The sequence below is a fragment of the Enhydra lutris genome, unplaced genomic scaffold (assembly GCF_002288905.1).
Source record: "Enhydra lutris kenyoni isolate GAN:26980312 unplaced genomic scaffold, ASM228890v2 scaffoldscaffold59, whole genome shotgun sequence".
Classification (NCBI taxonomy): Eukaryota; Metazoa; Chordata; class Mammalia; order Carnivora; family Mustelidae; genus Enhydra; species Enhydra lutris.
Genome location: NW_019154143.1, coordinates 12,029,917 through 12,102,005, shown reverse-complemented (window position 1 = coordinate 12,102,005; position 72,089 = coordinate 12,029,917). Strand labels below are relative to the sequence as shown.

At 41.6% G+C, this 72,089-nt stretch overlaps 2 protein-coding genes across 2 annotated transcripts; both read left to right on the top strand.

Moving 5' to 3' along the window:
• The first annotated feature begins 14,215 nt into the window (after positions 1–14,215).
• LOC111158458 (interleukin 1 alpha) lies at positions 14,216–23,300 on the top strand. The gene is made up of 7 exons (XM_022520478.1): positions 14,216–14,258; positions 14,891–14,966; positions 15,944–15,992; positions 16,685–16,895; positions 18,690–18,863; positions 20,188–20,306; positions 22,539–23,300. Exons 2-7 carry the CDS (start codon positions 14,899–14,901, stop codon positions 22,734–22,736), a joined length of 819 nt encoding a protein of 272 aa, XP_022376186.1. The 5' UTR covers positions 14,216–14,258; positions 14,891–14,898; the 3' UTR covers positions 22,737–23,300.
• Positions 23,301–31,223: 7,923 nt separating this feature from the next.
• LOC111158441 (cytoskeleton associated protein 2 like) lies at positions 31,224–62,863 on the top strand. The gene is made up of 9 exons (XM_022520460.1): positions 31,224–31,323; positions 33,767–33,833; positions 35,671–35,722; positions 42,465–43,720; positions 46,956–47,163; positions 51,710–51,865; positions 58,076–58,139; positions 60,175–60,358; positions 61,782–62,863. The coding sequence occupies exons 1-9, from the start codon at positions 31,293–31,295 to the stop codon at positions 62,005–62,007; spliced, it is 2,244 nt and encodes a 747-aa protein (XP_022376168.1). The 5' UTR covers positions 31,224–31,292; the 3' UTR covers positions 62,008–62,863.
• The last annotated feature ends 9,226 nt before the right edge of the window (positions 62,864–72,089 follow it).

Below are 72,089 nucleotides of genomic sequence, written 5' to 3'. Positions count from 1 at the left end.
CATGGCATCCTTCTTTAGTAGATGCTTTTGCTCAGGCAGTGGAAATCATGGAGAAAGGGGCTTGTAGGAGTTATTTCACCAGATTCTGTGAGCTACGGATGTAAAAGCACCCAGGACACAGAGGGAAGCAGTGAATGTGTTCTTTACTCTTTAGCACAATGCAGATATCTTCAATACTTGTATACATACACAGCCCCTCTGGGAGAGACAGGCCTCTGGTGTGGACACCAGCCTTCTCTATTGGTCCCAGCACCAAGCCAGTGCTGTGCTCTCTCAGCATCACAGGCTGCTCTCACCAACAGCAGGGGTGGTACCATGTGGGAACTGGAGCTGCCAGACTGATTTATATGTGAGATAGCATCAAAGGACTCTAAGATAAGCAAGGTAAGATTTGCAGGGTGAGCCTCCAAGTTCCTGGTCAGAAGGGAACAGGAGCTAAGGAAGCTTGAATGAACTATTACTACAATTCCTTTATACCCAGATAGTTGTGAAGCCTAGGAGTCTTTGTTTTGCTTTTCTACGAATAGTCTCTTAACAAAAAAAAAAAAAAAACTGCACAAATTGAAGGTATACAATTTGATCATTGTGACATAGGCATACACCAGTGAAACTATCATCACACTCATGATAATGAACGTACACATTACCCCCAAAAGTTTCCTCAAAAAAAAAGTTTCTTCATACCCCTGTATAACCTTCCCTCCTCCTCCCTGCACCCCAACACAAGACAACTCCCGAAGCTTTCTGTCCCACAAATGAGTTTGCATTTTCTAGAACTTTATGAAATCATATAGAATGTAGTCTTTCATGCCTGGCTTCTTTCAGCATAATTATTTTGAGATTCATCCATATTGTTGTATGCATCATTAGTCCATTCCTTTTCGTTGCTGAATAATATTCCATTGTATGAATGTACCATACTTTGTTTATTCATTCACTTGTTGATGACATTGCGTTGTTTCCATTTTTAGTAATGACAAATAATGTTGCTGTGAATATTCCTGTAGGAATACTGGTAGAAACCCATGCTTTTATTCCATGCGGGTAAATAAAAACCTGGCAGTAGAAGGGCTAGATCATATGGTAGTTACATGTTTGACTTTTTATGAACCTGTCAAATTGTTCCCCAAAGTGTTTGTACCATTTTGCATTCCCATCAGCAGTGTATAATAGTCCTATTTCTCCTCCATCACCATCAACACTTGGTAGGGTCAGTCTTTTTCTTTTTAGACATTCTTATATGTGATAATAAGGCCAGAGAGTCTAGGGTTACAATGGTATCTTCTTCAGCACCCAGCACAATGCCGGTCATAGAGAAAATACTTGTTGCTTGATTGATGAGTCTTTTTACAGTAAATAGAATTAGTTACAAGCTGGTTTGGCCTGGTCTTGCATCTGGAGACAAGGTTGTGACAAAGTTGCTGAGGATTTAAAAAAAGAAAAATCTGGTTCACCACTGCTCCACTGGAGATCAACTAAGACCCAATCCATGAGAAGTAGAAAGGCCAAACCACACTGCCTTTACACCAAAGTATTTGAAAGTCTACCATATTTCAGGAGGGCCCTGGATACACGGACCCTGCACTGCTCAGAGTAACTAGCTCAATGAGGGGTCTAAGAAGCAAGCAATGTGAGGAGCAGTTAGAGAAGGCTTAGGGGAGCATATAAAAGATGTCATCACATTCCTGAGATGCTCTCCTGCAGTATCAGAACATCTATGCATCTTTGAGAGCATATTTTGGATAAACAGAAGGGACCCAGTGTAGCTCATAGCTTTTGGTCCACCAGAGGAAGAACATTCTAATGACAGAGATTTCCAGCTGTAGAGTGGGCTGCTTCACAAAGATACAAGTGTCTCATTTCTCAAATCACCCTCATCGTTGCACGAACACAACAGAAGTTACTCCTACCCTGAGGAAGAGAAAGTACTGGGAAAACAGCTCCCAAATTCTAAAAGGTAGAAGGTCAGGCACATATTAGGAGTTTTCTAAAGTCTTCAATTGATGAAAAATGAATGAGTGAGGACAGAAAATGCTAAATTAGACGTAAGAGAGAATGCACTGAAGCAATCCCAGTGGATGGTGATAAAGTAATGAGTCCCAGAGTCTGGCCCAATTAGAGTGGTGAGAGTTGGGTTGGAAGATTTCCCAGAATATTAAGTAACACTTTGCATGAGGCCAGTTCAGCTGGGAAGAGATAAACTTTGGAAGAACTTTATATAAGGGTCTACTACCCAAAAAGCCACCAAGTTATCCAATATAAAGAGAAGCTCACCTCCCAATCTGCCAACTTCAGAAGTCCAGAAGAAGTCAGAAGTCCAATTCCTAAGAACTGAAGGCCAAAGGAAGATCACTTTATAAAATTTCCTTTTTTTTTAAAGATTTTATTTATTTTGTCAGAGAGAGAAAGAGAGGACAAGCAGGAGGAGCAGCAGGCAGAGGGAAAAGCAGACTGAGTGGGGACTGAGCAGGGAACCCAATGCTGGACTCGATCCCAGTATCCTGGCATCATGACCTGAGGCAAAGGCAGACACTTAACTGACAGAGCCACCCAGGCATCCCTCTTTATAAAATTTTCATAGAAAATTGGGAAAGACATTTTTTAATGTTTTAAATGTTTTTTAATGTTTTGCAACATGTTTTAAATGTTGCAACTGAGGAAGAGGTGGAACTAGGAAAACAGCACCCAAATTCTAAATAGTCTATGGTCAGACACATACTAAGAGTTTTCTAAAGACTTCATTTAATGAAACTGAAGAGTGAGGACAGAAAATGCTAAATTAGACTTTAATGGAGAATGACAAAAGTAGTATGTGTTTGTTGTAGAAATTTTTTAAAATAAAATTAAAAATAAGAAAATTAAAAACATCTGTGACCCCACTACCAAAATATTTCTATCATTGACATACTGGTAGATATAGAGTCAGTCTTTTTTGTATTTATAAAATGGAATCATAATACAGATACTCCTCAGTAACCGAAATGCAGACCAAAATGGAAAAATACATATTTACTTCATTTGTGTCTATCAGTTTACATTATTATTTTATGAAGAGCTCTTTTTTTTTTTAAAGATTTTATTTGACAGAGAGAGATCACAAGTAGAGAGAGAGAGAGAGAGGAGGAAGCAGGCTCCCTGCCTAGCAGAGAGCCTGATGTGGGACTCGATCCCAGGACCATGAGATCATGACCTGAGCTGAAGGCAGAGGCTTAACCCACTGAGCCACCCAGGCAGCCCCTATGAAGAGCTCCTAAAAGCTAACAATAAAAGCTGAACTCCTTCAATAAAAAAGGTAAAAGTCATTAACAGGAAATTAATGAAATGTTTTTAAAGCGAAAATAGCCAGCACTGGTCAAAGTGTGGGAAAGTAGGCACTTTCATACAAGGCTGGTAGGAGCATAAAGGGACACAGCCTTCCTGGAGGGCAATTTGGCAATAAAGTGCCATAAACCGTTGGACCCTGAATTCCACTTTTAGATATTTATCCTAAGGAAATTTCTCTCCAAGATTAGATAAATTTGCCTCTATTTTCTTTTGTTCATTTTATGATGTCACTTTTCTTTATGTTTAAGCCTTTTATCTATTTGGAATTTAAATTTGTATGAAGTAGAGAACGTAACTTTTTAATTTTTTCTTTTTCTAAATGGCTTATTGGTTCCCAAACACTATTTACTAATCAATCCACACTTTCCCCTTCTGATTTTAAATACTGGAGTTTGACTTTAAAATGTAATCTACTCTCTCTCAGACAACATTTGAGGAAATCCTGTTCCCTCCCTCAAATCTATGAGAGGAGGAATACGTCACTTCCCTCTTTTTACTTTGTTTCTAAGAATTTCTTCTTTCCAAACTCTGCAAGGCCACTATAAAAATTTCCAGGGCCTGAGGAGAAAACAGAACTAACTAATATGGGGAAATCTAGGAAATGCTTACCTATTCAGTTCAGTCTATCCTATATGATGACTCAAACTCTCTGCAGCCTAAATCATCACTTTCCTCCCCAAACTATTTCCTCCTCCAGAGTTCTTTATCATCTTGATGTCATCCTAGGGTCCCTCTTTCTACTCTCCTGCACACCCAGGACATATCGCATCAGTTCTTCCTTCCCTGCATGGGCCTTTCAGGTCCATTTCCACTGTAGCGTCACATGTCTGTTTCCCTCAGCCCTGGCTCTCCTGCCTTTCACCAGGAGGAGCAGACCAATCTCGTGGTTTCACTCACTTCCTGGACTAATCCATTAAACTCACCACAGTGAGACTCCTGCATCACATCATTGCTCTGCTCGAAACACTCCAGGTGTTCCTCATTGCTCATAAATGAAAGTCCAGACATTAGACTAGGCAAGGCCCACTACAATTTGGTCCTACCCCACCTACCTCTCCAATCTTTTCTCCTTATTCTGACACAGCACTCTGTCTCTTAAATACTATGTCAAATGTTTCTTTCCTCTTCTATCTCTAGTCTGAACTGGATTTAAGGGTGTTTATTCAAGGGGCACAGGGTGGCATAGTCAAGTAAGCGTCCAACTCTTGGTTTCAGCTCAAGTCATGATCTCAGGGTCATGGGATCAAGAGCCCTGACAGGCTCTGCACTCAGCACAGAGTCTGCTTAAGACTCTTTCTCCCTCTCCCTCTGCCCCTCCTCCTCCAAAACAAAAAATATATATTTTTTAAAGGATATTTATTCAAGTATTGAATAAGGTGTTATACTGCCCAGTCTTAATTTTTAAAATTTTAAATTTCATTGCACCTTAATGCCCATGTATTTGCTTTTCTCCATGGATCAGAAGCCCAGCCCCAAAGTAAAGCCCTGCTTTTTCCAAGCTCTTCTTTTAAAAGATATAAATATGTGGGGTGCCTGGGTGGCTCAGTGCTTAAGCCTCTGCCTTCGGCTCAGGTCAAGATCCCAGGGTCCTGGGATTGAGCCCCACATCCCGCTCTCTGCTCAGCAGGGAGCTGCTTCCTCCTCTCTCTCTCTCTCTCTCTCTCTCTCTCTGCCTGACTCTCTGCCTACTTGTGATCTCGGTCTGTCAAATAAATAAAATAATTTTTAAAAAATAAAATAAAATAAAAGACATAAATATGTCTGTAAGTTGCACCATATTAGGTCCTGGAAATTTTACATCAAATCGTTTACCAGATCACTTTCCTCCAAGTCAAGAAAGATCTGGAAACAGAACAGGACACTGGTGACTGAAAAGAAAGCGCTGAAACAAGGTCAGAAGAAGCTAGAAGGAGCAACAAGGCATGCCACATGAGAGCTGACCATGATGCAGCTGCACTGGAAAGGGTGTGACACACCAACTGCATCTCCATGCGGATGGACGAGGCAGTCAGCTCTCCACTCCCAGGACACCACATTCTATATTTCCTCCTGACAAGCAGGGCTTCTGCTTCCCAGTTGCCCTGACTGCCATCCCTGGATGCACAGCTCTGACTGGTGGGGGTGCCTCACCTCCACACCCTCTCCTGGGCCTCGTGCCCACTGCCAAGACTCCATATCTTAGCCTGTTGACTCTTCCAAGCTTCAAATCCATGCATGCAACTCCCATGGGATTTGCTTCATGGGATCCTCACAGTCCACTCCACTTTGTCCAATTCTGCGAGCATTTCTCTCAGAATATGGTACTTCGGTATTCCTGACTGCTGCTTCCAGAATATGTACAACTCAAATATCTCATCTGTCTAAGGGACTGCACTTTTTGTTGAGTTGTCTATCTTCCTCATGCCCTACTTCTAACCAATCACCAAATCATGATGATTTGACCCTTCTAATAATTCAAATGCATCCACTTCTCTCCATCTCCACGGCCATCACACAAGTCCAAAGCCATGATCATTTCTCACCCAGACAATTCATTAACCTTCTCCCCACTGTCTCTCCTCTTTAGAATCCAGACAGATCTTTTAAAAACACAAAACTAATTTTGCCAATCTCTTGCTTAACACACTTCAAAACTGCCTTCAGGATATATCCAGTGTCCTTAACTTGTTTGCAGGGTTGCCCATGACCTGGCCATGTCCACCTCTTCAGCCGTATTTCCTGCCACTTTGCTCTTCAGTCCCTGGGCTTCTGCCACCCTGGCCCTTTTCAGTTTCAGAAGGACACCAAAGTCCTTCTAGCTTTCAGGCCTATGCACCTGCTGTTCCCACTGCCTGAGACACTAACCTCTTTTCTCACATCTACCCACACCTTCATCTGGATAAATATTACCCTTCCCATCCATGATGCTGCCTTCTCAGAGAGACTTTCCATGACCTTTCAGACTAGATTAGGTTTTCCTCTCTCCCCCCTCCCACTTCCCTTGCATATATCTCCAGAGCATCTCACACTACCACTTTCTTCAAAATTGCAACTATGATCATGCGTGCCTCTCCACCAGCAGAGATACAACTTGCATTCTACTTAGAATTCCTTTAACTATAACCTGATTTTTGGTTAGCCACATTGGAAATTCCCTGCAGCTAATCTATGTTTTCCATTCTGTGTCAAGGAAAGGCCTGGACTAGAGGAGTAAAGAAAGCTCTAATTCCATGGATGGGGGAGTACAGGATAAATCCCAAAGGGATCACAGCCTGAGCAAAGGTATAGAATCAGGAGAACATTGGACATTTGGAGAGAAAGGAAAGGAAACTAACACTGAACTAAACACTCTCACAAACACAATCTCATTTAATCCTTCCAAAACCCTATGAAGTAAGAATCACTAGCCCAGTTTTATAGATGAGGCAACCAAAGCCTTCTTTTATTCTGTTTGCACTGTAGTCATCTGTGCAGATCTTCCCCACAAGTTAAAAGCTTATTAAGGGCAAGTGGAATTCTTTGCCACCTCTTTTCCCCATGGCCTCTGATACAACACCTCACTATGAAGCAGACTGCCAAGCTGGCTTCAGGAAGGTTTTATGCAACTCTGCTCTGTGGAAACTCCTGCTCTCCTCTGCCCCCAAGTCCTGCTCCTGAGTCTAGGCTCTTTCAGTCTGTTCTTCTCTCCCAGGGGAGCTAGAGTGCCTTTGAGCAACCTTGAAGGGGATATAATGACCTAAGAGGAACTGCACTAAGATTCCATGGACAGCAGAGTGCAGAAAAGAGTAAGTAAGATCACATTTCTTCCTTGGATATTCATCTTTTTAAATCAAAATACTGCAAAACTTGTCTAGACTTTCTGATTCAGGAACTTAAACTCCCTTTTCTTAAGGGTGATCAAGGCTCCAGATGACCCTTCATCTGTATCATGCCTGAGTCATCATCAGTGGAGTAAAATTATCATTTCCTTTCAATTTATCAGCAACTGTTACATACTTCTATACTAGAAATGGAACTTGTTTCTATTTATACCCAGAGTGACAAATCAAAGTGGCCACCGAAGTAATGAAAAAGCATGTATCTATTTGTAAAGCAACTATACATGTGACAGAAAAAAAGATTCTACAAAAGAATAGTAAGGAATGAATCCAGGATGGATCTTCAGTAACCAAACAACACTTCAAGAGTGTAGAGGTACCATGAAGCCAATGTGATTATGTTCAGGGTAGTCATAAAGTGTGGAATGAAGAGCCATGGCTGCAAAAGTCCCTGTAGTCATCCAGTCCAACCTCTTGCCTTTGTAAAGAAGGAATACTCTGAGATGTGTAGAAATGTAGGTCACACAACTGGTTAGGGTCAAAGTCAGATCCAAGTCTCTTACCTTTCCAACCATACTGTGTGCCACACCTGCCATTCCCTGCCCTGTGCCAAAAGTTGCTCTAATCAGGGGCCCATCCTCCCCAGCAGCCAGGAATCTATACCAAAAGGAGGGAGAAGAGAACCATGCACTGGGCATAAGACCTTGGTTATTATTACTTTCATGCATAAGTCAGCTTCACATCAGAGCGGATGCTTCTATTGATATTTATTTAAAAAAATGTTTTGAAAAACTATAAAGTACCATATAAATGTTAGATGTTTAATATAATTATTATATGATTTCTACCTGGGATGTTAACTCAACAGTTTATTATTGCCCTTTTAATTTCAGACCTGTTACATCTTTATGTCTGGACCCAGAATTTGGTCAAAATGAAAGCATCTGATTGGGCTCTTGATTCACGTTACTTGAAAATTCATCTTTCAGAGAATAGAGAATGTGGAAAGAGGAATACTCATCTAGACACAATTCTGTCCAAGAAGGAATTATGTGAAAGAGGAATTTTGAGATAAAGTGATGTGACCTTGGAATTTGTGATGGAGAAGGGAAAGATAGTTATACATAGTAGTAGTCAGAACAGGTTAGGTTATACAGAGTAACAAACTCTGAAATCTCAGTGACTTCACACAATTAAAGATTTGTTTCTCACTCATGCAAAGTGGAACGAGGTTGTTCTAATCTCATACATTTGCAACCACACCTCATCCATTTGCAGCCACACCATCTGGAAGACGACTTCCAAAGTTGCTGCACCAGTCGAAATTAAAGATGATGGAAGTACACATGGGCCCTTGATTGTATAAGCCTAGAAGTCTAACAAATCATGTCTCATTTCCTGTTCACAATGCTTTAGCCAGAAAAAACCATGGGTCCTTAATCCAACTCTGCAAGGGAGACTAGGAAATGAAGACAGATATTTATCAAGTAATCCCACAAATGGATATTTGGTAAGGAGAGTCCACCACATATACATTCCCCAGATTTCAGGAAAGTAAATATTGAAATGTTCAGAGTATCTCATTTGTATAAAAACAATTCTATATATGCCTTGAAAAAGGAAAGAATGAAAGAAAATACACCAAAATAGTAATAATGAATACCTCTAGTTATTTGTTTGTGGGCTTTATTTTCTTTTTATATTTATTATATTTCCCTAGCAATACTTAATAATCATGGTTTAGAATCCAGAAAAGCAGGTGCCTCGTTAGCGCAGTAGGTAGCGCGTCAGTCTCATAGAATCCAGAAAAGTAATCCAAGGTTTTTTTTTAATTGTGAAATAAGTTCAGACCAGAAACAACTCTGACTCCATAAAGAAAATGAGTCAAAAGAAAAGGGAATTTCTTTAAAATGCACTTCTGATTAGGTAATCACAATTAGACAGCAAGAAGAAAAGTGAGAGACAGGCACAGACATGACTGTGGTCACACAGAAGCTCTCTGACGAACTCTGATTTTTAAGTGCATCTGTGAAAAACAGTGTGCCAAGGGAGAAGGCAACGAGAGGGCACAGCCCTATGAACGACCATCCCAAAGGAGAGAGAAAGGAAACTTAGAGTCAAAAAAAGCACATAAATTAGGGCAGAAATAAGCTAAGGCAAAGAGAAGGAATCACAGCTAACCGGGGATTTGGTGGCTCAACATGAAGGCGTCCCTTCCCACTACAGGCTTCTGCCAACTTGAATTTCTCTATCTACTCTAAGCCACAGCCATCCCTCTGCTGAGTTCCCAGAGCATTTGCCTAAAATTTACCCAAAGCTGAATGGGTAAAGACCTTAGTGAGCTCTACACAGGGTCTTCATTGTCTAGCACTTGCCTCCCTCATCATCCTCACCTGCCACTCCACTGGCCCTGCCTCTCTGAACTCTAGCTTCCAATGCCCTACTTTTACTTATTTGATCCCCACAGCCTTTGCTCATCCTGGAATGTTCCCTCCTCCTTCCCCATTGAACTACCCACTCCCAGTCTAAGACTAGCGTCTTTGTTCATGCCTTTACTAAACTTATCTTCGTTTGTTTATCTGCTTATTTTACGGGATTATTGTTGAATGTCTTCACTGTCAGCCTCCACGAAAGCAAGAACAATGGCTGGTTGTGCTCCCTGAATGGGGTTTCGTTCTTTTTAGCCCCTTTTTAATTTATAAATGAGAATTCATGGGAGATATTGTTTTTCCACCTTATCCCTCTTTGCTAAGGAGCCAGTGTCACTGGGTAGTATGGTATTTTGAACCAGAAATCATGAAATGGAGTTTTCATTTTTGCTCCCACTCTCACACAAACTCTACATGTGACCTTGCAACCTTGACATTTCCCCTCTCTGAAACTGCTTCCTCTTTTATAAGATGAAAGTTTAACCTAGATAGTGTCTGAGGTACATCTTCCAATGTATCATTCTAGATCCTTCAACAGACTAACAAGACAAAGCAGAAAAACTTAGAAATTAAAAAGAGCAAAGAAAAGGAAGAAGTCACACTAAGTAAAAGAGACAGCCCAGTAGTTGCTTGAGCCTAAGCTCTGGTGTCTGAATTCCATTTCAGCAATTTGGTAAACTCAAAATCTTAGATTGGTTAATCTCCCCAAACTTTGACTTCCTCTTCTATAAAATGTGACAAGAATACCTACCTCACAGGTTTAATGCAAAGATTAAATGAGATAATGTATTAGAACACCTGGAAGACTATGTTAGGTCATTTCCTCCTTCCCATCCCACTGTCACAGAATTTAAAACCAGGTTATAATTAAATAGGGCATGAATTGAGACAAAAGGCTCAATTGTCTCTGTATGTAACAATGGTTTATGCATACTTCATTCCTCTGAAGAGGCCTTCTACAACTTAAAAACAAATAATTGCATCCCCTGAAAAATTCACAGGGAAGAGCTGTATTTTTTCATTCAAGCAATGCTGTCAGATCCAACTACATGCAATGATTTTAAAGTTGCTTCCAAAGATGTTTACATGGTAAACATCTTCATGGTACAACAGCAAGAACACAGCTTTAAGTCCATATCCAGGGGTGCCTGAGTGGCTCAGTGGGTTAAAGCCTCTGCCTTCAGCTCAGGTCATGATCCCAGGGTGCTAGGATCGAGCCCATCATTGGGCTCTCTGCTCAGCTCTCTGCTCAATAGGGAGCCTGCTTCCCTCCCCAACCACCCCACCCACCCCCGCCTCTCTGCCTACTTGTGATCTCTGTCTGTCAAATAAATAAATAAAATCTTAAAAAAAAAAAAAAGTCCATATCCAGACTCCATCACTGACCATGCACTCAGCTACGTTGACCACCTTCACCCTTTTCTTCTATGTCACAGAATAAAATGAGATTTCACTGGAGGAGGAGGGGAGGGGAAAGGGGGATATTTCAAACCATTTTTTTCTTCATCTTTTCTTTTAAACAAAAAAACTGAATCAATAAACAACAGGGTGTTCGAGGCTGAAAAGACCTGCAAGAATGATCTCTTTCAGCCCGTCACTTGGCATTCAGTGGAGGTAAGAGACTTGAGCAGCTAAATGCAGTGAAAAGAGAAGATCGGACTTGGAAGAGAAACCTGAGGTTAGAGGGCTGGCTCTGCCAGTTTTGTGACTGTAGGTTGGCCACCGTAATGTCTTCAAGGGCCCTCAACTGTGAAAAGAGATAGTAATCACTATCTCCCCTCCATGGGTTAAGTGCGGAGCCAGTGAAACAAAGCAAAGGAGAGCTCTTTGTGAGGTATAAAGCAGTTTTCAAATGAAAAGCAATGCTTTGGACCCGCGACAACCAGGCTTATAGGGTGTATCCACTCACCCACTAAAGTATATCATTTCATCTTGCATATCTAATTTTGTAAATCCTGAGAGAAAAACACTTATGTCTAACAAGCACTCTGGCACAGAATAAGTACACAATAATTTTTTTTTTTCTGTATGATCTAGGTGGAAAAGGACTAAAGTTTTTGAAGTCTCCTCAGAGTCAAGAGGTGGGTGTTTGAAGTGCCCAAAATTCCTGTCACAGGACAGCCCCCAAAGACCCCCTGGGCTCCAGTAGAGCTCTACCTAGCACGTTTCTCTCTCTATTCCCCAGGAGGAGTTGGTCCAATGATGGGGCTTACTTACAAGTTAGTCTTGGTACACACATACAGAAAAGTAGGTTCCCCAAAACAAAAGGAGGACTTCTGACTCTTTAAACCTCACCCATGTTGTTCTTCCCTTAAAAGCCAGTTTCCAAAATGGTCAGATGAAGGAAAAAGTTAACTGAAACCTCAACCTGAGTTGTCTATCTAAAAAATTCCAACTGTCCTTGAGAAATTCAACAACCACATTCAGGGAATTCTAATTCTCTACAAAAGAGGAGGAGCATAGGCCAGAATGGGTGTTACCACTAATGGTAAAACCAAGGATGTTTTTCCTGGATTACCAAACAGACGCTCTACATTCCTCCCAGAAACTAAATATCTTCAGGGTTTCAAGGGAGGCCTTCACCTGAAAATGTCCTCCCTGTTGAAGTTTTCAAACCCATATCTTCATAAGAACTATATTTTCTTTCGTGAATTAAGGTGTTACAAGGATGACTATACAGGTTCCCAAGAGACAGAAGCCATTATTAGCTTTGTTTTTATTTTTGCTCAGTTGCATCTCCATAGCAGCCCACATTCACAGTGTGCTTTGCAATTGTTTCTTGGATTTAATAGCCTCACAAGATGACCAGGAGGCGGAAAGAATAACCAGGATTAATATCTGTGTTGCCTGAAAGAGAGCCACATAGAGAATTGGCTACCATCACCATTCAAACAGGATCCATCCTGAGACATCCAAGATCTGCCCCAATCTTGTCCTAAATTTACACTGTCTATATCTAGGATACAATACTTCTGTGGCTCTTGTTTATGACGATTGTGACCAGGTCTGAGACCAGGAGGATCTGGACCAGCAATAGAACCAGAATCAGAGATTTTGTACTTAGGATAGACCTTAATGATCATTTCACCAACCCCATTACTTACTGTTAAACGAGACTAGAGAAAATACTTTACCCAACTCACACAAGCCACTTCACTCCCAGTTCTGAGTGGTCTTGCCTTTTTATACCATATTACATTGCAGTGCCTACCTTTCTCTCTTTACCTTCTTGTTCCCCTCCTCTACCCTCTTTTTCCATCTTTTTCTCAATTTAAAAATTTACATTGCTTAAACTCCAAACAGGAGACCTTCAACATTTATCTGTCAAGAGTCTGATGTTCTACCACCTGAACTGGGCCAGCCTTAGGATACCAAAAAAAGACTTTGATAATAACAACCAGGCAATACTGATGTAGTGTGTATATAACAGTCCCTCCCCTGCCCTCAAACTCTATCCTCAAATGCAGCTACCAGCTTTTTGCCAGGGCCTTGCCCATATTTCCCTGAGTCTACAGCTATCCTCACACACCTTAGGTTTATTCTAGAAAAGACCAGACTTCCCTTTGTGCCCTGACAAATGGCCACTTTGCTATAATATGGCCAGGGCAGAGAGTACTGTAGGAAATGGGTCAACAGTATTCAGAAGAGTAATGGTTATCACTTCTATCTCCCCTACCGGGCCCTAACAGGAGGCTGTCTCCCCATACTCAGAGTGATTTATGCCTATTCTGCAAATGTCCCTCTTCAGAAAAGATGGATCATTTTCCCTCACAGCCAATCCTTATCTGCCAGGGGCTGCCAAGCATTCCATCAATTCATAGTTAGCCCTGGGGTGCAAAAAACAAATTAAGCTAAAACACAAAATACAGTTCCTAAGCTCCTCTCCAACTCTGGCCATCTAGAATTCTGATTTTAGGAGTTCTTTCTTCCTCCCAACCATATGTTTTTAGAAAGTTAACATTTCTGGGGCACCTGGGTGGCTCGGTGCATTAAAGTCCTCTGCCTTTGGCTCAGGTCATGATCCCAGGGTCCTGGTATCAAGCCCCGCATTGGGCTCTCTGATCAGCAAGGAGCCTGCTTCCCCTTCTCTCTCTGCCTGCCTCTCTGCCTACTTGTGATCTCAGTCTGTGAAATAAATAAATAAAATCTCTAAAAAAGGGCGCCTGGGTGGCTCAGTGGGTTAAGCCGCTGCCTTCGGCTCAGGTCATGATCTCAGGGTCCTGGGATCGAGTCCCGCATCGGGCTCTCTGCTCAGCAGGGAGCCTGCTTCCCTCTCTCTCTCTCTCTCTGCCTGCCTCTCTGTCTACTTGTGATCTCTCTCTGTCAAATAAATAAATAAAATCTTTAAAAAAAATTAAAAATTAAAAAAAAAATCTCTAAAAAAAAAAAAAGTTAACATTTCCTGCCCTTCTTCCCTTTTTCTAAGACTACATTATTATAATTGTTTAGAGCAAGCCATAAATAAGTGAGCCAAGTTAGAAATTCCTGGAATCTCTGCAAACAACACTAGTATCAAGCATGTAATCTGTCATTATTTGGTCAGTTTCCGGGTGAAGTAACAAAAAAAAATACAATTCTTCCCTGTAAATTCCCCCATGACGCATACAGGCCACGCCTACTCCAGAAGACAAAAAGGCGAAGTAACCCGACTAGGGCTAAGTCTCCAGACAGAGAGGGAGTCATTTCATTGGCACCTGAGTCAGCAAAGGTATTGTCCTTATCACATCTTTGACTTTTAAAATATATTTTGCTTTTCTCCTTGGCCATTGTCTCTCAAATTGCCTTCTCTGAAGCACAAACCTCTTCCTTCCTTTCTTATCTGTTCCTGGTTTGGTGTGTGAGTTAGATCACAGTCAGATTTCAGAAAATAATTCTTTCTATTGATGGGGAGCTGAGGGACAGAACTGGTTTCACATGAGGGCATTGGTAGGTGCAGCCGAGCCTTCCCTAGGAGGGAGTCTCTACTACTAAAACTATTAGGGGAAAACTAGAAATTTCCACATCTGTCCCTTTCTTGCATCTATATAAGGCAAATACCTTATTCTTGTGGGCTTTTTTCTTTAATTTATCCAAGCTTTCATTGAATGTCTACTGTATACAATGCATTGGGTGGGGCACAAAAAGAACACAGAAGTTCTAAAAGAAGTTTATAGTCTAAGAAAGGAAGCAGATACATATGAAAATAACTCAAGGGAGCGAAAAGAAGAATGGGGAAAATGCTGAGTGTAGGCTAAGTCATTCATTAAGCTTCTCAAGAAGCACAAAGCAGAGGTGATTCCCCTTGCAGGTGTTTGGGTGGTAGCTGACTAGGCTGACAGCCACTGGTGTTCTCTGTTGCAGAAGTCAAGATGGCCAAAGTTCCTGACCTTTTTGAAGACCTTCAGATCTTCAAAAAGGACCTGAAGAACTGTTACAGGTAGGAAATCAATTCTATCTCTTGTAATTTAATGAGGGGATCAAGGTATATTAGAATCTATCTAGCAGTTACAGTAACTAGCATGGAACCAGACTGGTAGAGGTACAGAGATGCATCCTACCTCTGAAGTCAGGGCAGGTTCAGCAAAGATCCGGAAAAAGTAAGCATCTTGAATGTTACACTGAGATGACACTGACAGGGAGACAGCCATTTTAGGGAAATTATTTTTACAGTCTCCTGAGTTCTAGTGAATTTCAACATCTACTTAGACACAGCCTCAGTCAGGTTCACATGACCTGATACTGTAATGGGTTTTAATGGACTGCCAGAGAGAGAAACCAACTTCTGGTCTGGAGCTCAATCTGGAAGAGGTAATGGCTCCACAGCAATTTGAGCCTGTGAATGTACATACACAGTCAAACCTCATTCAGACAAGAGGGAAAGGTAAATGAATAAAATTAAAATTTATAGGATATGTTAAACAAACACGGTATTCCCATTACTAATACAAACTACATTATCAAAATGTTGCTAGATAGTTCCCAGGTATAAATTATTAAATCTGTTTTAGTGAATACATGAAAGCAATGTATAACACATGACTTATTTGGTTAAAATTAAATTAAATTAATTAAAATAAATTAAAATGAGGTGCTTCAAAGAGCATTTCTCTCTTGAGGAGGTTAACATTTTTCCCTGAAATTCAACTCCAGCTCTTTAATTTGTTAGCCAAGCTCCATTTTTAGAGTTAAAGCACAGGTAAAGTTCAAGAACAGTCCTGATGATTACTAATTCCAAATTAACGAGGCACAAATTACTGCATATATGTATGTATATATAGAAGTCCTTAATTTTCAAAGAGGACAGTAATGACTATGTGTGTGTTACCCAAAGCTAATGTGGTCATTAAAATACGTTGCCCAGTGACAGCAGAGATATAACAAACAGAATTACATTCTCATTGTCTTGTTTAACAGTGAAAATGAAGAATACAGTTCTGAAATTGACCATCTCTCTCTGAGTCAGGTAAGCAAATGACTGTAATTCTTACAGGATTGTTGTTCTTTTTATTATTAATATATAATGTATTATTTGTTTCAGGGGTACATTTCTGTGATTCATCAGTCTTATATAATACCCAGTGCTCCTTACAACACATACCTTCCCCAGTGTCCATCACCGAGCCACCCCATCCCCTCACCCCCCTCCCCTCCAGCAACCCTCAGTTTGTTTCCTAAGATTAAGAGTATCTTATGGTTTGTCTCCCTCTCTGGTTTTATCTTGTTTCATTTTTTCCTCTCTTCCCCTATGATCCTCTGCCTTGTTTCTTAAATTCCACATATAGGATTGCTATTCTTATGCAGTATTTTCTCTAACAGGAGAAAACAGCAATAGCTTGAATCCTAGAAGATTTTGTTTCGCCCTCACTAGAGGTTCAGATACATACATTTCTTCATCATAAGTGAGACCAACTGCCTCTCTACACTAATAGTTGATGACATTCTCCATGCTCAACAGATTTTCTAAGGGAAAGGTGGGAGGGAAATGGAGGGAAAGACAGAGGGTTGGGGGTGGGGGAAGAAGAGAGGGAATGGGGTGGAGAAGATTGATAAAATAGAGAGCCTTCTCACTAAATCTATTGGATAAAACTTCTACTGAAAGGGATCTCATTCAACAACCGTATGTAGCCCCTCAGTTTCCATTTTCCTTCCTCATAGAAATCCTTCTATGATGTGAACTATGACCCACTTCATGAGGACTGCATGTCTCTAAGAACCTCTGAAACCTCAAAGACATCTCAGCTTACCTTCAAGGAGGATGTGGTGATGGTGGCAGCCAACGGGAAGATTCTGAAGAAGAGACGGTTGAGTTTAAATCAATTCATCACTGATGATGACCTGGAAGTTATTACCAATGATACAGAAGAAGGTAAGAGGTCAAGTGCAAATAATATCTTTGTTTTCCATTGTTAAGCAAATGGAGACAACAGAACACAGGAGAAAATAAAACCGAGATCTGAGTAACAAGAGGGCAGCCAGGCATCGGTTTGGTGACTATAAGGAAGGAAAATTAATGTTTATCTTTCTCCAGTGGGGAGAGAGGACCAGTGACCTGAGTCTACAGATACTTCCTCATGGGCTCATATTGTGGCCATATTGTAAAGGTCATGTGACCTTTATCCTTAGCAGAAAGCAGTTATAAACTGTTAGTGGGTGACCACTTAAAAGCTATATTCCTCCAGATACAACTACGCCCCTTTGGGTAAGCTATTTAACCTTCTTGTGCTTTAGTCTCCTCTACTGTAAAATGGAGATAATCAGAGTCCCTACTTGTTGTGAAGATTGAATGCGTCAATACTTGTAAGCTCCTGGACTAGAATAATGCTTAGTATCTAAATACCCAATAAACGTTAGGTATTGTCATTACTCCTCCTCCTCCTTACTACTACTACTACCTTTGTTAATACTACCAACATTGCTACTTTATTAATGGCTGCATTATCTCTACATTTCACAACAATCTTACATTCTCATTTTACATAGGAGGAAACTAAGCTCAGTTACGTAAGTCACATAGTATGTAAGCAGGAGAGCTTTACACCAAATTTAGTTCTGATTTTAACAGTCAGGTTTATTTTCCCATGCCTCTACTGTATAAGCCTCTATATGAAACATAAACCAAACATTTTTTAAATAAGAGCTTTTTAAGGTAACAGGTAAATACTAATACACATTCACCTAGAAAATAGGAAGATACAAGAAAATGTAAAAAAGAGAATAAAAACACTAAGAGTTTTGCCACTGCCAAGACTAGAGAAAATACTGAAGTATTTGATTAAGGGTCCATCAGCAAATTAAAGTCTTTTTCATGTACCTACACACAAACAAGCATTAATAGGATTATATGCAATTTTATATTCAGCTTCTTTCACTTAGCAATATATCAAGGGCATTCTTGGGTACCAGGTTTTCAAATTATAAGTAATAGATAATGAACATCCATACCAATAACATCCATATCATATCTTCATTTTTTTTAAAGATTTTATTTATTTATTTGACAGACAGAGATCACAAGTAGGCAGAGAGGCAGGCAGAGAGAGAGGAGGAAGCAGGCTCCCTGCTGAGCAGACAGCCCAATGCGGGGCTCAATCCCAGGACCCTGGGATCATGACCTAAGCCGAAGGCAGAGGCTTTAACCCACTGAGCCACCCAGACGCCCCCATATCTTCATTTTTATCACCAGTTCCTTAGAATAGATTCCTAGACATAAAACTACTCAGAACCATGAGGATTTATGAAGCTGTTGTTATACACCACTGTCCAGAAAGGGGAGTAGACATTTAGACTGGTATCCTCAAGGACATATAATTCATTTTTTTCTCAGTGTATTCATTTGAAAAATGTAGATAGTGAATGTTAGCAGTCTCCCTATTTCCTTAGAAACCTCCAAACAACCAAAATGAGAATATTTAATAAATAATCTGTTTTTAAAAAATTACTCCCTGAGGAACTAAAGTTTAAAAAGAAGTGAGTAACCATGAGGATAATCATAGAAACCACTTCTGCTGACGGGGTGACTTCTCCTCTCTCTTGGTTTCTTCACCTGAATTAAAATATTCCTAATGTCCCTTCCATAGCTACTTCTGATGCTTGTATTAGAGCAGATACATCATTTGTGTTTATACAAAGACATTAATCTGAGCTTGTGTAATGGCTTTAGAAATCATGAAGCCCAGATCAGCAGCATACAACTTCCGTAGCAATGAAAAATACAACTACAAGAGGATCATCAAATCGCAATTCATTCTGAATGACAACCTCAATCAAAGTATAATTCAACAAACAGGGGGAAACTACCTCATGGCTGCCGCATTACAGAATCTGGATGATGCAGGTAAGTGGAGAGCGGCCATCCTCCCCTCCTCTTAGTTTCGCATTTCTTTCAAACTTTCTGCTTTCCAAATATAAACCTCTCTAGATTCCTAGCTTTGTACAATTCTTCTAGAATAGGATGAAGCACAACAACCCCCAGTAAAATGCTGGGCAAGGACAGGAGCTTCAGCCAAATCAGGAAGCTCCACAAGAGAGAAGTTTCCAGTCTTTGAGAGCACTGAGTATAAAGCTTTCTGAGGAAGTATCTCCTTCAGTTCTCTCAGCTGTTCTTATCCTTGGTTTTAAAGATGAGGAAAAAGACTCTCAGAAATATTAAATGACTTACCCAGATTTGCCCAGAAGCCGATAAGGAGCAATCACTCTCCATTAGAAAGCCTGTTGCTCAAACTCACAAATAACACCAAACTAGAAAGAATCATCATCTTTGAGAACATAGTTGTGAAGCAAAACATGCAATAAGCTGAGAATATGTTCTGGAGGATGAAATTTAGAGTCCAAGAAATTTCGCCACACAAATCCAATTTCCATGGTGTACATATTTTAGCTTCAGGACATGTCCTCAGTATACAAAATTGGTTTCAGAACTCCAAAGAGGCTACTTTTTAATAAACAAACAGGGCTTTCTGGTTGGACATACTTCAGATAACATGCTTTCCACTCTATGACATTTACAAATTATTTTGTGTTGTATTTTCCTACTTAATATTATTTCACATAATTTCCCCCACATATTGAAATAGCATATATATTTGCCATGTTTAATGACACTAGAATATTCAATCATGTTACTATGCTGGTCTCTTGGGTTTGGTCTAAGTAACTCCATTGCAAATATTGTTGTGTATATAATTTTTTCCCTATGAGGTTATTTCTTTGGATCATACCCCAAAAATGGAACTCCTGGATTCCTAGGGATAAATAATTATACAGCTCTTATTAAGCTTTGTTCTCTAAGGAAAACAACTACTTTTCAGGAGTGTATCAGCTTCCCTAAACCCCTCCATTTTAGGTTATTATGAACTCATGAGCTCAAAAGTTGAGGGATCTTATCCTACTAATGTAATTACAAGAGAGTCAACAAATAGCCCCCAAGGATTTATTCAACATAGAAAATTCCTGAGACACTAACCAAGTATTTACCTGCCTGGTAAATATGGCAGACATTATGAAGGATACAAAGATGTTTGGAATTCCATTCTGGTATTTACACCATAGTTGGAGACTTAAATACAGATACACACAGACACGCACACACAATTTATGTAACACTTGACATCATTCATATACAATGGATTTACTTTCTTTTTTGCTTTTCTCTTTGACAGTGAAATTTGACATGGGGGCTTACACTTCAGAAGATTCTAAACTTCCTGTGACTCTAAGAATCTCAAAAACTCGGCTGTTTGTGAGTGCCCAAAATGAAGGTGAACCTGTATTGCTAAAGGTCAGTCATTCTCAGTCCCCAATTTACCTTCATTTATATCCCATATCTTTGTGAATGATCCCAATAGGCAGATACCCCTAGCAGAGTAGCACAATCCTCTTCTCTTCCTATCACAGTTTCCACCTGCCCACCCATCCCACATGCTACTTCTCACCTATCCCCACAGGCACTTCTAGGCAGGATCTATGAGAAAGTAAAATGGAGGTGGCCAGAGTAAATAAAAGGTAAATTCCCTTTTCCTTCTTTTTCCTTACCCTGCCTGACCCTAGTCACTTCCCATCCCAGGGCATCCATTTATTCCACCCGTCTTGAACCTTACTAACAATTACCATCTGATCTATATGATGGTAGGTATTAGGACAATAGGACCTGATTCCAAGATACTCAAGCCAACTAGGAGCAGAGAGGGTTAATCACCTGCCAATGGACACAAAACAAAAAACAAGGAGCCAAGACTCAAACCCTGGCCTTTTGACTCCATTGCCTCTCTCTCTTCACCGGTGTCAGCATTACCCCTCCTCCCAGACCCATCTCCACCACCACCTTCCCACTCAAACATAGACACACACATGCCCACTATAGCCTTAGATGTTTACTCCTAAGTTACTGGTAAATAGGTGACTCTTATTTAGTAAATGTATAATGCAGACCCCCAACTCCAACCAGGATTTTTGTAGGTGCATGATTTTTCTCTACCTGGATCAAGTGAAGTAAAAGTGATGTCTTCAGATTAGGGCAGTAGCTTCATTCATGAATTCATTCAACAGGCATTATTTATTGAGAGCCTTCGATTATTCAAACATAGTGCCAACAGCTATGTAGACCATGGTGAGCCAAAGTCCCCAGCCTCATAGAACTTGGTCTTCTTGGGGACACAGACAGTAGATAAGCCAAACACCAGCAAAAAGTACAAGATGCTGTAAAGCAAATAAATACAGTGGTGAGATACATAAAAAAATGGAGAGTGCAAAAAAAAAAAAAATGGAGAGTGCTTTTTACATAGAGTTCCCTGTGAGATGGGATCTGCTGGTAGGAAGGAGCATGATGCAAGAGGGCAGGTGAGGGTAAGCATTCCAAAGAGAGGGATCTGAGTGCATCTAGGACCTAGAGCTTCAAGAGTTTAAATGCCAGTTTCAGAAATCAACAGGAACACTCTAAAACTGGGGCACAAAAGAAGGAGGAAAGACAAGCAGAGGCTAGTGCTTGCAGAGCCTTGCATTTGGGTTTCATCTGAGGTACAATAAAAAGGCATTAAAGGGTTTCAAATAGGGAAATGTCCTAACTTCACTTATATTTTCTAAAATGGAGACTAGATCAGCAGGAAGACAATGGAGAAAGCAAAGAGCCTACTAACTAGGTGGTAATGATAATAGTCATGGGAGTGGGAGTAGTGAGGCAGATAGAAATAAGTAGACAGAACTGGTTAGATTTCAGAGATAGAACCAACGGGGGGGGGGCGGAGAAAATACATTTACTGAGATTGGAAAAAACTAGGAGAGGAAGGGGTTTGGGAAAGAAATTCCTTGTTGCCATTGAAAACCCTTGTTGACAAGGAAAGCTCAAAAAGATAATTAGTTGAGTCAGATTAAAAAGAACACAAAAGAAGCATCTCAAGTTGAAAGGTGAATTTCACGTTTCCATGAAAGTATTGTTATTCTATTCATACTCAAAAGTATAGTACAGCCTAAAAAGATACAATTGTCAAAAACTGTATGTAAGGAGTCAGCTCCTAATATACTTGGAAGTGGCGGGGAGGGTAAACTTTTAATCATTGGCTTAAATACGGAGAAAAACATCTCTAATGATAAATTATTTTCCCTAAGATATGAACTGCACACTTAGTTGTCAAATGTTTAGAGGTCTCAATTGCTAATGTTCATGTTTTATGCAAAGTGCTTTCTGCTTATGAAGGCAGGACAAGAACAATGTTTTTACTCTACCTGCCATGATCTAGTGAGACACTACTGTCATTGGCAATCCATGACTAATTTGGATTTCTTTCCAGTTAAGTAAGGAAATTAACTATTATGTGTAGACTGGGCCATACCTGTAATAGGCATGTAATAAATGCTTGCTGCATGAATAAATGAAAGAAGAATCTATATCATCATATTACAGAGTCAGTGTCCTAAAGTGCAGTATTTCTCACAAAGGCCAAATGTCCAGGGAGTGCACTTCAGTTTTTTGTCTGGAATCTTGTTCTCTAACATATCTCTGTTCTCCTTACCATAGGAGATGCCTGAGACACCCAAAACCATCAAAGATGAGACCAACCTTCTCTTCTTCTGGGAACGTCATGGCACGAAGAACTACTTCACATCAGTCGCCCAGCCAAAGTTGTTCATTGCCACACAGGAACGAAAACTGGTGCACATGGCAAGAGGGCAACCCTCTATCACTGACTTTCAGATACTGGAAACCCAAACTTGACTCTGGGGTCTACTTACTTGTGAAGTGTTGACAGTCCATATGTACTATGTACATGGAGGAGTCAAATCCTTTACTCTTAATCACTTGCTGAGCATGTGCTGAGCCTTTGTAATTCCAAATGAATATTTACTCTCTTTGTAAGAGAGTGAGCAAGGTCTAATGCAAACAACACTAATATATAATGTTATTTGTTATTTAAGAACACCCTATACTTTGCAAACTACCAATCAGTTTAATTATTATTCTTCATAACAATCTTGGGAGGACCAGGGCTACTGACTATGGCTACCAAAAAGATTCTACCCATACTACAGATTGGTTAAGTAACTGAGGCATTAGAAAACTAAATACCCACAACAGCAATTGGAATGAGAAGCCATATGCCTAGGATCTCATTCCAACTGTTTGCCTTTAAGTTGCTAATGGACCCTTAATCAAATACTGTAAGTTTCTGGGACCTCAGTTTGATCATCTTTAAAACGGAGGGGATGATACTTACATCCTTCTTGCCTCAACAGTATTTTATGCTAATCAATGAGATCAGTTTAATGAAATACTTCTTGAATGAAACTACTGAGCCTTAAGAAAGCAAAGCTTATATATTTATTATCATTTATGTATACATATATTTATAAATATATTTTTATGATAAAATGATATTATATTTATGGCAATTCCTTAACAGTCATCCTTAACAATAGTAAAGTGTTTTTTAAGCTAAATGAGTTTGACTTAGTTAAACAAGGCACTTTGGTCCGAGTCCTGCTTTTTGTAATATGTGGAAACACTGTAATTGTTATAATAAATTTATATTAATACTTTATGCTGATAATTAACCTACCTTTCATTCCTCTGCTTTTAAATTTGCTTTAGCTTTTTTGTATCATTCAATTTCACCTGCTATCAAGTCTTACTAGCTAAAATGGGATAAACTTAACTTTGGTAACCATGACACAACTGTAAATCTTTCTTTTCTGGAATGTAAGCAACATTCCTTCTAGGTTCTAAAAGTTGTGATCAAACTACAGCAATTTCTTTCATGAGTACTTTATAGTTTTCTGAGTACAAAGTCTTTGCCTCTTTGGTTAGGTTTATTCCTAGGTATCTTATGGTTTTGGATGCAATTGTAAAGGGGATTGACTCCTTAATTTTTCTTTTCTTCTGTCTTGTTGTTGGTGTATAGAAATGCAACTGATTTCTGTGCATTGATTTTATATCCTGACACTTTACTGAATTCCTGTACAAGTTCTAGCAGATTTGGAGTGGAGTCTTTTGGGTTTTCCACATAAAGTATCATATCATCTGCAAAGAGTGATAGTTTGACTTCTTCCTTGCCGATTTGGATGCCTTTAATTTCTTTTTGTTGTCTGATTGCTGAAAGAATGATTGATGAAAGAAATTGAGGAAGACACAAAGAAATGGAAAAATGTTCCATGCTCATGGATTGGGAGAACAAATATTGTGAAAATGTCTATGCTACCTAAAGCAATCTACACGTTTAATGCAATCACTATCAAAATACCATCCATTTTTTTTTCAAAGAAATGGAACAAAGAATCCTAAAATTTATATGGAACCAGAAAAGACCTCAAATAGCCAGAGGAATATTGAAAAAGAAAGCCAAAGTTGGTGGCATCACAATTCCAGACTTCAAGCTCTATTACAAAGCTGTCATCATCAAGACAGTATGGTACTGGCACAAAAACAGACACATAGATCAATGGAACACAATAGAAAGCCCAGAAATAGACCCTCAACTCTATGGTCAATTAATCTTTGACAAAGCAGGATAGAATGTCCAATGGAAAAAAGACAGTCTCTTCAACAAATGGTGTTGGGAAAATTGGACAGCCACATGCAGAAAAATGAAACTGGACAATTTCCTTACACCACACATGAAAATAGACTCAAAATGATGATGAGAAAATGTGAGATCTCTCAAAATGTGAGAAAGGAATCCATCAAAATCCTTGAGGAAAACATGGGCAGCAACTTCTTCCTAGGAACATTGCCAAAGGCAAAGGAAGCAAGGGCAAAAATGAACTATTGGGACTTCATCAGGATCAAAAGCTTTTGCACAGCAAAGGAAACAGTCAACAAAACCAAAAGACAACTGACAGAATGGGAGAAGATATTTGCAAATGACATATCAGATAAAAGGCTAGTATCCAAAATCAATAAAGAACTTAACAAACTCAACACCCAAAGAACAAATAATCCAATCAAGAAATGGGCAGAGGACATGAACAGACATTTCTGCAAAGAAGATATCCAGATGGCCAACAGACACATGAAAAAGTGCTCAACATCGCTCAGCATCAGGGAAATACAATCAAAACCACAATGAGAAATCACCTCACACCAGTCAGAATGGCTAAAATTAACAAGTCAGGAAGTGATAGATGCTGGTGCGGATGCAGAGAAAAGGGAACCCTCCTATACTGTTGGTGGGAATGCAAGCTGGCGCAACCTCTCTGGAAAACAGCATGGAGGTTCCTCAAAAATTTGAAAATAGAGCTACCCCACAACCCAGCAATCGCACTACTGGGTATTTATCCTGAAGATACAGATGTAGTGATCCAAAGGGGCACGTGCACCCGAATGTTTATAACAGCAATGTCCACAATAGCCAAACTATGGAAAGAACCTAGATGTCCATCAACAGGTGAATGGATAAAGAAGATGTGGTATATATATACAATGGAATACTATGCAGCCATCAAAAGAAATGAAATCTTGCCATTTGCGATGATGTGGATGGAACTAGAGGGTATTATGCTGAGCAAAATAAGTCAATCAGAGAAAGACAATTATTATATGATCTCCCTGATATGAGGAAGTTGAGAGGCAACACTGGGGATTTGGAGGGTAGGAAAGGAAAAAAATGAAACAAGAGGGGATCAGGAGGGAGACAAACCATAAGAGACTCTCAATCTCACAAAACAAACTGAGGGTTGCTGTGGGGAGGGGGGGAGGGTTAGGGTGGTTGGGCTATGGACATTGGGGAAGGTGTGTGCTATGGTGAGTGCTGTGAAGTGTGTAAACCTGGTGATTCACAGACCTGTACCCCTGGGGCTAATAATACATTATATATTAATAAAAAATAAAAATTATATTAAAAAAAAAACAAAAGGATCTATTTGGAAAGCATGGATACAAGATATATTGAATTGTTAAAAGTTAAAGTCAAGGGACCTTGAAATGAGATATGGGAAATAATGGGAAAGGAGTAGTCCAAGTAACTCTGTTTCCTGGTATTAGAGAATGAGTGAACAGTTGTGTCTTATTTAGGTAGTATTTTGGTAGAAATATATGAATGTATAAAGTAGTCTCTTGAAACTGACCCAAAAAAAAAATGGAAGGAAAATTTCCAAACTCATTTTATGAGGCCATCATTATTTTGATCCCAAAACCAGAAAAGACCCCATCAAAAAGAATTATAGACCAATATCCCTGATGAACATGAATGCAAAAAATATCACCAAAATACTAGCCAGTAGGATCCAACAGTATATTAAAAGGATTATTTGGGGCACCTGGGTGGCTCAGTGGGTTAAGCTGCTGCCTTTGGCTCAGATCATGATCTCAGGGTCCTAGGATCGAGCCCCGCATCAGGCTCTTTGCTCAACGGGGAGCCTGCTTCTCTCCCTCTCTCTCTCTCTCTGCCTGCCTCTCTGCCTACTTGTGATCTTTCTCTGTCAAATAAATAAATAAAATCTTAAAAAAAAAAAAAAGGATTATTCACCGCAACTAAGTGGGATTTATTCCTGGGCTGCAAGTTTGGCTCAACATATGCAAATCAACCAATGTGATACAACACATTAATAAAATAAAGAACAGGAGACATATGATACTCTCAATAGATGCCGAAAAGGCATTTGACAGAGTACAGCTTCCTTTCTTGATCAAAACTCTTCAAGGTGTAGGGTTAGAGGGGTACATACCTCAATATCATCAAAGCCATCTATGAAAAACCCAGAGCAAATATCATTCTCAATGAGGAAAAACTGAGAGCTTTTCCCCTAAGGTCAGGAAGATGGCAGGGATGTCCACTATAACTACTCTTATTCAGTGGTTATATATTCTAGTACCAGAAGTCCTAGCCTCAGCAATCAGACAACTAAAAGAAATAAAAGGCTTCCAAATTGGCAAAGAAGATGTCCAAACTCACTCTTTGCAGATGATATGATACTTTATGCAGGAAACCAGAAAGACTCCACCCCAAACCTGCTAGAACTCATACAGGAATTCAGTAAAGTGTCAGGATATAAAATCAATGCACAGACATCTGTTGCCTTTCTATAAAACAAGACAAAAGAAAGAGAAATTAAGGAGTCGATCCCCTAGAGTTGCACCCAAAATCATAAGATACCTGGGAATAAATCTAACCAAAGAGGCAAAGGATCTGTACTCAAAAAGCCATAGAATACACATGAAAGAAACTGAGGTAAACACAAAGAAATGGAAAAACATTCCATGTTCATAGATTGGAAGAACAAATATTGTGAAAATGTCTATGCTACCTAAAGCAATCTACACGTTTAATGCAATCCCTATCAAAATACCATCAACTTTTTTCAAAGAAATGGAACAAAGAATCCTAAAATTTGCATGGAACCAGGAAAGACCCCCAATAGCCAGAGGAATGTTGAAAAAGAAAACCAAAGTTGACAGCATCACAATTCTGGACTTCAAGCTCTATTACAAAGTTGTAATCATCAAGACAGTATGGTACTATCACAAAAACAGACACATAGATCAATGGAATAGAATAGAGGGCCCAGAAATGGACCCTCAACTCTATGGTCAACTAATCTTCGACAAAGTAGAAAAGAATGTCCAATGGAAAAAAGATAGTCTCTTCAACAAATGGTGTTGGGAAAATTGGACAGCCACATGCAGAAAAATGAAACCGGACCATTTCCTTACACCACACACAAAAATAGACTCAAAATGGATGAAAGATCTCAATGTGAGACAGGAATCCATTAAAATCCTTGAGAACACAGGCAGCAACCTCTTCGACCTCAGCCGCAGTAACTTCTTCCTAGGAACATCGCCAAAGGCAAAGGAAGCAAGAGCAAAAATGAACTATTGGGAGTTCATCATGATCAAAAGCTTTTGCACAGCAAAGAAAACAGTCAACAAAATCAAAAGACAACCAAGAGAATGGAAGAAGATATTTGCAAATGACATATCAGATAAAGGGCTAGTACCCAAATCTATAAAGAACTTATCAAACTCAACACCCAAAGAACAAATAATCCAATCAAGAAATGGGCAGAGGGCGCCTGGATGGCTCAGTGGGTTAAACCTCTGCCTTCAGCTCAGGTCATGATCTCAGGGACCTGGGATTGAGCCCCACATCAGGCTCTCCGCTCAGCGGGTAGCATGCTTGCTCTCTCTCTCTCTGCCTGCCTCTCTGCCTACTTGAGATCTCTATCTGTCAAATAAATAAATAAAATCTTAAAAAAAAAAAAAGAAATGGGCAGAGGACATGAACAGACATTTCTGCAAAGAAGATATCCAGATGGCCAATAGACACATGAAAAAGTGCTCAACATCACTCAGCATCTGGGAAATACAAATCAAAACCACAGTGATATACCACCTCACACCAGTCAGAATGGCTAAAATTAACAAGTCAGGAAATGACAGGTGCTGGCGAGGATGCAGAGAAAGGGGAACCCTCCTACACCGTTGGTGGGAATGAAAGCTGCTGCAGCCACTCTGAAAAACAATATGGAGGTTCCTCAAAAGTTTGAAAATAGAGCTACCCTTATGACCCAGCAATCACACTACTGGGTATTTACCCCAAAGACACAAATGTAGTGATCCAAAGAAGCACGTGTACCCCAAGGTTTATAGCAGTATGTCCACAGTAGCCAAACTATGGAAAGAGCCTAGATGTCCATCAATAGATGAATGGATAAAGATGTGGTACATATATACAATGGAATATTTTGCAGCCATCAAAAAAAAATGAAATCTTGCCATTTGCAAGGAGATGGATGGAACTAAAGGGTATTACGCTAAGCAAAATAAGCCAATCAGAGAAAGACAATTACCATATGATCTCACTAATATGAGGAATTTGAGAAACAAGATAGAGGATCATAGGGGGAAGGGAGAGAAAAATGAAACAAGACGAAACCAGAGAGGGAGACAAACCATAAAAGACTCTTAATCTCAGGAAACAAACTGAGGGTTGCTGGAATGGAGGGGGTTGGGAGGAATGGGGTAGTTGGGTGATGGACATTGGGGAGGGTATATGCTATGGCGAGTGCTGTGAATTGTGTAAGACTGATGAATCACAGACCTGCACCCCTGAAACAAATAATACATTATATCTTGATTAAAAAAAAACAATAAAAATGACAAGCTGAATACTTAAAAAAAAAAAAAAAACCTACCTAGCTTTCTTTCCACACTTTGTATGCCACAAAATAGTCCCTCAACTATCCAAAGAATGTAGAGAAGGGTGCGGAACTGGCCTGTTACTCAAAGTGAGACCAATTAGCAAGAGGCTTATTTGAGCTCATTTTAAAGAAAGTTTCATAATAATCAGGGCTTTCTAATAAGGTAAGGCAATTCCTTGACACCAGCAATATTCCTGCAAAGACGAAACACCTAATGGGATCTATAGAATACTCTAGCACTGGGTGGGAGATCAGGCAAGATAATTTGAAATCCATTCAATTACTAAGATTCCATAAAGACCAGCAGAACTCCCTCTGCTTTTCTGAAACTGTCTGTAAACAAGCCCCTTTCTTACTCATTAACCAAAAAGGTTCTTGCCCAGCTGCTAGTGTTAACCATTAGGAAGGCTCGTGGTCCTCAACAAAGAGTCCAAAATTTTCATTAAAATAATTGTCAGTTGGGGGCGCCTGGGTGGCTCAGTGGGTTAAAGCCCCGGCCTTCGGCTCAGGTCATGATCCCAGGGTCCTGGGATCGAGCACCGTAGTGAGCCTGCTTCCCCTTTTCTCTCTGCCTGCCTCTCTGCCTACTTGTGATCTGTCAATAAATAAATAAAATCTTTAAAAAAAATAATTGTCAGTTGTATTTGAAGCATATTTGTATATAATTAACATAAATATGAAAATGCATAAATCCAGAAACCTCTGAATGGCTCCCTGCTAAACTCCCCACTTGAGGCCAAAGTGAAAAGCTGCTATGATAGCTTCATGCCCAGCTGAGTCCCCAACTGGTGAAGCAAATGTGGCAAACAGGGACCCAGACACGACTCCCTCTCTATCCACCTTCTCAGCATCCAGGAGAGAGGTACCCTGACATGCAGAATACCGGAAACATTCCCCAGACCTCTTCGTGAAACCAGCGAATAGGCAAAACAGGGGGCAAGCTTTGAAGGAAAACTTTTCAGGCTGAAATAAGAGGAGTGGGGTGTGTCTAATGACTCAGGAAGACTTAAAAAGGAACCACTCTAAAAGCAGCATGGCACTTCCTCTAAAAATTAAAAATAGAAATACCATATAATCCAACAATGCTCCTTCTCTATAAACACCCCCAAAGAATTGAAAACAGAGATGCCAACTGGTAGCTGTGCACCCATGTTCATAGCAGGGTTACTCACAGCAGCTAAAAGGTGGAAACAACCCAAGTGTCCATCCACAGATGAACGGATAAAGGTGGTACAAGCATACAAGGGAATATGATTCTGCCTTAGAAAGGGAGGAGATCCCGCCATATGATGCGACAAGGATGAACCTTGAGAACTTACTGCTTAGGGAAATAAGCCAACAATACCACCTAAATGGGGGTCCCTGAGTAATCAAAATCACACATAGAAAGTGAAATGGTGCTTCCCCTCCCCCCCCCCAAGGGAGGGGTGGATTTCCCCTTTAATGGGGATAGAGTTTCTATTTGGGACCATAAACAAGTTTGGGATTTGGATGGTGGTGAGGGTTGTACAACATAGTGAATGTACTTAATGCATTGGACTGTACACTTAAATCTGGTTAAAACGGCAACTTCCGTTACGTGTATGTTACTTCGGTTAAAAAGAAAAAAATTTTTAGAAAAAGGCAGCCACCTTGCAGTACTAAGAACTTAGAGCTTTTAGATTCATGAGAACGTTCACAAGTAAAGCTAATATGCTGGTGACGCGCTCCGAATTCATCAGATTTGGGGTTTACCTTATTGTTTTCAGAGCTCCTGTGACTCTTAGGGTGTGAGAGGAGTAAGGCGGCCCTGCCTATGCTGCCGAGCGGGTTTTCGTAACCGACTCCACCCGACTCCACGACCGGCAGTGCACGGTCCCTCAGAAGAAACCAGCCGGACTCTACCGCGGAAGCGGTCGCAGGTTCCCGCAGCCGCCTTTAATGTCCGGGAGGTGCACGTTCTTCCAATCAAAGGGCCCCCGGGGAGGGCTCGAAGAGTAGAGCCAACCGAAAGGCCCCTATTCCTTTTGTCCCGCCCTCCCCTGCTTCCTATTGGCGGGTTTCAAACCCACAGGAGCCAATGAGAGCGAGAGGACGCGTTGGGCCCCGTCCGTAGCTTCAGGCGCGGGCTTTGAAGAAAAACTGTCGCGGAGGTGTCATGGTGCCACCGGGGCCGTCCGCAGCTGCCGGTGAGTAAGATCGTGAGGCCCTGCGTCTTGCAGGCGCTCCAGCAGGGGCGGGGAAGAAGGGAGGCCACCAAGTCAGTTATTTTAGCGGGAAGTGTCGGTCCGCTCCCGTGCCTCAGTCTCCCCCTTGCGCGTTTCCAGTCCAGGGAGCGCTGATGCGAGCCCAGGCCCTGGCCCTGGGTAGGGGAGAGTAGATGCGGAGCCTTCCCCGTAATTCCTGCACCAGCTCTGCAAAGAGACGTCATTGTCATCTCGTTTAGGTGGAGAACCTGAGACCCCTTCCCCGGGTCGCACACCCCAAAGGAAGCCAAGCGCTCCCTAACCCAGATTTGGCTCCAGGCAGAGCCTGGGCGTTGTCCTCTGTGCAGCCGCCCGATCTTTGACAGCTGCCAAGAGGCGGTGTCTGACCCTAAAGGGGGGCGGTGGACGCGGTTGGGGAGCGAAAGGGCGGGCGTGGGCACTGGAAGTTGGTTAAATCTGCACCGAGAACTGAGGGTCCTGGGTTCCTTGATCTCTCTCTCTCTCTCTCTTTTTTTTTTTTTTCCAGCATAACAGTATTCATTGTTTTTGCACCACACCCAGTGCTCCATGCAATCCGTGCCCTCTCTAATACCCACCACCTGGTTCCCCCATCCTCCCATCCCCCGCCCCTTCAAAATCCTCAGATTGTCTGATCTCTTAAATGTACCTGGAGTCCTTAGCTGCCTTTCAAAATATGGCTCAGATGCCACCAACTCCCAAATGCACACAGTGTTTTGATAGTTTCAGTAATACTACCTGTTGACTATCTGCTAGGTCATGGGCACTGTCCTAGGCACTTTACATAACAGCCCTTAAAGATGGGCATTTCTGTCTCTATTTTATAGGTTCAGCAGCAGTGAGGTTTGCTAACTTGCTAGAAGCCACAGCGCTGGGATTCTGACCCGGTCTCTCAGCCAGTGCTCTCTACACTGCCTGACACAGTAAAATGCATAATCCTCAAAGTTGTCTCCTAAGGATGCATCAGAGCTGGATATCAAAACACACAGCAACTCGGTTTAATGAAATTAAGAGTTGTTTTGCACCCCATTGTCTTTTTTTTTTTTTTTTGCCATTATTAAATTTTAGCCTTCTCCAACCACCTACTATTCCTCTCACTCATTCCCTGCTTCTGAACTCTCATAATTCTTACCTTGACCCTTTCTTAGGATACCTAGATTTTTCCCTATATTGTAATTATTGTTGTTTATTTTATTTTCACTCCTAGATTGAAACTTCCTGAAGACAGAAATACTGAATTTTCATACCCTCACAAATGCCTTGCTTAGAAAGTCACCATGTAGGGGCTCCTGGGTGGCTCAGTGAGTTAAGCCTCTGCCTTAGGCTCAGGTCATGATCTCAGGGTCCTGGGATCGAGCCCCGAATCGGGCTCTCTGCTCAGCAGGGATCCTGCTTCCCCCTTTCTCTCTGCCTGCTGCTCTCCATACTTGTGATCTCTCTGTCAAATAAATAAATAAAATCTTTTTTAAAAAAAAGAAAGTCACCGTGTAATAGATGTTTGCCATGAACCCCCTAACCTGGCCTATTTTGTCCTTAGGCTCAAAGAAAACCATGTAAGGGTTTGTGGCAAAAATCATCATCCCTGTCGAAAAAACAAAAAACACATAATTAATAAGACCAGACCAAGTGGCTCCTGGGTGATTCAGTTGGTTAGGCATTGAACTCTTGATTTCAGCTCAGGTCTTGATATCAGGGTCGTGAGTTCAAACCTCACATTGAGATCCATGCTGGGCGTGGAGCCTACTTAAAAAAATAAAATATTTAAAAAAAAAAAAAGACCAGGACTGGTGAACCAGCTCTGATAAGCCAATAAAAGATTTCTTCATGCAAAACATAATACGTTATAGCTGAGAACGGTGGCTGTGAGCAAGGACTCTGGAGTTGGATAAACCTGGTTTCAAATCCTGGCTTTGCTACATATTAGCTAGATGATTTGGGCATATCATTTACCCTCTTTAGATTTCAGCCTGTAAAATACCACATAGGATTGTGTGGATTAAAGTAAGTAATGTAAGTATGAAGAGCTCAGTATAGGACATGGCATACTGATAATATTTTTAATATAGACATTAACTTGGAGGCAAATTTGTGGGGTTAGGAACTTTGTAACATATGGACAGTCCAAAGCCAAAATTATTACAGAAGAGTGCCATCTTTTAGAATATTAGTTAAAATCTCCAACTAGGGGCACCTGGGTGGCTCAGTGGGTTAAGCTTCTGCCTTCAGCTCAGGTCCTGGGATCGAGTCCCACATCAGGCTCTCTGCTCAGCGGGGAGCCTGCTTCCCCCCCCCCCCCGCCTGCCTCTATGCCTACTTGCGATCTCTCTCCTTCAAATAAATAAATAAAATATTAAAAAAGAAATCTCCAACTAAAGTTCTGCTGTTTGTTTTCCTGCCTATTTTGCAGAAGAGCGGCAGAGAAAGCTCCAGGAGTACCTAGCAGCCAAGGGAAAACTGAAATGCCAAAACACCAAGTGAGTTTGTCTCACACAATTATGCAAGTTTTGTTGCCCTCATTGCTACTAGCAATTTAAAGCCTTTCAAAACATAGTCCTTTGGGGGTGCCTGGGGGGCTCAGTTGGTTAAGTGTCTTCCTCCGGCTCAGGTCATGATCCCAGGGTCCTGGGATGGAGCCCCATGTTGGGCTCCCTGCTCATTGGGGAGCCTACTTCTCCTTCTCTCCCTGTTTGTACTCTTTCTCTCTATCAAATAAACATTTTTTTTTTAAAGAAAGGAAATACTCTTTAAAAAAAAAATAGCCCCTTTTGGGGCGCCTGGGTGGCTCAGTGGGTTAGAGCCTCTGCCTTCAGCTCGGGTCATGATCCCAGGGTCCTGGGATCGAGCCCCGAGTCGGGCTCTCGGCACAGCGGGGAGCCTGCTTCCTCCTCTCTCTCTGCCTGCCTCTCTGCCTACTTGTGATCTTTGTCTGTCAAATAAATAAATAAAATCTTTAAAAAAAAAAAAATAGCCCTTTTGTTTGCAGTCTACTCAAACTGCATTGAGAGCCCATGATAACTCAGAAAAGAGTACATTGGTCCAAACATAACAAAAAAAAAAAAAAAAAAAAAAAAAAAAAAACCTGAGCAGGTTAAGCACTAATATTGTGACAGTCTCTAAAGGTGGGGGATGGGGGGGAGATCCACAGTATTACCTACAATGCTGGAAGCTTTTCCTATCCCTGCTTTTTTCCCTGGAATTGATTCTTGTGAAGGCTAGAAAAGGTCAAGGAGTTGAATGACCCTGGTTTTGTTGTTCCTTGCTAAGGCAGGAGAGCCAGTTATAGTCAGTCCTCCATAGCTCCACACCAACATCCTCTAGCCCAACAATGGTCTTTGGCCATTCTCTCAGCACTTACTCTTGAGTTGGACAGAATATGACTGTTTCGCTTTTATCTTCCATCAACATCTTGCCATTGTAGTGGTGATATTAGTCCCTCTTGCTTAACATTGATATATTGTCTCCCCAAAGAAGAGGAACTGAATTTTTACAAAGTTAGCTTTGACCCTTTATTTTAGTTTCCTTTAACTTTGGGGTTTTACTCAAGTCTATTTCCTTAATTAAATAAATTTAATTCATTTATTCAACAAATATTTATTTAATACATATAATATTTCAGTCACTCTTGGTTCTGGAGATGTGGTACTTAACAAGACAGAGAGGTCCCTCCCCCTCCAGGGTTTATGTTCAAGATGTGGGAACTAACAGCAAATCATGATCAAAGTCCCTTTTAGTCTGGGAATTGTTTTTGATCCATGCAGATTGAATCCTTCTAAACTCCTCTACTTTCCTATCCATTCTTACATTTTCTGCTCACTGGCTAGATTTCATATGTGCTCCTGTTCTTTTAATTCTATCTCTTTTTTCACCTCTGAATATTCATTATCTGAAGATACTTAAAACTTGAAAACAGAAGTTTTTCAAAGAAGCTGTTAATTACCTTCTTGACATCATATCTCTACAATATTGCATACTGCAGTATTCAAGAAATGATGTTTCAATGAACAACAGAATGCGAATATGAAGAAGACATGTATTTCATTAATCTTGTTAGAATGCTACATTTATGCATAGGACATTTCTGAAAGGATCACAAAAAAATGGGCAAGAGTGGTGTGGTCACTGAGGAGTAGAATAACAAGACTAAGAAAGGGGTAATAAGGAGACTTTATTGCATATAATTTTGAATTATTTTACAATATACAGAAATTCCAATGATTTAAAATTCTAATCTTAATAAATCTTAATCACTATACTTCCCAGGCCTTGCTGATCCTTCTGTAGTAAGAATTAATCTTATTTTGTCTTTTATAGGCCTTATCTAAAAGCCAAGAGCAATTGTCTGAATCCTCCACCTTCTAAATCTGTAAGTAGAAATTAGTCTTTCAAAAAATAATCATTTTGGGGGTACCTGGGTGGCTCAGCCCATTAAGCGGCTGATTCTCGATTTCAGCTCAGGTCATGATCTCGGGTCATGAGATCGAGCCCCACGTCTCAGCACGGAGTCTGCTTGAGATCCTCTCCCTCTGCCCCTCCCCCTGCTCATGGACTCACTCTTTCTCCCTCTCTCTCTCTCTCTCTCTCTAAAATAAATAAATTAAATACATTTTTAAAATATAATCATCATCATTTGGGGGGCACCTGGGTAACTCAGGCAGTTGAGTGACTGACTCTGGATTTTGGCTCAAGTCATGAGAGTGAGAACCTGTGGTCTTAACCGCTTGGGTATGCTGCCATGAAGTTAAATGGCTCATTTAAAGGGAACACCTATATTGGATCTTCCAAGCTACTAACAAGCTATGCTTCCTAAACAGTTCAGTTCAGCTATATTATGGATAGAGTGGTAAAGGATCCTCACATTTTCAAGGTTTAAATGGAAGAAATTAGCCTTCTGAAAGGCTACATTTAACATCATTAGACACTGAAGGATAGAAAATATATGTAAGACAACACTGGCAGATCATGATGTGATCACTGGGTTAGACTTCTTCTTCATGTAGATTGAATTAGTGTAGCACACAAGTATTAAACGAAAAATCTGCTGGGAAAAAAGCGTCCTCATTCAGAGTTCCCAGAGGCTTCTCTGGGAAGCTGACAATACTGATTTCAGTAAGTCATCTCTTAAATGGGATGAGGCCTACCTCTTTTTTACCCAGTTGTGAAGATAAAAATTAAGTGGGAAAGGCAAGTATGGAACAGGAGGAACTAAGAGGACTAGGCAAATAATAGTCATCATTACAATTGTATAATGCCTTATAATTTATAAAAAATTTATAAAACATTTTCATACCTAATTATAATAGCTAACATTTGAGTATTTATTATCATCCTGATACTGGGCGAGACACTTGCACATAATATCTCAATTAATATTCAAAAGAAACCTGTAAGAAAGGTGGCCTTATGGGGTGCCTGGGTGGCTCAGTGGTTAAAGCCTCCGCCTTCGGCTCAGGTCATGATCCCAGGGTCATGGGATCGAGCCTCACATCGGGCTCTCTGCTCGGCAGGGAGCCTGCCTCTTCCTCCTCTCTCTCTCTGCCTGCCTCTCTGCCTGCTTGTGCTCTGTCAAATAAATGAAAATCTTTAAAAAAAAAAAAAAAAAAAAAAGAAAGGTGGCCTTATGATTTAATGTCCAGATACCTTCATGAATAAAAGGAGGTACTGTTATGTTGGGCTAATGATCATAAATAAAAACTACCTTGTGAAAAATAGGACGTTATGACACACTTCCTAGAAGATATATATCATTATTGTTATTTTACAAATGAGAGGACTTAGGCTCAAGGAAATTGAGTACTTTGCCAAAATTATACAGCCAGTAATTATACAGACTTAAGACTTGAACAAAGCTCTTCTGGCATACTCTTACTGCAGTGTTGCTACTCAAAGGAACACAAAGTTTTTCATTTTCTGTTCCTATCTGGCAGTTTAATATATTGAACCAATATCTGAAAGGATTCTTTGGAGCCATACACTTAAATTTATTGAGAAACTGTGATGTATAATTGTTAAAAACTGACTAGGTCCAAATCCTAACTCCTTCATTTTCTAGCTAAATGACCTTGGGCAAGTTATTATATGTGCTGCCAAAGCAAACACGACCTTGGGCAAGTTATATAACTTTATCTGTAAAATGAAAATAATAGGAGATTTCTCATGGAGTTATTCAGAGGGAATACACACACACACACACACACACACACACACAAAATATATATAAACATATATATACATATAAACATATATATGTTGAGAAGTATGATAGGGTAATGAACTATAAGCTTCTAAGCACAAAAATCTAGGTTAAAAATTTTGTGGTTAACTAGAACAAAAAGAGACCCGGGGAAAAAGGGAAAGGTGTTATGTTTTCCATTTTTTTTTTTTTTTAAGATTTATTTATTTGACAGACAGAGATCACAAACGGGCAGAGAGGCAGGCAGAGAGAGGGGAAAGCAGGCTTCCCACTGAGCAGGGAGCCCGATGTGGGGCTCTATCCCAGGACCCTGAGATTGTGACCCAAGCCAAAGGCAGAGGCTTTAACCCACTGAGCCACCCAGGCACCCCTTCATTTTTTTTTTTAACATTTTATTCATTTGAGAGAGAGAGAACATGCACACAAGAAAGAGAGAGCGAGAGCAAGAAGAAGAAGGGGGAAAGGGAGAAACAGACTCCCCAATGAGCAAGGAGTCCAACATGGGGCTCCCTCCCAGGACCCTGGGATCAAGACCTGAGCTGAAAGCAGACGCTGAACCAACTGAGCCATCCAGGCACCCCATGTTTTCAATTTTTTTTTTTTTAAAGATTTTATTTATTCATTTGACAGACAGAGATCACAAGTAGGCAGAGAGGCAGGCAGAGAGAGAGGAGGAAGCAAGCTCCCTGTTGAGCAGAGAGCCCGATGTGGGGCTCGATCTCAGGACTGTGGGATCATGACCTGAGCCGAAGGCAGAGGCTTCAACCCCCTGAGCCACCCAGGTGCCCCTCATGTTTTCAATTTTTAATGAAGAATATATTTGTATAGTTTTCTAAATGAATTATAGTGAGTGTCAAATTTCATTTATCTTAAAATGCCAATATTTACACTGTGCCTAAAATTACATCCTTTGCAACTAATTTAAACTAACAATGAAAACTTTAGATGTTAACTTTAAAAAGTATGAAAAGGCACAGGGTTTGTCAAAGTTATTTTGGGCATATATGAACAAAGTGCTTGAAAACACTGATAAGATGAGCTTTGCAATCTCTTTCAGCCTTACTACAGCCCTCATTTCATCATATCGTAATTTTTTTGTGCATATATCTTTTCTATTCGTGCTCCTCAGGGGCAAGTATCCTCCTTTCTCATCTTGTATGCCCTTAGAGTCTAGCACAGTGCCTAGCATATATTCAGTAAACCTGCTGTAATATAAACCCTAGTCATATCTTTTGTGCATTTTCTCTCTCCCCTGGCTTCATATGTCCAAAATAAAGTGACCAAATTCAGTTTAGATCAATTGTTCCCTCTTCTACAGTCTTTAATTTTTTTTTTTTTAATCAGTTTGATCCATCAATTCTGCAGTGAGTCATCGGAGACCAAGAGTTAGAGACTGAAGTTCCACCTTCAACCCTGTCCCTAACACCCTGCCTGACCTTCGGCAGCTCACTTTCCCTCTCAAATGGAGGGGCTCAATTCCAGTCTTGGGAGCACTTTGCTCAGGGGCAACTCTTGATCTCAGGGTTGTAGGTTCGAGCCCCATGTTGGGTGCAGAGATTACCTAAAAATAAAATCTTAAAAAAATAATAATAATAATAATAAAATTTCAACCTTAATTCTCTGTATTTGCATATTGATTGCAGACTATTCTATTAGCCTGATGACTCTTCTAAGTCTAGATTTTCTCTCAATGTAGTACTTAAAATTGCAGAACCAGTTCTACCACTTACAATAAATTAGCAAGGTCAGGCTGATCTCAAATAAAGATATAAAAACTGAACAAAAGAGAAAATATTTGCAAGTCATATATGATAATGACCTACTATCCAGGATATATAAAGAGCTCTTGCAGGTCAACAATTAAAAAGACAAATAATTAAAATGGGCAAAGGAAAATAATAAAATGGACAAAAGATCTATATAGACCTTTCTCCAAAGGAGATATACAAATGGCCAATAAGAGATGAAAAGATGCTTCATATCATTACCCATCAGAGAAATGCAAATAAAAACCACAATTAAATACTACTTCATACCCACTAGGATGGCTATAATCAAAAAAGACAGATAACAAGGATTGGGGAGGATATGGAGAAATTAGAACTCTTATACAATGTTGGTGGGAAAGTAAAATGCTGCAGCCACTTTGGGAAACAGCTTAGCAGTTCCTCAGAATTTAAACAGAGTTACCATATGACCTAGCAATTCTACTCCTGTGTATATATCCAAGAGAACTGAAAACGTGCTCACACAAAAGCTGATAACAAATATTCACAGCAACATTATTCATAATAACTAAAAAGTGTAAACAACCTAAATGTCCATCAGTCAATGAAGGAAAAACGAAAATGTGGTATATCCATGAAATAAAATATTTGTTCAGCCATTAAAATAATGCAGTGCATGTGTACAAACAAGGAGTATAGGAGAATTCTCTGTACTTATCACTCAAGTTTGTTTTGAACCTAAAACTGCTCTTAAAAATAAAGTTTTTTATTGAAAAATAGTGGTGAGGGACGCCTGGGTGGCTCAGTTGGTTAAGCAGCTGCCTTCGGCTCAGGTCATGATCCCAGCGTCCTGGGATCGAGTCCCACATCGGGCTCCTTGCTCGTCAGGGAGCCTGCTTCTCCCTCTGCCTCTGCCTGCCATTCTGTCTGCCAGTGCTCGCTCTCTCTCCCTCTCTCTCTCTGACAAATAAATAAATAAAATAAAATCTTTAAAAAAAAAAAAAAGAAAAATAGTGGTGAAGACTGACACATGCTACAATATGGGTGAACCTCAAGAACATTCTGCTAAGTGAAAGAAGCCAGACACAGAGGGCCACATATTGTATGACTCTATTTATACAAAATGTCCAGACTAGGCAAATCGGTAGAGGCAGAAAACAGATTAGTGGTTGCCACTGTTTGTGGGGACAAGGAAATGAGGAATGCCTTCTAACAGGTATGGGATTTCTTTCTGGGGTGATGAAAATATTCTGGAACGAGAGAGTGGCAATGGTTATACAACCCTGTGAATATACTAAAACCCACTGAATTACAAACTTTAAAATGGGGAATTCTTTGTGATACAAATTATATCTCAATTTTTAAAAAAAGAAGAAGAAGAACGCCTAGGGATGCCTGGGTGGCTCAGTGAGTTAAATGTCTGCCTTCAGATCAGGTCATGATCCTAGAGTCCTGGGATTGAGTCCCACATGGGGCTCCTTACTCAGCAGGGAGCCTGCTTTTCCCTCTGCCTGCTGCTCCACCTGCTCGTGCGCTCTCTGTCTGACAAATAAATAAATAAAATCTTTAAACAACAACAACAACAACTAAGGAATAGCACATGTTTGGAAACTTTGATACCATCATCCCTGCCTCTTCAGTAAGCAATAATAGAATGGTGAGAGGTAGATGTAAACATTGGGGCTCAAGCAGTAACCCCTATAGCCATGTGGTTATCCATCCATCTCCCTGCCTCCCACTTCCAACCCTCCCCTATACCACGACCAGCAACACCACCATTCACATACCATTCTAGAGCGGACATCTCTTTGCCATTAATGCCAAGTGGTTTTGGTTACAGACTTTCTTTAAACATTCACGAAGTTTACATAGTAATTCTCAACAATATTACCAAATCAAAAGTAAAGAGTGGTAACTCTAGCACTCCTATATCTTCCCCTGGAGACATATAATCTACAAATCTCTGCCAAATTCTCCTTTCTGAAACTTGTTTTTAGTGCAAATGCTCTGGAATCCACAATGACTTGCTCCAGTTATTTACTGTGTCAATTCTAAGCTCCCATTCCCTGGCGCTTGGGTGGCTCAGTGGGTTAAGCCTCTGTGTTAAGTTCAGGTCATGATCTCAGGGTTGTGGGATCAAACCCCTCATCAGGCTCCCTGCTCAGCGGGGAGCCTGCTTACCCTTCTCTCTCTGCCTGCCTACTTGTGATCTCTCCATCAAATAAATAAATAAAATCTTTAAAAAAAAAAAAAAGAACTGCTTAAAAATTTTTAAAAAACTAAATAAACTCCTATCCCTAGTTTTTTTAAGTTCTCTATAACCTAGTCCTACCTTTCTTATCCAAGATTAAATCACATGAATGAAACATTTACTTGTTGATAATGTAGAATATAACCTTAAAACCCTGTCCTGACTTTACAAATATAACTAACTTTCTACTAAAATGTAAAACTTTATTGAAAACTATTCCAAAGTATCTCAGGTCTCCCAGCATCTACCACCTATCCTTGCCACTGATCTCCAGGGATGAGACAAAGGTTCTTGAGTGACCCTGTGACCTTTACAAAAGCAGTGCTGTTTAAAAAAAAAATTAGTGTAGCAATACACAGTACTACTAGGAGGAATTTGGTAGGTACCCTACCATTAGTTTATTATGTATATATCTTTCCAGAGTCCCTAGAAGGACACTTCATTTGGGACATAATGGACATTCAGCAAATACTTGTTCAACTGAGGCAAATTTTATTTTTTAAATGTAATTTTTGTGTGTTCACTGCATCTCTGCTTAATTCTATCAAGCTAAAATACTCTGGTATATTTCTAGTGACAGCTCAAATTATAAAGACCTTATAGGGACACGACACCAGATGGCTCCATTGGTTGAGCATCTTGACTCTTGGTTTCAGCTTAGGTCATGATCTCAGGGTCATGAGATCAAGTCCCTTATAAAGCTGCAGGTCGAACCCCTCATTGCTCTCTATGCTTTGCACTCAGTGGGGAGTCTGCTTAAGATTTTCTCCCTCTCCCTCTGCCCCTCCCCCAACTCATGCCTTTATTTTCTCAGACTTAGCTATCTTAAATGAAATTCTAAATAACTAATTTTTTAGTTTTTTTGCTAATTTTTTTTGTTTTTAAAACTGAGTTATTGTTATGAGTTTATTTTTTTGATGTTTCTTTGTCTTTTTAGCATACTATACCCAAAAAAGATGTTACCAATCATGTTGCTTTGCCTACCAAAGGTACAAGACCCATCAGCATTAAACTCCAACCCAGACCTGCCAATAATACAGGACCCCAGAACCCAAAGTTGGAGGCACCAAAACTTCTGGGTAAAAGGCTGACTTCAAGATGTGTTTCTTCTAACTCAAACTGCAAGCCTTCCAGCAGTCATCAACCACAGCATAAAGCTGGGTCATCCACTACTGGAGAATTATCTAGAAAAACTATAGGGTCACTTAATGTGCAAGAATTGAAAACTACAAAGCAGCATGTAGCAGATCAAGGAACTACTAAACGTTCAGACTCTGTGGACAATAACCATATTGAACATGAACCCTTGGATAGCTGTCTAAAAGAGATGAACAAAGAGAACTTGCCCCAAACCTTACCAGACTCTGAAAGGAAGTCAAATCCTGAATTACGGACAATAAGTAACCCAAAGACTAACTCTTATAATCAAATCAAGAGCAGTTTGGCTCCCAAACAAGCCTTGGGCAAAAGTTCCAGGAATAGTGCTGTTCTGAAAGACAGAGTTAATAAACAATTCGTTGGAAAATCACAAATTAGGATACCACCAGTAAAGTCACAGCAACTCTGTAGAGGAACAAATCTTTCCAGACCAGGAGAAAAACTCCCAAAGACAGTTCCCTCTCACAATGTTCAGATCCTTAGTAGGACTCAGGCACCAAAGAAACCTGTGGTCAAGGACATAAAGGATATAAAGGTTAATAGGGATAAATATGAAAGACCAAATGAAACTAAGTTTAAATCACACATTGTTACTGAACAGAAAATAAAACAAACCAAATTCTGGAAATGCCCTAATATGCTTCAGGGAGGCTTTAATAACAGACATCCAAACATTAAGCAAGATCAGAAATCCACCCGACCTTGTTTTAGAACTCAGACGTCATGTGCACTGCAAAATTCAAGAGCCATAAGCCAAAGGCCTAATTTGGCAGTTGGCAGTTTTAATTCGGTCATCCCAAGTACCCCTAACATAACAGCAAATGGAACCAATGGGAATAAATGCAGCAACAGCTATCAACAAAAAGCACAGACTTTGGACTCCAAGTTGAAAAAGACTCTTCCCCAGAACCATTTTCTCAATAAAACAGCTCCCAAAACTCAAGCTGGTAACAAAACCATAAGTGGAGGAAGAGTCCCAAATGAGACCCAGACTATTCCAAATATTAAGAAGAAGATCACAGCAGAGGATCGAAGGTACTTTGCTTAATTCCATAATTTTGCAATTTAAGATTAGGCAATTGACCATCAGAAATATTCAGGCCATAAATAAGGGCTTCTGAGTAATTTTTAGCTACAACCCTGAAAGAAAGAAGATTGGAAGCAAATATAACAAATATTGACTTGATAGAGCTAGGTGGGACATATGTGTGTTATAAATTATTCCCTGTAATTTTCTGTATGCTTGAAATTATTTTTTAAAACAAAATTGAAACAGAATGTTTGATTAAGACATAGGGGTTGTAGAAGCAGACTACTCGTTCAAGAAGTACCTTGCAGGAACTGAACAACAGTAAAAGAGGGCAGGGTGGGAAGAGCCAGAGTAGTGGTTTTATATAGCTAGGAAGTGGAGAGTTGGTAGTCCCTTGTTCAGCAGATCAGTGGTTACATCCAGGAGCATTATCATGGAAGAAAGAACAGGAAACTTCCATGAGTGTGAGCAGGCCAAGTTTTGAAAAGTAAGCTAAGACAAAGAGGAGCAGCGAGTTGACACCCAGAGTTCAGACAGTAGAAATGGGGATCTCAGGGTGCTGGAGGTTCACATTAACATACATGTAGCTGGAAACCAAGCCAAAAGTCTTCACACTGTCTGCATTGGACTAGATAGAGTCACAGTGTGGTGAACCTCCCAGGAGAAGCACCTTTATACACTTGGGTGGGCTAGAAAATAAGGAGATTCCTGACAAGGGCTAAAGGAACATGTAAAATTAGATGGTAGGTAGAAGGTATAGAAGGTATAACAGGATGCAGAGAGGGCAGGATTTATTCTCTGATTATAGCCCTGAACACCACCACCAAGTTCTCTGCCCTCCCAAAGAAACAGAAAACAAACAGCTTAATTTAGGGTGATGTGATTGAGAGAGAAAGGCTGAGCTGACTTCTTTTTTTTTTTTTTTTTTTTTTTTGAGCTGACTTCTTTAGATAGAAAGATCAAGGAGGTACTTTCAACAGTGACATGTGGTCTAGGAAAAGGATAGTGACAAAAAGAAGGATGAGCCTTCTGAGCAAAAAGAAAACTGAGTATAAAGACTCCAAGCTGGTGAATGAGGAAATCAGAGTCCCTCCCCCTGGAGCCCACAGTCTAGACCAAATAACAGATGTTGGGTCTTTAAGACAGTGTGTGGAGTGCGGTCTGTGTTTGATTACACAAGAAGAGTCTGGAGAGGGACAGACCACTCACTCATTGCTTGAGTGTTCCTTCAGCACCTACAGAGTGCTGGGCTCCTGGGAGATACAGTGGTGAGAGCAAACAGTCACACTCTACCTTCATGGAGCTTTTTTTCTGGTGTCTATGTGGAAAGTACTAGAATAATAAAATCACAGCACTGAGGTCCTGGGAATAAGTTGGCTTAAAAAAAGGTAAGTTTCCCCTTAATTTATGATTGGAAGGGAGTCTGAGAGAGGAAGAATGCCAGGAACATAGAGAAAACACATGCCAGACATCTCAGCTTCTGTCATTAAGCAGGTGGTTACCATGAAGGTGAAGGAGTTGGGGCACTTGGGGCTGAAATAAGCGCTATGGATTGTGCTCTGGAGTCAAGGAGAGAAACGAGGGTTAATTAGTTATTGATATTCTGGAAGGAGCAAAACCATAAGGTCAGAAAACAGATCAGTGATCACCAGCAGCTGAGGATGAGGAGAAGGGTTGACTACCAAGAAGCATGAAGGAATTTTTGAAGGGATTATATTGTAGTTGGGGTGACATGACTTTGTGCATTTGTCAAATCTCACAGAACCATACACTTCCAAAAAAAGGTGAATTTTGCTGTATGTTACTGAACCTTGTGGGTTCTAGACACTGAGCTAGGCACTGGGACATCCAAGGTGTCTGCCTTCACAGAACTTGCATTCTAGTGGAGAAGACAGAAAATCAACACATTGATGAAATTAAATAATACACATAATTATCTCTTCTAAGAGGTATCATTTGAGCAGAGGACTGAATGAAGATGATAATTCAAGACCCTGAGACAGGAATGAGGGTGGATCAAGTAACTGAAGGAACATCAAAGCTCCTGGTGGGGCTAAAGTAAGAGGGAAAGGGGTATGAGCAGTGACATGGTCTGCTCTACACTTTAAAAACTACTCTGGCTACTGGGCACATGATGAATTTGTTGAGGGTGAGAGTGGAAGCAAGGACATGAGTTAGGAAGGAAGTTGCTACAGCATTTCAGGAGGAAGGTGACAGTGATACAGACTCGGGTCATGGTAGTAGAGATAGAAGCCTGCTGGCTGTACAATGTTGTGTCAGATGTAAGGGAAAGAAAGAACTATGTAAAGACAACCCCTCATTCTAGGTCCCAGAAACTGGGTAGATTGGGGTACTATTTACCAATATAGGCTATTTGGGAACAGGTTTGGAGATGAACATCAAGATCTTTATTTTAGACAGCATTAAATTTGAAATGACTGTCAAACATCAAATTACAAAACACCAACTAGGCAGTGGGTTTTATAAAGTTTGGGGCTCTAGAGGAAAATCTGTCTTGAAATGTATATCCGTGAGTTATAAACATGTAGTAATTTAAAGAAGCTGAAAAGCCTACATTCACATGCTTGAGTCTATGGGTCTTGGTACCTCTTCCAACAGTTATCTGTTGACTGCTTAGAAGCAGGAGCGGGTGAAGGAGAGTGAGGATTAAGATTTGGCCACCGTCAGAGACTATCTACTTATGATTCCTGAAGTTATTGATCTTGTTTAGGAAGAAAAAGGGTGGTCATGTGTGGCCAGGAGAGGGCTAATGAACCAGGAAAAGTGGGTGACTCTGGCCAAGACCCTATTAAGGGCAGAATGCAGGTTTGGTGGGTCTGGTTGAGTGGCAGATAGAGAGTTTATGGTAAGAGAAATGGAGTGCTGAGTTTGTGATCTCAGAGGTGGAGGGATGTTTTAGGAAAGCAAGTGCCAGAAGTAATATACAGGTGAAATAAAAATTTTTAGAGAAAAATAATGAAGAATAATCATGAAGTCAAGGAATTTGAAGAGTGAGATCCTAGTAATCCCTCTGCAATCTGCCTTCCGAAGGATAGGGGCAACCACTGTGGCAATTACCCATTTGTAAATTGTTTTTAACTCCATTCTCCTGACTTTGTGTGTAATTGAAGGTATTTAGTGGTACTCAATCTATGCATATCTTATACTTTGAAAGTGTGACTACATACAAAAAGAAACCTAAAGCATTTTCCCATCCCCCGACTCTTAATTTTATAACAGGAAACAACTGGAAGAATGGCAGAAATCTAAGGGGAAAATCTATAAGCGGCCTCCTATGGAACTTAAAACAAAAAGAAAAATAATAGAGGAAATGAATATTTCATTCTGGAAAAGTATGGAAGAAGAAGAAGAAGAAAAGAAAGCACAACTTGAACTGTCCAACAAAATTAACAGCACTCTAACACAATGTCTGCAACTCATTGAGGAGGTGAGTAAGGAGGATAAGTTCTCAAAGCTTTGGCCTAGAACTTTACAGTTTTTACTTTTTTTTTAAGTTTTCAATTTTTTTTTTTAAATTTTATTTATTTATTTGAGAGAGAGATCACAAGTAGGCAGGGAAGCAGGCTCCCCGCTGAGCAGAGAGCCCGATGTGGGGCTCTATCCCAGGACCCCGAGACCACGACCTGAGCTGAATGCTGAGGCCCAACCCACTGAGCCACCCAGGTGCCCCGAACTTGTAGTTTTTAAATATTTTTCTTAAATATAGTGTAAGAGAGATAACCTTGGTCTTGGCAGAAATTCATCTGCTTTTTTAAATATAGAATAGCAATAATAATGATGGCATGCACTTAAATAAAAGCTCTTATATGCCAGGCACTGTTCTAACACTTTACTTACGTGATCTCATACAATTATCAATAACAACTATTACCATGCCCACTTTACAAATGAAACTGAGGCACAAAGAAGTTGGAAAACTAACCCAAGCAGTCTGCCTCTCAAGGGATCCAAAAGGAATTTTGCCTTCTTTAGGCATCAAGGTCAAGGAGTGATAAGCTGAAGTCAAAGGCAAGGTCATGTATAAAATTTGGTTATCCTGATGACTTTGGGTAGCTATAATTGGCAGCTATATTGTATCTTGGATTCTGCAGATAAAGATAAAGGAGATGGTAAGCAAAGGGTATGATCCCTAGAAGATGCCTTGAAGGAAAAATATATTAATAAAAAACAATTGTGTAGGGCACCTGGGTGGCTCAGTGGGTTAAGCCGCTGCCTTCGGCTCAGGTCATGATCCCAGTGTCCTGGGATCGAGTCCCACATCGGGCTCCTTGCTCAGCCGGGAGCCTGCTTCTCTCTCTGCCTCTCCCTGCCACTTCGCCTGCTTGTGCACTTTCTCTCTCTCTCTCTGACAAATAAATAAATAAAATCAAAAAAAAAAAAAAAAAACAATTGTGTAGACATCTATACTAAGGTCCTTGCCTGAAGCAAACCAAATTCTGTCCTTTGGCTGATGGCATTGGACAGCAACAGAAAAAGGAAACCTTCAATGTAGGTCTATTCCAGGCAATTTTTTCACAAAATTCAGTTAAACATTAATTATTTCCCCCTGATGGAACTAAAGTTCAGTTCTTTTTTGTTGTTGCTCTTTCTTTTATTTTCATTGTATTAAAGAAAATGCATGAATACACTCTATAACAATTTTTGTTTTAGATTTTATTTATTTATTTGACACAGAGAGAAAAGCAGAAGGAGCTACAGAAGGAGGAGAAGCAGACTCCCCATTGGCCAGGGAACCCAATGTGGGACCCAATCCCAGAAACCTGGGATCATGACCTGAGCCGAAGGCAGACGCTTAATGGACTGAGCTACCCAGGCACCCCCATGAATACATTCTTATTATTAAAAACATTTCAGGGACAATTGGGTGGCTCAGTTGGTTAACCGTCAGGACTCTCGATTTCAGCTCAGGTCATGATCTCAGGGTCATGAGACTGAGCCCCATGCCTGGCTTTGCACTATGCCTGCGCATAGAGCCTGCTTAAAATTCTCTGGCTCCCTCTGCCCCTCCCTCCCTCTAAAAATAGTAATAATAATAATAATAATATAAATAAAATTTAAAACATTTCAAAAGAAAATGACTAGACCTCCCCACCAAGCACGCATGCATGCACACACACCAATTATGCATCCCAGGCTTCTCCCTAGATCTGACCACTATTGCCAATTATCCATCCAGACAGCTTTTATGCATGTACATACCACGTAGGCACATAGAAAAATTAAGTATATAGTTTTGTGAGTTGCAATTATTTTATTTCAGATTTTTATATATGCTCTTTTGTTGTCTTTTCTTGTGTTTCCCTAATATTAGTATTATGCTGGCCTTGATAGTTAAGTTGGGCATTTTCCTCTTCCCTTGTACTCTGAAAATAGTTTATACAACATGAGAATTATTTTTTCTCTGAAGCTTTGATAAGAACTTGCTCATAAAGTCATCTAGACTATGGAGCATAGTTTTGGGTATATCTTTTCAATTTTTTCTGTGACCATTGGTCTATTGGGGTTTTGTATTTCCTGAGCTAATTTTAGTGATTCTGTGACTTTTATTTAAAGATTTCTCTATCAATCTTTTTAAATGGCCATCTCTGGGGTTTTATTGATCTTTTTTCTCTTGCATCAATGTCTGAATCTGTTTTTATGTTTATTGTTTTTAATTAGCCTTTTTAGTTGAAAGCTTAAATCATTTATGTCAATCTTATTTTCTTAAAAATACATTTTAACACTATAAATTTGCCTCTGAATTTAGCTTTGGTCATATCCTTTATGTTTGATTAGGTAAGGTTCTGTATTAGTCAGCCAACTCAGAAAAACAGAAACTGCACCAGGTATTCTAATAGAATGAATGTAATGTAAAGGGTGTTTCACAATGTCTTATGTAAGTTCCCTAGAAGCAAACCCTAAGAGGAGAATTTGTGTGAAAGTAATTTATTAGGAAGAGGGTCCCAGGGAAAACAGAGAGGATTGAGGATGTTGGCCCAGAAGGGAAGGGGAACAAGAAGGATGTGGTATCAAACAAAATCCAGGGAATATAACTGTGGCAAAATCCCACAGGGGAGCTCTGGAGACTGGATCAGAGCTCTCAGAATCATCCTGATCAGGGCAAGGAACCTATAGTATTAATACCTCCATGGTCATTGATTAATGGCTGCCCCTGGGGAGATAAAAATTTCCAGGCACCCTCTCTGGTACATACAAAGAGGAGCAGATGCTGACTGTTGGACATGAAAGAACCTTGTAAGCCTCAGTGCACAAAAATGGTACAGGGACCATCAGAGGAAATGTGGGTACTACACACAGGGCTGACAGCAAAAGGGAACCTGAGGTAACAGAGATGCTAACTTCAGAAAGCAGCTATCACCCATTGGGCTAAGGGGAATGAAGAGAGGTTGAGGGTATTAGAATCTAGAAGCTAGGAGAAATAAACTCCAACTCTAAGGAGGCCATACTACCTAGAAGATGCTGGTACCAAAAACTGGTGGAGGGGCCCAGCAGGGCTGGGACTCAGACCTTGAGGAAAGGATGCTACCCACTGGGTGCTTTTGCCTCTGAGAGAGCACAGTGAGGCAGGATCTGTAAGCACCAGGAAAAAAGGTAGAGGCTAGAATCTACTGTTGCTGCCAGAGCGAAGGCCCTTTGCTGGGGTGGCGAAAGAGGAAATCCCTCTCTTCTCCATGCCCACAGTCTCCCTCTATTTCCCCATACTGGCAGAACTCTGTGCTGTGAAAACAGTGGGTGATTTACAGAATTCCAGCCCCAGTGCCCCAAAACAGAGAATAAAAGGTGGGTTTGGAGCTAGGAGGCCATAGGTTAATAATTGACAAGCATGCTCATTATTGTTCATCTCTAAATAGTTTGAGATTTCCATTTTGAGTTCTTTAACCTGAAAGTTATCTTAGAAGAATATCTTTTAACTTCCAGATAGAGTTCTGTTTTGTTTTGTTTTTCCTGACGATCTTTTTTTTCCAGTTTCTAATTATACTACATTGTAAATGTAGCTTGTTATGTGTTCTGCTTGATAGAATTTGTTGAAATGCATGTCTGATCAGTCATGGTGAATGTTCCATCTCTTAGTTGGGTGTTGGAATTCCTGATGAATAGATATTCCCTCCAGAACTCTCAACTTCTCTTTCATACCCTTCATTTCTCTGTTATGTCACACTGAGTTCTGGGAGAATCCCACAGCCAAATTTTCAGCTCATTGATTTTTTCTTCTATTCTGTTGAGATTTATGCCTCTTTCACGCAGTGTTGGTTTTCTCAGACATTGAGGATTCTTGACTGCGAGCTTACCTTTGGGGCTTCCCCCTCTCAGGAGGAGTAGGAGGCACTGCTTAGCTGAGTGTGCCAGTATCTGGGTTTCTGGTCATGGTAACTCCCCATATTCCTCCTGGTCCATGTCATTCTCTGCTCTGGATACAAGCCAGAAGGGGACCAAATTAGTGAGGATATTTTAAAGTTACTTTTTGTGAGAATTAGTCCTTTTTATATATGCTGCATGGATCTTCAACACACACAAATACACACACCCCATGACCCTTGGCTTACCTGTGCCATCCTTCATACTTCTGCTAGAAACATATGGAAATTCTATTCACTATTCAGTGTTCACATTATTATGAATATGTAAGAAATATATGAATGTTGATTCCTGTAGGGCTTGGTTTGGTTTGGCTTGGGGTTTGGTTTTGCATAAAAATGTAAACATATTCCTTACCTTCAGCTCTGAAAAACATTTTACAATTTGGTCTCGTGTAACTCTTAAAGTTGAATGACCAGTGTCAAAACTTATTGAAATACACTGTTTAAATGGATGCATTTTATTATATGTAAACTGTACCTCAGTAAATCTGAAATTTTTTAGAAATTAAGCAAAAGTGATCAGACTGATTTCTGCATAACTGCTCTGATGAACATTAGATGTGAGAATAACAGCAAAATGGTAATAATTACCTCTGGGTATTTTTTTTTTTACAGGGTGTACCTTCTAATGCAGTATTTACCATATTGTCCAGTATTCCTGAGGTCGAAAAATTTGCTAAATTCTGGATCTGTAAAGCAAAGTTGTTGGCAAGTAAAGGTCCCTTTGATGTTATTGGGCTGTATGAAGAGGCCATTAGAAATGGGGCAACAGTGAGTATCTGTCTTGGGTGGGTAACTTCCGGAAAATTCTCTCATGTTAGTTGTCTGTTGTTTGCAGTATGGCAGTCATACAATGTAATTGTAAATTTCTAATTTACTTCATCAAGTATACATAGATTATGAAGCACAAGTCCTTTATGTACATTTAATTAAAAATTTATTTGCTAGAGGGGCACCTGGGTGGCTCAGTCAGTTAAGCGTCCAACTCGTGATTCCAGTTCAAGTCATGATCTCATGGGTCATGTGATTGGGCTCCCTATTCTCCACTCAGCAGGGAGTCTGCTTGAGATTCTCTCTCTCCCTCTGCCTCTCCCCACTGCTCACATGCTCTCTCTTACTCTCTCTTTCTCTCTCTCTCTCTCTCTCTCTCAAATGAATAAATAAATATTTTTAAGGAAGATGTGGTCCATATACACTATGGAGTATTATGCTTCCATCAGAAAGGGTGAATACCTAACTTTTGTATCAACATGGACGGGACTGGAAGAGATTATGCTGAGTGAAATAAGTCAATCAGAGAGAGTCAATTATCATATGGTTTCACTTATTTGTGGAGCATAACAAATAACAAGGAGGACATAGGGAGATGGAGAGGAGAAGGGAGATGAGGGAAATTGGAAGGGGAGGTGAACCATGAGAGACTATGGACTCTGAAAAACAATCTGAGGGTTTTGAAGGGGCGGGGGGTGGGAGGTTGGGGGAGCCAGGTGGTGGGTATTATAGAGGGCACGTATGGCATGGAGCACTGGGTGTGGTGCATAAACAATGAATTCTGTTATGCTGAAAAGAAATTAATAAAAAAAAAAACTATTTTATTCAGTAGAAATAGTGTTTCATGTAAACTAATAGAATCACTGTTCTTATTAAATGAATGTGTCTCACTTTATACTCATCGTAGAAATATGCACTTGTAGAAAGTAATAGCATGGAAAGTTAAAGTTACATCAATATGCAGTACTTACAAAATTATACCTCATCATAAAAAAACTGAAGATACATTAAGCCCAACATATCGATATTCACACGGCAATAATTCAGAGCCAGTACATGAAAAAAATTTAATTCTAAAACTTAGTGAAACCACTGTCTCCATATGACTTTTTTTAACAAAGACTGCATCCAAGTTTCATAACTCTTTTCACCTAAATGTCACTTTCCATGTCATTTTCTATTCTACCATACCTCTTCCTATTGTTCAAAATCAGAGTTGTAGATGCACATAGTTTAAATAGTCAAAACCATCCAGTAAGTTTCCTTCCATAAGGCCTCCTATTTCCCACTTCCCAGAGCAAACTGATTATTTTCATATTTACCTGGATAGTTTCAGATAGTGTGCTTATATTGCTATTTCTTGATTTTTCAGTTTTAGACATGATTTGTAGATTTCCAACTATGCAGGATAAGGATTTAACCCTCTTTCTGACACACACCCTGGAAATTTTGCCATCCTCCATATTTCCATTAGAGTCATATGGAAATCCTGGTCACTGTTGTTATGAATAATCCTGTGTTCATATTGTTATGAATATGTAAGAAATACATAAATACATTGAGCCATGTAATACATACTAAGGTTATTTTACCTTTCAAGCATGATCTTCTAATTTTCCTGAAGTTAATTATTGTCTTGTTTTCCCTTTGCTTAGTTTTCTGAGTATTTGTTAGTATATAATTGATTCCAAACTTTTCTCTATCGAAATTTCTCAATATTTCATTTTTTTCTTTTTCATTCAAGTTAGTTAACGTATAGTGTAGTATTGGTTTCAGCAGTAGAATTTAGTGATTCATCACTTACACGTAACACAAAATGCTCACCACAAGTGCCCTCTTTAATGCCCATCACCCATTTAACTCATCCCTCCACCCACCACCCCTCCAGCAGCCCTCAGTTTATTCTCTATAGTTAAGAGTCACTTATGATTTGTCTCCCTCTCTGTTTTCATCTTATTTTCTTTTTCCTTCTCTTCCCCTATGTTCATCTGTTTAGTTTCTTAAATCCTACATATGAGTAAAATCATTGATATTTGTCTTTCTATAACTGACTTATTTCACTTAGCATAATACACTCTAGTTCCATCCACGTTGTTTCAAATGGCAAGACTTCATTCTTTTTGATGGCTGAGTAATAGTCCAATGTGTATATATACACCACATTTTCTTTATCCATTCATAAGTTGATGGACGTTCGGGTTCTTTCCATAATTTGGCTATTGCAGATAGGGCTACTATAAACATTGAGGTCCATGTGCCCCTTCGAATCCAGATTTTTGTATCCTTTGGATAAATACCCAGTAGTATAATTGCTGGGTCTTAGGGTAGTTCTATTTTTAACTTTTTGAGGACTCTCCATACTATTTCCCAGAGTGGCTTTACCACTTGCATTCCCACCAATAATGCAAAAGTATTCCCCTTTCTCTACATCTTCGCCAACAACTATTGTTTCCTCAGTTGTTAATTTTAGCTATTTTTACAGGTGGGCAGTGATATCTCCTTGTGGTTTTGGTTTGTATTTCCCTGATGCCAAGTAATGCTGAGTATTTTTTCATGTGCCTCTTAGCCATTTATATGTCTTCTTTGGAGAAATGTCTGTCCGTTCATGTCTTCTGCCCATTTCTTAGTTGGATGATTTATTTTGGGGGTATTAATTTTGATGAGTTCTTTTTTTTTTTTAAGATTTTATTTATTTATGTGACAGAGATCACAAGCAGGCAGAGAGGCAGGCAGAGAGAGAGAGGGGAGGAAGCAGGCTCCTCGCAGAGCAAAGAGCCCGATTTGGGGCTGGATCCCAGAACCCTGGGATCATGACCTGAGTCGAAGACAAAGGCTTTAACCCACTGAGCCACCCAGGAGCCCCTTGATGAGTTCTTTATAGATTCTGGAGACTAACCCTTTATCAGATATGTCATTTGCAAATACCTTCTCCCGTTCCATTGGTTGCCTTTTAGTTTTGTTGATTGTTTCCTTTGTTGCACAGGAGCTTTTTATCTTGATGAGGTCCAAAATTTCTCAATACTTTTAAAACATCAGATAGCTTATCGATTTCTTTTTCCTAAAGACCCTTCTCCCAGAACTTTCTGACAAGTTCCAGTCTCTACAGGTTGCTCTTTCCCACTATCTTTGCCTATTATTCTGGGACCTTTCACCATTACCCTCACATTCCCATTTCTATCAGCATTGCCTGTTTTTCTTCTCCAGTGCTTTTCTTCTCTCTCTGTTTTTTGTGTTGTTGTTGGGGGTGGTTTTATTTTTTTTTTAATTTCATTATTTTTATTTGAAAGAGAGAGCGGGTGTGTGTGCATGGCCAGAGGGGCAGAGGGAGAGAATCTTCAACAGACTTCCCACTGAGCATGGAGCCTCACTCAGGGCTTAATCCCATGACCTACGAGATCATGACCGACCTGAGCTGAAACCCCAAGTCCGACACTTAACCCACTGAGGCATCCAGGCGCCTCTCCAATGGTTTTCTTCTCACTCTGTTTTGTGTTATTGCTGTTGGTGGTGGTGGTTTTCTTTTCTTTTCTTTTCTTTTCTTTTCTTTTCTATTGTTCATTAAAAGCTTTACTGAGATGCCAGTAAAAACTGGGCTGTATACAAAGAGGTGGATTGAAAAAGCTCTGGACACACAGATGAGGTTTTACCACAGGGTGATCTGGCTGATCCAACTGGTTGAAGAACCTTCAATATCTAGATCTTTCCTCTAAAATTGCCCATATTCTCTAAAGAAGGATCTGGAAACCACATTACCAGTGTTGTGGGGGAGAAGAGAGCTGGGAATCTCAACCTTCAGCATGGAAACTTTCCTTTATCCCTTTTTTTCGGTGGGCATCCCCACCTCAATAGTGCTTGATATTCCCCAGAGACTTGGAAAATACACCTTCAGTTTTCTGTTAGGTTAAAGACTTGGAGGGGCACCTGGGTGGCTCAGTCCGTTAAGCTTCTGACTTTGGCTTAGGTCACGATCTCAGGACCCTGGGATTTTGCCTGGCGTTGAGCTTCCCACTCAGTAGGAAGTCTGCTTCTCCCTCTCCCTCTGCCTCTAGCTCTTTCCCAGCCTTGTGTTCTCTCTGTCTCTCTCTCTCAATTAATAACATGTTTAAAAAAAAAAAAAAGACTTAGAGTTCTGACTGCTGAACAGATGCTCAAGAATCCTCCTGATTTTGACCCCACCATTCATTCTTGAGCCTTTCAGAAAGGCCCTGGGGTTGAATCATGTTGTTTCTTAGCCACACTGCCAGCTTAGGATTCAGCTCCTTCCTGTCAGTTAAGTTGGTTATCTCTTCCTTCTACATTCTAGCTTCCAAATCTTGTTGCTATTTCCTCTATTCTTTGTAGTTATTGCCCCCTTTAATCCCATTATCATTTCACTAGAGTTTCCATAGGGATTAGAAATAAATGTATATTCAATCCATCATCTTTAACTAGAAGCCTGTAAAAATGTAAAATATGTTTGATAAAAGTTTTATATAATTCAGACTTTTCGCAATGTATTCTGTGCATTTATTCCCATTCCCTTAAGCTTGAAGTACGTTAGATTTTGTGAAAATGTATGAACAGCTTTGCTTTTATGTTCTGTTGTCAGTTTACATCTATCATTTATTTGATAGAGAATCCCAGATCAGAAAGACCAAGCTCCTTCAGGAGTCTGCTTCTCCCTCTGCCTGCTGCTCTCCCTGCTTGTGCTCGCTCGCTCTCTCTCTCTCTCTCTCTCTGAAAAATAAATAAATGGGTGAAATATTTTTAAAAAAGAGAGAGAGAGACACCTGGGTGGCTCAGTCGGTTAAATGTCTGCCTTCAGCTCAGGTCATGATGCCAGGGCCCTGGGATCAAGTCCCACATCAGGCTCCCTGCTTAGCCAGGAATCTGCTTCTCCATCAGCTGGCTGCTCTCCCCGCTTGTGCTCTCTCTCTATGACAAATAAATGAATGAAATCTTTAAAAAAGAGAGAGAGAGAGAGAAAGGCCAAGCTCCAAATATAATATTCCTATGAAATATTACAGTTCACTTATGGTGTTCTACTTCATGGGATGGTTTAGATACTTTGAAAAAGGAAGTCTATCTCAGATAATTTTACCAGAAAAGTACTTTTTTTAAAGATTTTTTTATTTTTTTTGACAGAGAGAGAGCAATCACAAATAGGCGGAGAAAGAGAGAGGGGAAACAGGCTCCCCGCTGAGCAGAGAGCCCAATGCGGGGCTCGATCCCAGGACCCTGAGATCATGACCTGAGCCGAAGGCTTAACCCACTGAGCCACCCAGATACCCCTGAAAAGTACTTTTTAATATTTACCAGGAAAGTACTTTTAATAATAATGGCTTTTTTCTAATGTTTTGTTTTTTATGTTATGTTTAATATTGTATTTTATATGTTATGTCCAATGTTGTTTTTATGTTACTAAATAAAAGAAGAAAGAAAGGAAAGACTAGGGGAAATTATCCAAAATGCAAGCTAAAGGCTCTATTCGGGGGAGTCCCTGGGGGGCTCAGTCGTTAAGCATCTGCCTTCAGCTCAGGTCATGATCCCAGGGTCCTGGGATTGAGCCCCGCATCGGGCTCCCTGCTCAGCAGGAAGCCTGCTTCTCCCTCTCCCACTCCCCCTGCTTCTGTTCTTCTCTCGCTGTGTCTCTCTGTGTCAAATAAATAAATAAAATCTTTTTAAAAAATAAATAAAGGCTGTATCTGGATGATTGGATTATGGGTGATTTCTCTTTTTAAGTTTCACTATTGTTCAGTTTTTCTGTAATGAGATTTATGACTTTTATAAAAAACAAAAAACAAAAATCCAGTAAAGACAACACTAAAAACGTATGCTGCATTTTTGTATAACTAACTTTACATCTTTGGGCCAGAATCTTTATGTGAGGATACATCTTCAGTGGGATCATGTAAGTCAATAAGAAAATTAACTGATTTAAAGAAATGTCACTACAGACAGCTTTCCATAAGCACATTTCTTCATTAAAGCATGCCAGCATTTAACCAACATTTTCTTTGTTCCTTCATTTTTTACATAAAGCTATAAATCTGAAACTTTTTAGATGTTATTTGTAGTCAGATAAGAGATTTTTTAAAAGAAAACATTTTTCTTAAAAAAAAGAAGCTCAAAAAAAAAAAAAAAGAAGCTCATTTGAAGTTAAGCAAACTTCCTTAGATCATTTCCTCCATGAATGTTTTTAATACTGTTTATGTATTTTCTTTCTTCCAGCCAATACAAGAGTTACGGGAAGTTGTTCTTAATATTTTGCAAGACCTGAACAGAACCACAGAAGGTACTGCCATTTTTGTATTTAAATTTCACTCCCTTTAGGGGCACCTGGGTGACTCAGCAGGTTAAGCCTCTGCCTCCAGCTTGGGTCATGATCTCAGTGTCCTGGGATGGAGTCCGGCATCGGGCTCCCTGCTGGGCAGGGATCCTGCTTCCTCCTCTCTCTCTCTCTGCCTGCCTCTCTGCCTACTTGTGATCTCTCTCTGTCAAATAAATAAATAAAATCTTTTTTTAAAAAATGTTTTAAATTTCACTCCCTCTAGCCAGTCAAGTAAAAGCCATCGAGGAACATATAAGGGAAAAAAGAAAAGAATTATAAGTCCCCTGAAATCCCTCTCACTTCTTGGTTTCCATAGCCTAGCTTTTTCAGCCATCATCATCAGCTGAATTATTTCTATTATTACAAGTAAATATACTGCTCAACACCAAACATAGGTTGTTTTCACAAGAGCAGCCTATGGTAGGGTATCTTGATTCCCTAGAGTGCTAGGTGGGAGAAGACAAGTGGCTCTTTCTCAAACGAGACTGAGGCAGAAGGGAGAGATGCCTCTGTGTCATAACAATCCACCTGTACTCACACAACCAAATTCACATTATAGCCTTTAAAAATAGAGGCACCTGGGTGGCTCAGTCCGTTAAGCATCTGCATTTGGCTCGGGTATGATCCCAGGGTCCTGGAATCAAGCCCTGCTTCGGGCTCCCTGTGGGGGAGACTGCTTCTCCCTCTGCTGCTTCCCCCTGCTTCTGTTCTCTTTCTCTCTGTGTCTCTCTCTCTATCCCTCTCTCTCTCTTTCTCAAATAAATAAATAAAATCTAGGGGCACCTGGGTGGCTCAGTCAGTTAAGCGGCTGCCTTCAGCTCAGGTCATGATCCCAGGGTCCTGGGATAGAGCCCCGCATCAGACTCCCAGCTCAGCAGAGAGCCTTCTCCCTCTCCCTCTGCTTGCTGCTTTGACTCTGTGTTCTCTCTGTATCTCTCTGTCAAATAAATAAATAAAATCTTAAAAAATAAATAAATAAAATCTTTTTTTAAAAAATCAGCTGGCGCAGGAACATTTTCATTTAGCTAACCATTGCTATCATTGGTTAGAACCTTTAGAAAACTCTTCTCTGAAAATTACTGGGCCAAATACAGGGAGTGGTCCACTCTAATTGCTTATATTTGTCATATGAATGGAAAGAAAAAACAAGCTCCACTGAGAAAAGAAAACAGATTATTTTTCTGGTCTTAGGAGGTGACAAATGTTCCTCCTTTAAGACAGATTGAACTTTGGGGAACAACCAAGTCATGTGGAATGATAGCTAACTAACCTATTACTTTTGGGAATAAGGTCACAGAGGAGATATGCCCAATGGTGCTCTTCTACTGGGAATGATGGTACTATTCAGATATTTGTTTATAATTCATGGCATTGTTTTTCAAAGAGGTAAGAAAAAAGACAGGAATCCGTACCTTTCCCACTTCTTGGCCCCCCCAACCGCTTTTAGGGCCTTAGCCTCCAGCCACAATATCTGCCTATCTCAATCCAATTTTCTTCCCTTCCTTTTGGTTGTTGTGATTGAGCTATCATGTATATTGTGTTCAAACAAGACATTTTTTTCACCCATTGCCCAAGGTAATAATCATGTAGTCATCTCTGGGTAGGAAGGGATTGGAAGGTCAACTGAGTTAACCTTAGTGAGTCAAAGAAATTGACCCAAGGTATGGTATAAGGTTAAAAAAAACAATGATTAGTCCCTAAGGGAACCTCTAATAAGAGGTGGGAATGTGTTCAGAATGTGGAAAAACTATCAAGGATCCATCTAAAGGGACAAGGAGTGCCAAAGGGTATCTGGAGGGCTGGTTAGAAGGATGGCCTTGTACAGCAGAGCATTGTTAGAGGGCTGGGTGGGAAAAACTACATGTCTCACTTCAAATCTGTTACTCTTTTTTAAACTGGGAAATCACTGTGTATGTTGACTTTTTATTTTATTGCATTTAGTTTCACTATTAAAACCTATTGCTAAATCTTACTTTCCTTCTTGACCTTGCATACACAGGCGTTACCTCTGACTCTCCAGTTGCTAAGACGAATGTAACAGCAACAGAAGAACTGGCCGACAAAACGGAATCTGAAAAGTCTTATCTGAAAGAGGGAGAACAGGTTACAGCGACACCCCAAATAACTAAGGCAGAACAGGATAATCATCCTGGTATCAAATTACAGATCGCCCCGATCCCTAGGTAAGCAAACTCTAAGTAGGCTTTGTGTCCACAGGTCTAACTCAAGCCCTGTTCTCAGTTTCACTTCTACGGACGCAGAGTACCAGCAGTTTATGGAGACCCCTGCGTCATGTGAGGACAGGTGGACTAATGTCAAACCCATCTTTGACATTAAGGAAAGGAGCTGAGGGTGAGGGGAGGGTTGGAACCACTGACAGGAAGACCTGTGCCCTTTCTGTGCACACACACCATCACCCTCACAGCACTCTGAGGAGACCTGACCCGCCGTGAGGAAGGTGGTGCTGGAGTGTGGAGACAGGTTGGAATGGGTTTCGCCTCCCTCCTGGACTGGGTGCTGCACTTACAGATCCCACCCGCCTTTCCTCCCAGGCCCCGGGGCAGGGACACAGAATGCCAAGCAGGGGCAAACTCTGCAGCTGTAGGAGGGAAGGGACGGCGAATAGCCCTATAAGAACAGGCTGCGCCGTCGGATACTTGCTAGGTAGAAGCTGCGCCTTTTATTGAAAGTGTTTGATGTTTGAATAAGTAAAAGTTTAAGGCAGAATTCATAGGAACTGTGTCCAGGTATCAGTGCCATTTCCTAAAACGTTAACATCAGTCTCTATCCATGATCTTAAAAAAGGCTTCCGAACAAAAGCAGCGCGACCACACAGTTCTGTATTTTAGTTCCCTGGAAAGCACAGTTGGGCCTCTTCCAGCCCTAAAACCCCCTCTCAGTCCTGCCATTACAGCCGACTCACAGAAGGACGAAGGCAAGCAGGGGTCTGAAAACCACCTCTTGCTAACTCTGGAATTTATTATGAAAGTTCTTAGCCGACCAGCCTGCTAGTTTTCTTAGGCTAATGTCATTAGAGGGTTTATGAGATGTAGAACAGATTCACTACGTGAAAGTTCTCTGCAAACTATCCTCAGGGCTACTTTTATTGGAACACATTAAAGTTTACAAGGAAGATGCCCAGTTGGCCCAGTTTCAGTTTGTGGTTTGATCCACCATCTTTTTAAAGATTTTTTTTTTTTAAGATTTTATTTATTTATTTGACAGACAGAGATCACAAGTAGGCAGAGAGGCAGGCAGAGAGAGAGGAAGGGAAGCAGGCTCCCTGCTGAGCAGAGAGCCCGATGCGGGACTCGATCCCAGGACCCTGAGATCATGACCTGAGCCGAAGGCAGCGGCTTAACCCACTGAGCCACCCAGGCGCCCTGATCCACCATCTTAAAAGAAGTTTTTTGAATAATTTTCTGTCAAAGCCAGAAAGAATCTTAGAATTCATTTGTCCCACCCCATTTGGTGTTAGGCCCCATTTCCTTAAAACCTATCGACTCTTTGAAGGTTCATGGAATAAACAAACACCCACTGCCAATATCAAAGGCAAACCACACTTAACACTTCAGGAGATTCTGAATGGCTTCTTCTGTCTCGCAGAATAAGCGGCTTGCCGGAAGTACAAGACGTGAAGCTCATCACCCCCGTGCGGCGCTCGGCCAGGATTGAGCGCGCAGTGTCCCGCTACCCGGAAATGCTGCAGGAGCATGATGTGGTGGTGGCCTCTCTCAAGGAGCTGTTAGAAGTGGAAGAAACAGAGTGTTTCATATTTCGTAAAAATGAGGCCTTGCCTGTAACATTAGGGTTTAAAATCCTCGAGTCCTAATTTCTTAATGCCTTTTTGTTGTTGTTGTTAAAGGTGCTTTCAGAGCCTCGTCCAGGTGACCTGGACAAAACTTTATATTGGACAGGCAGACTGCGGGCTCTCAGGAGTTAGAAGCCCCTGGGCTTACTCTCAAATTTAATATCCCCACAGGACTGTCTTTGGTTTATTTAAGACTACAGTTTGCCACAGTTTTATAGTATGTAAATTTTAAACTATAGACTATTCATTTACCCCACAAGTATGGTAAACATTTTCACCTTATTGACCTAATTTACTCTCAGCATAGTTGTTTTTTACATCAGGAGGCTGGTGCCACAGGATGATAGACTTTCCTTCCTGCAGCCAACTTCCCAGAGGGGGCGAGTCCTCCCTGCCCTGGTGAGGGGAGCTTAGAAGCTAGCTTTCCGGACCAGATGCCATGAGACAGACTGAGCAAATTCCCTCATTTCACGGAGCCGATGCTAGCTATGCTTTTGTTCAGATGTCCCAGATGACTCTCGTATGCGACTCTGACTTCCGTCATAGTATCCCTATAGATAAGGGGCAATTCCCGTCCTGTCTGTCCCAGGGCTTCTCCAGTGAAACACAGTGGTATTAGTTGTCTAGCTTTTATATCCAAATCTAATTGTGCATCTGTTATTCAGAAATGCTTCAAAGAAAAACAAAAGGGAGCAGGGGAAAGGGGTGGGGAGGGCCATTTGCTTCTTCAATTCTTTGCTATGGGGACACTTGGCCTGAGAAGACAGTACAAGCCCCAGAGACTATCATAGGTTGCCTTTCCTCCCTTCTGGGCAACTCTTCTTGGAAGGGTAAAATTAGAATCATTATGTAAATATAATGTACAGAAAAACCTAGCCAACATATTGTGAATTTTTAAATTTTAGCTTTCTTAATATTTAAGTATTATCTAAAACAAAAAAATTAAATTTTGTTCATTCCTGCTTATTCATGTATTCTATTTATTATTTAAAAAAAAAAACAAAACAAAACAGTGTTGATGGCTTAGCCTAGCGAATTAGGGTTTTGTCCAGGGAAATACTGTTAGGCAATCTCAAGAGACCTCACAGTGAACATTCATTACCATGAAGAACTCACCTTGATCAGGGTCTGACCATCATCCCCACCCAGGAACTAGATTTTATCACAACGAGGGAAGCACCATCTCTCTAAGTCAGGTTTATAATGACAAGGTTCATAAAACTGAGCTATAAAGCCATAAAGTTAAAATAGTAATTTTCAATAAGAATAAATGGTCACCATGACCAAAATGCAGGAATCCACACAGCCAGCCCTTTCCTTCCCTTTGGACAGACTACTCCCTTCACCTGCGAAGCCAAATAATGCCCAGGGAGTTGCCGAGAGATCACAAAATCTGAAAGCCTGTGTCAGGTTTCTGTCGGTTACTAGGGGAAAAGTCCTACACACACAAACAATAGCGTAAGACACTGTTATTTAGTGCTTCCTCTGGGTGTGTTCTGTACCCCTATCTCACTCCATCTTCACAGTAGCCTTATGACATATGGTATGGAGAAGCTAGTTAGACAGTCAGTGATCGGGCTGAAATTTCAGGCTCAAGGTTGTCTGGCGCCAAGTCCAGAGCTTTCAGTCCCCACCTCTACTACAAGTAAGGAAATGAGTGAGAAGGTGATAAGGTAGGAGAACTTCTTAAACCGTTCCCATTTACCAAACAGAAATTGCTATTAGAGCCAGAGTACTGTGGTTTATTCTACAAATGAGGTGACCTGATCACATTTTTTACCAGGCCACTAACTCAGGGATGATGCCTCCATTCCCTTTCTTTCTGACTGCCCAGGGCTGGATGTCAGAATGAGGGTATCTATTCAGCTGCTGTAACTAGTCCCAAAGGGAAACTTGTCTCTCTTACATCAGCAGTTCAAGTGAAACTGTCCATTGTTTGGTGCCAGGCCCAGGCCACGACTGTACAAGGGGTACAGCCTCATTCATGTGGCCAAGGATGGCTCCCAACCAAGGTCACATTCCAGCCAGAGGCATCGGGGAAGAGAGGAGGTAGAAGACACGCCCCTCTCCTTTTAAGGCTACGACTTGGAAGTTGGACACATTATTTCTACTCAGGATTGCAGGATTGTACCTTTGGGCACATGCACTTATCTCCAAAGAACGCTGGGAAACATACTCTGCCCAACTAAAAATTCTTCCAGAGGTGGGACTATCAGTATCTACTATAGTCTTTGGAATAATGAAGTACATTTCCAACTACAGTATAGATAAATGGGTACAGAGTAACATTAGGTTTAAAAGGGGGGGGGGCGCCTGGGTGGCTGAGTGGGTTAAGCTTCTGCCTTCGGCTCAGGTCATGATCTCAGGGTCCTGAGATCGAGCCCGTACTGGGCTCTCTGCTCAGCAGGGAGCCTGCTTCCCCCTCTCTCTCTGCCTCTCTGCCTACGTGTGATCTCTCTCTCTCTCTCTGTGTCAAATAAATAAAAACAATCTTTTTTAAAAAATTTAAAAAATAGGGGCGCCTGGGTGGCTCAGTGGGTTAAAGCCTCTGCCTTCGGCTCAGGTCATGATCCCAGGGTCTTGGGATCGAGCCCCACATCGGGCTCTCTGCTTGGCAGGGAGCCTGCTTCCTCCTCTCTTTCTGACTGCCTCTCTGCCTACTTGTGATCTCTCTCTGTCAAATAAATAAATAAAATCTTTTTTTAAAAATTAAAAATTAAAAAAATAAATAAAAATAAAATTTTTAAAAACCTGCATTAAATGAATAGCCCCCAAAGAAGTATCTTTCACCTTACGCTGCCCCAGCTGACTTCCTAAAAGCTTAGCAGAGTTCTAATCCAAAGCCTTCTAGTCTTTCCCCACTTCCTCTTGTTTTACAATCCATCTTTTGCCCCAACCTTTCCCCTGCGATATAATAATAAAGCAGGTGACTGACGTAGTGCACTCAGTAAAACATACAGGACGCCGTAGATGCCCGAGATGCAACAATGAGCTATGTGACCTGGCCCCATGAAGCCAAGAGTTTTAAGGGGGGACACAAATGTGTGAAAATGGAATAATCACCAGAAAGAGAGGTCCCTAGGATGGGACCAACAGAAGGATCTGATCTAGTCAGGAAGGTGGAAAAGCCCCTCCAGGAGCAGGTTTAACAGGAAAAGAGGTAGGAGACACTTCAGGTAGAAGAAAAAAAGCATACAAAAGGCCCTTTGGCCCCCGCTTCCCCCTCCCCCTCCCTCCCTCTTCCTCAGACCCAAACAGCCCTTCTGGTTGATTTCTGTAGTATTCGTTACTAGTTACTGCACCATATTTCAGCCATCTTTCCAGAAAAGCATGGGCCCTAGGGGCCGAGCAATTTTCCTGATAAAATTCTACCCTCTAGCCCTTGAACAAGAATGTAGTGTTTCAAGACACAAGGTCAGGGAAAGCTGGTCTCTGCCTGGAGTAGCCGCTTTACAGACTCAGGCCCAAAAGTCAACCCAGGAAGAAGAGCAAAAGGTTTTAGCAGTACCAGACCTGGAAGCTTCTGAAACTCTCTCAGGACATGGCCCATCGTCCCTTAATTATCCTCAGATATTTTAAATGTTTCCCTTGATTATCCACATAAAGCAAATCTAGTGAACTGTGTCACAGCCCTGTTCCTTCAAGCGTCTGCCATTTTGGTTACGTGGGTGTATTCATTCTAAGCCTCTAGATGATGCCAAGAGATGCTACCAGCAGATGAAACAGAAACTACAGAAGTGAACTCAAGTCAATGACATCAGAACAGAGAAGGGCCCAGGCTTAGTGTCACAGAGCAGCTCCTGCCAAAATAAAGCACCAAGCCTTTAAGTCATGAGTATGACTTAGTACATGTTTTAATGCATGCACACAGCAAGCTCAAAGATGTTCGGGGCTGTCTCTTTCACTGTTTTTTGTAATGACCTGGAGAGAAAGAGCAGTCACTGAAGTCCTCTATGGCCAATAGAGTATTACTATTATTACTAGTAACAGAATCAAAGTGCACAAAAATACTCTTTTATTTTTTTTTAAGATTTTATTTATTTATTTGACAGACAGAGATCACAAGTAGGCAGAGAGGCAGGCAGAGAGAGAGGAGGAAGCAGACTCCCCGCTGAGCAGAGAGCCCAATGTGGGGCTCGATCCCAGGACCCTGAGATCATGACCTGAGCCGAAGGCAGAGGCTTTAAACCACTGAGCCACCCAGGCGCCCCAAAAATACTCTTTTAACTTAAAAAATGTGTAGGGTGCCTGGGTGGCTCAGTTGGTTGGGCGACTGCCTTCAGCTCAGGTCATGATCCTGAAGTAACAGGATTGAGTTCCGCATCGGGCTCCCAGCTCCACGGGCAGTCTGCTTCTCCCTCTGACCTTCTGCTCTCTCATGCTCTCTCTCACTGTCTCTGTCTCAAATAAATAAATAAAACATTTAAAAAGAATGTGTAGAAATAAAACTGGATGTGACCGATCATGCAGCTCAGGAGAACTGGGTAAAATAATTCCACCTGTTATGCCCATTTTCAAATGGTTCGAAGTCCACAGGGGGTGTCTTCTAGGATGATGACAGTTCTCCCTCCTCCCTAAAAGAGGTGTTCTTAGACTCCAAATCTGTTACATTTAGATTTCCGTATGATTGCTTTTTCTCTCTTCCGTACTTTTCTATTTACCTGAAAAAAAAAAATATCTCAGGTAGAAGACAACCATGGATTGACCACGATTCAGTCAACCTCAATGTGGTCTTCCTGGTCCTCTTCCCTCTCTTTGCCTCAGCCTTCTGAGAAATAAAGAAAGCTGGTTATGGAATCCGTCCTCCGGAGCTTACACAATGGCTCCCAACCCTGGGGTAGAGAATGTGCCAGAATGCCCCGGCTTGGTCTGGGATGGAGATGAGGGGTACAGAAATCAAACCACACACATTCCCCAGAGGCCTCGCAGGTCCTGATGGGGATGTGTCCAGCCCTCTGGGAGGTTGAGATGGAAACATAGTTGCAGACCACTGATAAAGGACTGTTAATGTTCTTGAATTGTGAGCTTCTCCTAGGCAGGTGTAAAGTAGCTTATGATTCCATTTCTAAATTTCTGGGCATGCAGGAGGCACTCAGTAAACAGTAGCTGAAAACACACACACTGAGCCTGGCACCTTCCAGCCAAAGGAAACCTACGAGGTGGAAGTTTTAAAAATCAGGGCTCGGGAGGCAGAACCAGACTAGGAGCCAAGGCTGCCACTCACAAAAGCTGGAGTGTCCACTCGCAGGGGGACCAGGCAGCACGACATGACAAAGGAGCTAAAGCAGGGCCCCTGCTCATTGTGTTTACAAAAGTTGTCTGGAGAGGAATCCTAGCTTGGAAGAGCACGGGTTCTGCAGCCTTTTCCAGAGTGGGAATGGATTTGTCAGATGAATCGGCCAAAAGCGGGCTGGAGAGATGGAAGGCACCAGCTCACCTCTAAAGAACAAAAGCTGTGAATCTGGGCTCAGAGCCGGTGCTTCCTGGCCCTGAGGGACCCAATGCCCCATTTTGAAAACAAACATTTTAATTTCTTCTTTTCTCTCCTGAATCGAAATTCGTAGATAATGTGGTTAGTGTCTCCACAATTTTAAAAATCAATGTAATACTATAACATAGGAGAAATCCAGAGCAAAGCGATTTATGATAAAATAGTAAAATTCCAACACAAACACTCGGGAATTTTTAACTACGCTTGAAGACAAGATGCCTCCTCGGTTGAGTACCATTCCATTGGGGACCCCTACTCTAGCCCAGGGTAGACCCCAGGTGGCTGAGCTCCCCCGGCACAGCCAGCTGGCTCCTCCCAGCTCCACTGTGGATAGAAGCAACCTGCCTTCTCCCAGCAACTCACCCTCTGGCGGTAGAAGCAGGGGCAGGAGAAGGGACCCAGGTTAGCTCATTCTGGCTCCACAACTGACTCATGGGGCATCTGCAGAGACACGTGCCAGTGGTGATGGAGCAGCTCCTTCCATGGCAAGATTTTCTGGAAGCCCTCGGTTATGCATAGACAATGACAACCCACCACTTCACTCACAGCTCACAGCTGCTGGCTTCCTGCTCAATGATGCTGCAGAAGAGGAAGCCTGGGGTGGGGTACGGGGTGGGGGGAGTCAGCCGGAGAAAGAAGTTTCTAGTAAATGGACATCGCTTAATCCTAGGCCAGCATGGATGAGCAAAGGCCAGGTTTCTTTACATGTTTCACTTTGGTGCTCAGGTTGCTTTTTCTTCACCTTCCTGGTCACTACATTAGCAATGACATCTAACTATATTTCAGACCCCCAGCCCTGCTCATCTAAAAACCTGGCGATGAGATGAGGCTGCATCCTGAGAGCTCACTCCCCCCTTGCCAGTGTGTGGCAGTGGGGTGGAGGGGACAGAGCATGTCCCCAGTTCTTCAAGACACTGGATTCAAATTCTGAGCCTGCAGTCTACTAGCAGCATGACAGCAAAGTACTCAGGTTCTCTGCACTTCCATTTCACATGGAACAATGAGGACTTAAAGACCTACTCTGGGGGTGCCTGAATGGAGTCGTTAAGCATCTGCCTTCGGCTCAGGTCATGATCCCAGGGTCCTGGGATTGAGTCCCACATCGGTCTCCCTGCTCCATGGGAAGCCTGCTTCTCCCTCTCCCACTCGCCCTGCTTGTGCTCCCTCTTTCGCTGTGTCTCTGTCAAATAAATAAATAAAATCTAAAAAAAAAAAAAAAAGACCTTCTCTGGTGGGTTACACTGAGCATTAAGCAAAATTACTACTTTAAAAAAATAAAAAGGCACCTAGCCAATGCAGGAAACCCAGGAGACACTCAGAAAAATGGTTTTCCCCTCTTAAGCACCTGGAAGGCAGCTGAGAATAGCAAGGAAAGCAGGGGGCAAGGAACCCCAGAAAATCCTTTCAAGTCTAGATCCTCGACATGAGACTCCGTGTCACAAGATGAAAATATTGACACTTTTTTGGGAGAATTGACACACGTGCTCAGGGACACGCTGCCTGGGTTTGTCTCACGGCTCCCCGCTAATCCCAATGATGTCATCCCCACCTCCACCTCCCTGCCCTTGACGCAGGAGCATGCGCAGGTGTTCCACAGGAAAGCCAGCTGAGACGTTTACTGTACCATCTGCTGCTGAAGTCACCCTGTGTTAACGAAGGGAGAGGGACTACCACCTTCCTCCTAGCATCTGGTATCCTCCCTACTAAGGAAATTCTGAGTTAAGTTGGTCTCAGTTTAAAGCAGTTGGGAAGGCTGGGCAGGAGGGAAAGGTCCTGCAGCAGCATCTTATATCTATCACTGTAACTCCTCCTGAGCCTTTTTAATGTCCCACAATTCCCTGTAAGGCTTGGATCCACTTGTCCCTGGAGGTGGGAGATTGGGTCTGGCGACCTTGAAAGCTCTTGGCAGGGCTGGGGACCAGCAAGTCCTTCTGGGGCAGAAGGTTAGGGATGCCCGGGAAGCTCTTCAGGGACCTGCCAGCTCCAGGGCCACCCGATACAGTGAGCTGAGCAGGTAGGGAATCGAGCTGGGGCAGGTGGCAGCGCAGAGGTCTGCAGAGCCCATCAGCTGGTTGGAGAAGATCAGCTGGCAGAAGCCGCAGCAGACGGGCTGCCCATCATGCTGTAGCACAGGTCCAACTCCAGGGTGACTGCCCGGCAGAGGAGAGATCCCACCCCACCCAGACCTATGTCACTGACAGCCAATCCTACCCTGCTGGGGCCAGACTCCGCTGCACCCTCCCTGGGTCTATCACCCCTAGAACTTGAGGCCTCTGCCCCTGGGTGGGGAAGGAGGTGGGTTCTCTAAACCCAGAGGCAGCAGCTACTGGTGCTTCGGGTGGTGGGGCAGCTCTGCTTTGCCCGGGCCTCCCTTCCCTGCTTTCCTCATAGTTACCTGCCTGGACCTGGAGAGTGACCACCAGACTAAACCTTCAGCTTAATGTAGCTTCTGATGCCCCCAACAGAGAGCACGTGTGGAGGCCCATCCTCCCAGCCCCACACCTGCCCCCTCCGCAAGCCCACCACCCCATCATCAGGCCTTGCTTTCAGTGTCTAGAGAACTGGTCTGGACCTTTACTCCCAGAGGGACCAAATGCTTGCTATTGCCCCTCATGGAGCCTCCGTTTTCTCATCTGTAAAATAAAGGTAACTGTCCCTGCCCAGCCCACTTCTCAGGGCTAGGGAAGGATCACACAGTAGACAAGGGCTTTATACCGGGCAAAGGCCCTGCAGAGATCCTTCATTATTCAGCCCTACTGGCTCTGTGAATGCTAAGTGGCCTGAATCCCCCCTGATGTGGCCTACGTGACTCTCCCAGCTTTGGGATCTGGTTAGTAGTGCCAAGGAGCATCTTCCTTCCTCCTCTTCCCAGGACCCATCAGCTCACTGGCCCTCAAACCCATCTCCTAGGGCGGTTCATCAGGCTGTCCCTATTCGCTGATCATAGCTGGCTATCAGTCAATGGACAGGCCTGCACATCTCAAGGAAGGTTAAGGGAGATGGAGAGACGCGCCACAAATCACCCCCACAGGCTGAACTCTGGCCCTTCTGGGCCAGCACGAGGCTGTCATTTGGAACATGGGCCAGCAGAGGGAGCCAGCAGACAAGGACAGCTGTGGCCCTGCAGCGGTTGGGGAAAATCCCGGAACTGGGCTCAGGAACCTGGGACTGAGCCCCTCAGCATGCTTACCTGAATCTCTCTCATGGTGGGATTGATGATTTGCGGCCCATAACTGCTCCCGTCCATGCGCCTGCTGCAAAAATGGCTACGTGACCCAGGAGGCCTCCGAGATGCAGGCCCAACCTCTCTTGACCCCTGTGGAGGTCGGAGGGCACTCTACGGCCACCCAGGGAGGGTGCTGGGCTGGGGTTGTCACGTGTGTGAGAGGACAGGCCTCCTGAGTCCGTGCTGAGTGGGTAAGAAGGAGGGGCCTAGAGGTCACAATGTGACCCAAGGGGTCAGAGGGATTCCCCAAATCCAGTTTAGCAAGGAAGGCCAGCCTGGAACAGATCGTGATTTCCTGGCCACTGCACAGGATCCTCCAGCCCTCTCCCCTCTGCGGGCTGGGCTCTCACTGGTACAGCTCCGCCAGGCACACGTGTGGCCTCTTCAGCTCCTCCCTCCGCTCTGAAAAGTGGACAGGGGACAGTGCGGGGAGGAGGGGTGAGTGACAGCCCTGACTACCTTTGTCTTTCCCAGGCCCAGTTCAACCTGTGGTGAGGTGACCAGGGGTCAACATACCAAGCTGTGTGCATAACATCCTTCACCTCTTCCTTTCATTGAGTGAAACTCCACCCAGAGCAAAGCAAAGACAGCAGAAGTCCTGTGGGGACCTATGAGGAAGCCGGTCAGGGCGTCAGGTGACCCACCCAAGGTCACATGCTCATGAGTCAAACCCAACTCTTAGAACAAACCCGAATTGTTTGGGCTCGCAGCCGCTCCTGACCCGGAAGATACCAGTCATTCCCAGGTGGGGGAGTGGACCGTCCACTCTCTGAGAGTCCTCAGCTGATGGGGACGGTAGAGTCAGGTGGGGAAGGAAGCCTCAGACTACGGAAACACCACAGCACTCTGGTGTCAGGACATAGGAATCTGAGTCAGCCTTGCCCTTTCTGGCTGTGTGACTTTGAGCAAGCTGCTTAACCTCTCTGGATCTCTGTTTCCTCAGGGATAAAGGAGTTCCACTCTGGTGAAGCACAGAGTGGACAATATTATTAAGGTCACTACCAACCCCCAACAGGAAAGAAGACAAGATGGTGAAGGGCAGGCCTCTGCGCTAGCCACCCATGCCCCCCTTCCAGGTCCCTTCCGCCAGCCCTGACACTTCTTAGACTTGAGGAGGTCCCCAAGGATGCGGTCCCCAACGTACAGGATATCCTTCCTCCGCACCACAAACAGCTCATGCACCACGTCCGAAGAGCCTGCCGCACCACGTCCGAAGAGCCTGCCCCACCACGGAGGGCTGGTTTGCTCACAGCACCTCTTGCCTGGTGGGCAGGCTGGGGACATGGGGACATGTGTTCTTAGTAGGGTGCCTGTGGAGGCAGGGGAGGAGGGGCAAGGTGGGAGCTGCTACCTCCAGAGTGAACTGCCCAGGGCTGGTGGGGTCCC

Bases quoted from the DNA above. Each gene is read 5' to 3' on its own strand.
- LOC111158458 (XM_022520478.1), top strand. From the start codon at position 14,899: ATGGCCAAAGTTCCTGACCTTTTTGAAGACCTTCAGATCTTCAAAAAG. The intron at 14,967-15,943 runs GTAGGAAATCAA...CTTGTTTAACAG, and splicing joins GACCTGAAGAACTGTTACAG to TGAAAATGAAGAATACAGTT. The intron at 18,864-20,187 runs GTAAGTGGAGAG...TCTCTTTGACAG, and splicing joins ACAGAATCTGGATGATGCAG to TGAAATTTGACATGGGGGCT.
- LOC111158441 (XM_022520460.1), top strand. From the start codon at position 31,293: ATGGTGCCACCGGGGCCGTCCGCAGCTGCCG. The intron at 35,723-42,464 runs GTAAGTAGAAAT...TTGTCTTTTTAG, and splicing joins ATCCTCCACCTTCTAAATCT to CATACTATACCCAAAAAAGA. The intron at 47,164-51,709 runs GTGAGTAAGGAG...TTTTTTTTACAG, and splicing joins GTCTGCAACTCATTGAGGAG to GGTGTACCTTCTAATGCAGT.